This window comes from Pinus tabuliformis, chromosome 5_1 (assembly GCF_031772625.1).
Source record: "Pinus tabuliformis cultivar Carrire ecotype Pingquan chromosome 5_1, CPIR1, whole genome shotgun sequence".
Classification (NCBI taxonomy): Eukaryota; Viridiplantae; Streptophyta; class Pinopsida; order Pinales; family Pinaceae; genus Pinus; species Pinus tabuliformis.
The window spans coordinates 936,407,069-936,479,157 of NC_142305.1; positions in this window are offsets into that span (position 1 = coordinate 936,407,069).

Consider the following 72,089-nt stretch of genomic DNA (forward strand, 5'->3'; position numbering starts at 1 on the left):
ATCTGGACCCTGGAAGTCCTGTAGTCGATGTCCACATCAATGGCACCATAATCCCCCACACTTTGATTGATCTAGGGGCTGCCATTAACGTAATGACCAGGGACACTATGCTCAAACTCAACCTTTAGAGTTCCCTAAGAAAGACCTCAACCGTACTGCAGTTGGCAGACCACTCCACTGTGACTCCTAAGGGGATTGTGGAAGATTTCATGGTCTCCATTAATTCCTGGGAGTACCCTGCTAACTTCTTGGTCCTTCATCCAAAGGAAAAACTCACTGGGTATCCCCTCATCTTGGGAAGGCCTTGGTTAGCCACTGTAGAGGCTTACATCAATTGTCGAGCTGGGAGCATGACCATCAAGAATGGGCATATGTCCAAATAGCTAGTCCTATATCCTCCTACCCAACCTCTACTAGAACATGACTTACCTCTCTGGTTGGAGGAGGAAGATGAGGATGAAGTATACTCTGCACCATTGTGCACAATGGAAGCCACCAGGGGAGGTCCTCAAACCGAGGATGATCTTATTGAGAATTTGATTCAAAATCCACTCCCCACTGTACTGCCATTGGAAGATTTGGTGGAAGAAACCCAAGCCAGTGCTTTAGTTGATCTCTGTGTGGTTGATCTGACCTCTCTCTGAGTTAAGAATGTGGAATTTGGCCCTGAAAGAACCTTGAAGATCAACTCATCCCTATCCCCCTCTCAGGAGAAAGAGCTATGTAGCTTATTGAACAGCCATTTGGATTCTTTTGCTTGGAGATATAAGGAGATGAAAGGAGTCCACCCTTCAGTCTGTACCCATCACATTTACATTAAAGAGGATTGTAAACCAATCAGGCAGCCTCAAAGGAGGATGAATCCAGCCCTTAAGGACATTGTCAAAGAAGAACTGCAAAAGTTGTTGGATGCAAGATTCATCTACCCCATCTCTGACAGTGAGTGGGTTTCTCCTTTGGTGCTTGTGCCCAAGAAAAACGGGAAGTGGAGAATCTATGTAGATTATCGAGAACTTAACAAAGCCACCAAGAAGGACCATTTCCCTTTGCCTTTCATAGATCAAGTGTTGGATGGCCTGGTAGGGAAGAAGTTCTTTTCCTTCCTAGATGGGTTTAGCGGGTACAATCAGATCCAAATCAGCCCGGAAGACCAAGATAAGACCACTTTCACTTGTCCATGGGGTACCTTTTCCTACTGGGTCCTTCCCTTTGGGTTGTGCAACGCTCCTGCCATTGTCCAGAGAGCAGTACTGAGTATATTTACTGAGCTGGTTCATGATTCAGTGGAAATCTATATGGATGACTTTACCCCTTATGGTTATAACTTCCAAGAAGCTCTGACTAACCTTAGGAAAGTTTTAGCCAAGTGTATTGAAATGAATCTGTCCCTCAGTCCTGATAAATGTGAATTCCTAATGACTGAAGGGACCATGCTAGGTCATACAATTTCTCAACAAGGTTTACAGGTGGATCCCAACAAGATTACTATCATCCAAAGTGTCCCGCCTCCTAAAAAAGTAAGAGATGTTTGGAGTTTTCTAGGCTTAGCAGGATATTATAGAAGATTCATTAAAGATTTCAGTAAGCTAGCCTCTCCATTGTTTGGTCTTTTGGGAAAAGATGCTGAATTCATATGGATTGACAACTGTCAAGAGGCTCTAGATGCTCTGAAAGGTAAGCTGATAACTGCCCCAATCTTGAGAGGTCCAAACTAGGCCCTACCTTTCCACATTCACACAGATGCCTCGAACAAAGCCATAGGAGCAACCTTAGGATAAGTTGAAGAGAAGCTACCATATGCCATATATGTTGTCAGTAAAAACCTGTCCAAAGCAGAGTTAAACTATACTGTAACCGAGAAAGAGCTCATGGCTATAGTCCGTTCCCTAAACAAGTTTAGACACTACATCACTGGCTATCAAACATTCGTGCATACTGATCATGCTACAATTATGTATTTGATGAATAAACCTGATGTAAATGCTTGAATCATTAGATGGTTATTTTTATTGCAGCAATTTGATTTGACCATTGTTGATAAGCTAGGTAAGGAAAATGTTGTTGCTGATTTTCTGTCTAGACTAGATTTGCCTACAGGTGAAGAAGGGATGGTGGATGATCAAATGCCAGATGAACACCTGTTTTCTATTTTAGTACTCTCTCCATGGTTTGCTGATATAGCAAATTATTTGGTTTCAGCACAGTTTCCGCCATACCTGTCCTCAAAAGAGAAGAGCAAGATCGTGAGGAAAAGTGCCCCATTCACTTGGATTGGGGGCAATCTTTTTAAACTTGGCCCAGATCAGATTTTGAGGTGATGTGTCAGGGAGGAGGAAGTTTTTGACATCCTCCTAACCTGTCATGATGGGCCCTATGGGGGCCACTTTGCAGCAAAGAGAACCACCTTCAAAATTCTACAGGTAGGATACTATTGGCTTCATCAAGATGTCAGGAGATACATCAGCCAATGTGACAGATGTCAAAGGATGGGGAAACCTACTCAAACGATGAGATGCCCTTGCAGCCTCTTTCGAGCCACTTGAGAAGTGGGGCATGGACTTTGTGGGTCCTATCAACCCTCCTTCAAAACAGAAGTCCTACATCATTGTGTGCACGAATTACCTAACAAAGTGGGTGGAAACAAAGGCAATCAAAGCAGCAACAGAAGAAAAAGTAGCTGAGTTTTTGAGGGAAAATATCTTCTACAAGTTTGGCTACCCAAGAGAATTAGTCACAGATCAAGGAAGTCAGTTTACCTCTAACTTGATTGAAGACCTGCTCACTCATCACAAGATTAAGCACAAAACTTCCACCCCTTATCATCCGCAAGCAAATGGACAAGTGGAAGTTACTAACAGAGCTTTGGAAGAGATTTTGACTAAGGTAGTGAGCAGCAGCAGAAAAGATTGGGCAGATCGCTTGGTTGAGGCCACCTGGGCCTATAACACTACTTGGAAAACTACAACAGGTTTCACACCCTATGAGCTAGTCTACGGGAAGAAGGCTTTATTGTCCATAGAATTTGAATATAATACATTGAGGTTGGAAGCTCAGTTGGACCTAGATCTCAGCCATGCACAACAGGAAAGATTGCTTCAGCTGAATGGATTAGATGAACAGAGAATGCATGCCCTTTTCCACTCAGAGGTAGTCCAACTTCAAAGAAAGATATGGCATGATCGGCACCTCAAAGAAAAGCAATTTCAGCCAGGAGATTGGGCACTGCTGTATGATTCAAGATACAAGGATTTCAAGGACAAGTTGAGGACAAGATGGCTGGGACCATATATAGTGGAGACATGCAATGACAATGGTTCAATCCTTATTCGGACCATTGATGAAGAAGCCATCCCCATGCTCGTCAATGGGCATAGATTGAATATCTATAGGAAGCCCCTTTCCAAGTAGGAGTTCATTGAGACTCTTGGTAAATCAGTATTGGTAGTGGAGCAAGTCCCTGTATCCACTCCACCTACACCATGAGCAAAAAAAAAAAAACAGAAAAAAAAAGGAATAAAAGATCCTTGGGTGAAAACCTCTTGGAGGCACTCAGGGCAGACAGTGAGGGTGAAAACCTCCTGGAAGGGCCCCAGCTGTCTCAGACTTAAAAAAAGAGAAAAAGGAAGAAAGAGAAAATAAAACCTAATTTCTTTTGAATGAATTGCAGTTTGCAAGAAGGTCATTACAGGTTTTAGGAGGATCGCACAAGACAAAGACAGAGGACATGACCAGGCTGAATGCATCCCTCACAGTCCATTCCTCCATCACCGTTACCTTTTCCTAATATTTGGTCTCATTTGGTCTGAAATTTCACCTCCTATAGGAAACTTTGTATCTTCTACAGGAGGATCCTGTAGAATCTACAGCAAAGCCGAAAGCGATCTCAAAATAGGACCCGAGGGTTGGGGATCTGTATATGAGGCCTGTGAACCTCCCTGCCTCTATCCCTCGCCATATGTCACCCTTTTCCATCTCTGTACACTTTCGTTGCACTCGTTTTTATGTCACTGCACAGTCACACAAAGAAATTTTATTTCCTTCATGCTGCAAACAAAAAATTGAATGACAAATCAAAGTAGCAACCTTTTTCACTCACCATACCTGATACCCTCCATCTGTGATTCCTTGTCAGCCGAGACCCTTGTTCGCAGTTGTAGCCCTACTCATTTTAGCTTGAATTTCAGAAGGAGAAGCAGCTACAAGAAATCCTATAGGATTCCTGAAGCAGTTGATCCCTCTGAAAGATATACTCCAGAGACAAGGACAACAAAGTATGGCATATGAAACAGGCAAGGAGGTCTGTTTGAACGTGCGAACATCAGCAAAAGCTGAGGCTGAGCATGCAAAGTGCAAGCAGCAACAACAATGAAGAAAAGGGTTCCAAAATCAGAAATATGCATAACACGACCGCGACTGCACAGGTAAGTGCCTAAACCTATTCCTCAATTACATGAATCATATTTCAAGGTTGCATGACTATGGGAATGATTCAAATTGAATGGAATCGGTGCCCAGTTAACTGGCCACCCTCGTTCAATTACACATCCTCTTGGAATTCAAATGAGCCCCGTCAAATTCAAAATTGTCGATCAAATACGCAACCAACACGTGTGGTATGTCCATTCAAGAAGAAATATTCGGGACTGGTAATGGTGGCGGTGGATAACGGGAGTAAGGGAGGTGATGGTGGTTAGACGGCATGCAGAAACATTATGACCGTGACATAGGATCAAAGGTCCAGTCCGGCCACCTCATCTCCTCACCACGAATCACACCAGCTATTAAAAGACAACTCAGTTAAGACATTCACCACCCTTTGTTCATTTTGCATTCACGACATTCTCGACTCGAGTACACACCTACCACTTCCAAAGTAGCTAATCAGTCGTCCTCCACCAGTTTTCTGCCTTTTTTTTAAATCTCTCGCCTATCAGGCTCTACAGGAGCACAGTTTCATTCTACAAGAGCCGGGAGATTTCTACAGGAAGGGTTCTACAGGAAAGGCAGAAAACAGATCTACAGAAAGAAAACCTGGTATTTTCATCGAAATTCAAGCTCAAAAATGAGGTAGGCTCGGGAAAAATTCTCTGTGCATGATTTGTTTGAGTAAGGTGGTGAATTGAACATGGCATTAGATTGAAAAAAAAAAGAGAGTGGAAGTTTGCCTATGCATTGGAAAAAAGTGAAAGTCTGCCTGCATATTTCCCTAAGTCTACACAGTTTCTTTTTCTCTCAGCATCTGAAATCTCCTCATCCTTTTTCAAATTCTCCTGTAAGGAAGATACATGCAGCAGTAGAGGCCAGCCTGTGTGAGTGGAAAAAAAACAACTTTGCATATCTATCTATTTGCTGAGAAAAGAATCTGTGTCCTTATCCTCTGTTCTGTAGAAAAAAAAAATTATTTTCATAAACAGACAGTCAAATTCAGGGTGAAAACAGTTTAAAACAAGGGAATTATTGCCATTTGATGTTGTACGGAGCACATGGGAAATTCCTTCTTTGTTTCAGAAAAAACCGAATTCAGCGATCCTCTATTTTAGTGATTGACTGTTTTTTTCCCACCTGAGCATTTTCTTTTCTGGTTAAAACACAAAAAGAAGCACTCAACACCATGCCAGAGGATTCATGGGAAAAGAACCCTTAAACTCTAGCAAATTGTATGATCACCCTGAGGTGGTGGACCTTTTCACCAGGGTAAACTGGATATCCTTCTTTTACAGAATTCAAGGTTATGATGAGGAGGTGACTGAAGAGTTTTTGATGTCCCTAAGAACACATTCGAAGACACATGCCACAGTTAGTTTTAGGGGCTTGACCCTAGAACTTACACCTGATCTCGTCAGTAGAATTACCAGTCTCCCATTGGGGCTCCCTTGGAGCAAAGAGGAGAAATCATTGGGAAAAGTTGCTAAGAACACATTTTTCTGCCTGAGGAGCATCCTATAGAAGACAAAAATGGGGTTAGAAGGACAAGCTTGCTGCCTCTCTGGATTGAAGTCGGTTATCAAATAGTGAAGTATATCTCATGTGAAGGGAGGTTTAGCATCATTTATGGTTATCATTTCAGGTTGTTACATGATTTGAGGTATGGGATGGACTTGCCTCCAGCTAGAAAACTGAGCATCCCATATTTCCTCCTTCAGTATTTAATTGAATGTGGTACAAAGCTAAATTCAGGGGTCCCAGATCAATTGGCCCACCATGGGCTCATTAAACTGGTGGTGGAAGATTCTTTACACACCTATACTATCCCCATAGCTTGGAAAATCTTCAAAAATATGTCCAGGGATGATAACATCAGAACTTTGACTGAGAACATCAGCCCCTCCAGCAATGATGACGGGGAGCAAACTGAAGAAATTGAGAAGAACAATGATGGGGGAGCACAAGACATTCAAGCAGAGGGCAAAACAGAGAAAGAACAAAAGGAAAAAGAGGAATTTGACAAGATTGCTGAGCCTAAGACAGAAAAGGAGACAACAACAAAAACAAAGAAGGGAAAAAGGACAAAGATTGGAAAGAAAAAGGCCAAGAAAGCCCAAAAGAAGACTGCCATAGCCAAGGTAGGCACCCAACAAGAGAAAGAAAAGACATACCCTGAGATATCAGTGACACAAGCAGAAATAGTGGGCATAGATATTTCTACAGGAAGTGAAGGAAAAGAACAACACAAAGAAAAATCCTCTGAAATGTTGGCAAGGGAAGCAGTAGCTGTGCTTGTTGCATTAAGCACACCTACAAAACAAAAAGGAAAAAAGAAAAAGCCAAACCTCCATGTACTTTAAATCCAGAAAAAGCACAAGGATCAAAGTGGGCAAACCCCAGCCACCATCAAAGGAACCAATTGTCATTGAGGACTCACCCACTAAAAAGAAGGAAGAGTCTCCTTCCAGGATATCTATCACCTATGAAAGAGGAAGCCCAAAAACCTCCACATGGAAAGAGAAAATTAAGTTGATGGACTCAAAGGCAGTTCTACAGGAAGCTGAAACATCTCTACAGGAAACTCTAGCCAAGTTAAAAGAAACTGAGAAATTGGAGGAGAAGGCAGCCAAACAGTCACAAGGGGAGAGCAAGGCCAAAGAAATACCTGAACCAACCCCTCAGCCTAATTTGGGCTCATATTACAATCTGTTAGAGGGTGGGAAAATCATCCCACAGAAATTTGTTGTACCTTTATTCTTTGAATTAGAAAAAGAGAGGGTCAGAACACACACATGGATGCAAATCGCCAAATCTAAAGGAGTTGAGGACATAGGCCACATGGAGGACAAGCTAAAGGAATTAAGAGGGGAGTTGGCCATGGTGAGGCACATAGAAAGCAGCAAAAGAGCCCAGCTACAAGAGGAGAATGAGCTGCTGAAAAAGCAGTTGCAGCTACAGGAAGTTCATAAGGGAGATAGGCTGTCCATTTTGGGAGGGCAACAGCAGCAAGAAGGCCCTCCAACAAACAAGGAAACAACCGAGAAACAGCAGAAAGAGGGAGAGCTACAAGCTGAGGTTGAGATGCTAACGAAACTGCTGCAAGAAAAGGAGTCTCAGGTAGCAGAAGAAGTACAGGTTTTAAAACAACAGTTGCAAGAAAAAGAAGCCCAAATGGCTTGCATGGCCAGCTGGGCAATAGAAGCCTTGCAATGTAGGAAACCTGCTAAATCCTATGCATTATATCTTAAAGACCAATGGTTGCAATTTCAAATTAACACATTGGCCCAAAGGGGCACCATTCCATTCCAGAATTACAATCAGTTTATGCATTTGTGTGACGGTAGTTGAGCTGAAGATAAGGCCAAGTTGGCATAATTCTATTTACACAACTTGGCGCTTCCTAACATGAATCTATGGGACCCAAACACTGCATTAGGAGATTTGAAACTCATGGCCATGGCTTCTTGGTTAAGCCATGAGGAAAAGAGGGCAGTAGAGATTCAGAATATTATGGCTAGGGAGCTAAGTGAGCCACTCATGATCAGGGTAGAACCAGAAGATCCCTCAACTCTTATATATTCCCATCGGCACCTTGCAGACAACCCTCACATTGCACCTGACTATGTTGAAAGGCAAGCTCATGCCATTGCTCACTTTGAAGATATGGAAAGACTGTTTGGTGATAATTGCATTCATGCTTGCACAAGGAGATGGAACACATTGTCCCATAGTCTGAAAATAAGAGAGTACCACTCCCAAACCAGAATGAGGGAGGCTATGAGAAGAGTACCCCTATACAAAAAATCAATGCAGAACTTGAAAGCGAATTGGATTGGCCTTAAGTTCAGCCCTCCACTACTGTTAGGGATGTCAGAAGCGGTCAAGGAAGAAGAGGAACAAAGACAATGGGAGGAAGTATACAGAAAGGCAGGTTTTCATGATAGAGAAGAGGACATCACCTTAGAGGCCTGGGATGTCAGAGAGATAGTCAAAGAAATCAAAGATGATGAACTGGATTAGTTACTTAGAGGATGAGCAACACATTTAGCAGGGGGTGATGATGAGCCCCGAAAATGGGTAACTATATGGGCTCATTTTGCCTATTATTCTCATTTAATCCACCATTCTCCATAGTTTTATGCATTCTTTTGAATATATTTATGTTAATTGAGTGAATGGGAATAATCACTTTACCACAAAGTCTAATACGCGTTTATTGCAGATTTTTGGACATTTTTGGACCAAGATCAGGCATTTATGAAGAGATTGGCAGCCAAATTCGAAGAAACAAGGCTAAGGATTTATAGGAGGGGTGTCTCCTACACTAAATGACCCCTTCCTTGAGTTCTCCACCATCAGCTTGAAGTTCAATAGCCCACCAAAGATGATTTCAGGGGGCAGCCGAGCAGGTCTAGTGAAGTGGCTGATTAACTATAGTTTTGGGCAGCCAAGCTCCTAAAGTTAAGGAGGACTGTTGGGAGTCCTCGTTTGCATAAGTAGGAAGGCTTCAAGCCTTAGTAGCTTAGCCATTTGATAGTCTATTTTCGCACTTTAGTGCAGCCTTATATCAACACATTTTTGAGCTTCTCCTTGCAGACAGTTTTTGTGATGTAACTATTATTTTTTTATCAATGAAGATGAATCCAGCTTTGCACCAGCTCTGATCTTTCTTAGGAGATTGTAGCTCTTGTATTTGGGCCTAACCCAAGTGCCCAGTACCTCCTTTATGTACTTTTATGTGTTTTTATTGCATTCGTAGAATAATTTCTGTTATTTAGGTTAAAATCTTGCTTTGTTACTTAGGTTGTTTTTGGTGATTAAGATAGTTTTTCATGCTTCAGGTTGATTTGACAGTTTGGTAACAGAAAAGATCCACAAAAAGGCTACCAAGCAGTCCTTGATCTCATTTCTCCCTCATTGGGACCATGAATTGAGACCAAGGCACACTTGCTGCCACAAAAACATTGTTTTTGCCTTTCAATGCAATTGCTAGTGTTAGATTTTGAATTGGAAAAGTTGATATCAGTTGTGTTTTTCATGCTTAGATCTATTCTTGCTTAGTTTCCATGGCTTTCTTGCATGATTTCCTGCATGTTTCTGGTTTCTAGGTCAAAATAGATAAATCTCTGTTTTTTAGTCTTTGCTTGGATCAGTTTTGGAAAGTAATGTGCAGAACACCTATAAGACACTCCATCCTATCCTTCCTCCATCATACAACTTGGTCCAGTCCCTCGCTGAAGGTCTCCTTCACTCATTTTCCATACTTTCCCAACTTGCCCTAATTTCTACATTTTTGTGCAACATTTCTTTCTTCATCCTTGAACAAATCCAACCATATTCATCACTCCTGAGCTTCATTTACCAGGTCCTAGACCTCTTAACATCCCTACCCATCCTTCATCTCCACTTTCCCACCGTTTTTCCACCATCAACCCTCTCAAACCCACTTTCAGTATGTTCCTGTAGAATTTCCTGTAGATCCCCTGCAGCCTCCTGTAGAAGTTCACACGAGTGATTTTTCGAGATCTGAGAGCGGTGGAAATCTCCAGAAGGATGCTAGGGACCCCTTACGTCCTCTCCACACCTTCCCAACCTCCTGCAAACGTCCACTCCATTTCCTTTCGCCAATAAACCTCTGCACAGTAAAAAATAGTTAAAACACATGCATAATAATTCTGCATAAAATTACTCAACAATACAAAAAGATGATTTTTCCATATTTTCCTTTAGAAGTAGCTTAAACACATGCATTTTACCTTTGCAATAATCAATGGCATCCATTTGAGTAGCTTACATCTCTTTTCTTGAACAAGTAGGGTTAATCGGTAAAACTAAGGTTTGCTAGGGTTTGCATTTCCTTTCAGCTTTCGTCTTCTTTCTGCAAGTAGACTAGCCTCTTTTGAGTTAGCTTTCATCCATCACAGTTAAAAGCTTCTTCTAAGAACTCATAGAAATTGGCTTAAGCTCCTAGTGAACTTGTGCCAGCTGATCAAGTGTCAGCTTGCAGTAAGAGCTAGTAGTTGTGCATATAACACCATCGCTTCCAAGTTTGTTACGAACTACCGGGTTGATAATAGTAAAGTAGGGAGTCCCAGGAGTTGCAACATCATTGTTGCAATACTGGAGCTCACCAATCTTAAAGAGGAAATGTGGCAAGCTTCGAACTTAGTTATGCCAAACTTCACAAAAACCTTTATTGTGGAATGTGATGCTTCAAGAAATGGAATTGGTGTTGTTTTAATGCAAGAAGAAAGGCCCATTGCTTTTGAAAGTCATCCAATCAATGGAAAATATTTACACAAATCTATTTATGAGAAGGAAATGTTGGAAATACTACATGCACTAAAACAATGTATACCTTAATGGGAAAACACTTTAAGGTAAAAATAGATCATGATAGTCTTAAATACTTTTTGGAACAAATATTATCTTCAGAAGAGTAGTAAACTGGGTCACAAAGATGTTGGGTTATGACTGTGAAATCAACTATAAAATAGGGAAGCAAAATGTTGTTGCGGATGCACTCTCAAGAAAGGATGTGGATGTGGAAACATTGCTTTTTCCATTTCTATTATCCAACCTGATTGGATAAACGAAGCAAGGGATGAATGGAAGAACGATGAAGAGGTGTGGACACTCATTCAAAAGTTGTAATAAGATCCTACTACATTTGATATGTTTCGCTGGAAAAGTGATTCCTTATGGTACAAAGATCACTTATATCTTTGTCAAAACTCCCAAGTCAAGCAAAATATTCTTTTGGAATTGCACACCTCCCCCATAGGAGGGAATTTGGGATTTTTAAAAACTTACTGTAGAATTTTCCCACTGTAGATCACTAGATAATGCAATATACTAAAGCAAAATACTTGATATACTTCTACAAAAAAACGTGCAGAAGCTTAATCGATTATGAGAAAGATCAAATAGAACACATATAACAGAGAATGAGAAAGCAATCACACATGAACACAGAAGAATACTCTGGGGAAAGCCTCAGCTAAAAGCCCCAATCTCTGTATTATCATACAAGTGGAAATATGTCCGGATTACACAAAGCTTTAGCTCACAAGCTATCCAACTCTTAGTACAATCCCTCAATACAACTCATAGACTGAACAGACACAACATATGCCTTCCCTTAGTCCTCCAAGCCTCCTATTTCTTTGTGCAGTTTCTCCTAGGTCCTCTAGTTGCCACCTGTGTGAATTGACCTCTCACACAACTCACCAAACTCAGAAGTAACTGCGCAATCTCCAAGGAATGAATTCCTTCTGCATGCAAGAGATATCCTCAATGGAATATTCTTGCAACTGATAGTACACTGTCCCATCATCTGATCTCAATTGGGTCTCTAATTGAACTAACATGCATGAGTTATTTATGAGAGAATATTTAGTTATTTGAAGTGCAGTAGTTACATGCATGCATGCATTAACTAACTGAACTCACAATTAGTTCCACAAACTGTTGGAACTAATCTAACTGGACTTAACTTAGTTAACTGAGCTAACTAATTACAACTCAAAGTACAACTCATCCTGATCTCCTTAATCAAGGGATAACTTCCTCAATCAAAGGGGAAACTGTTGCATGTCTTCACATAGACTTCATGTTTGATTTTCTACAACTAATTAACTCAAGATGAATTAATTAATTATTTTACAAACAACTGCTAAAATCAAATTCGAATTTTAATTCTCAATTTTAGTTCAGGGACTAACTAAAATTGGAATGTATCCCGAAATGCTATTTATAACAGTGCTATTTTTAACACTTCTATTTTTAGCATTTATCTTTGCTATTTTCAACACTTACCACAGGGTCAAGAAGAATTTTTTTGGGATGGCCTTAAATATGATATTTAGAAGTTTGTGGCAAAATGTTTACTTTTCCAACAAAATAAAGGTGAAACAATTAAGACCCCAGGTCTGTTAAAACCTTTATCCATTCCAAGTCAGCATTGGGAGGAGGTCTCAATGGATTTTATCACAAGTTTACCCAAGTCTAAAGGACAAAGATCCCAATTTCTACTGCATTTATGTTAAAAATTCAAAATCTACATGGAAACCCAAAGATTGTTGTAAGTGACAGAGATCCCATTTTCACTGGAAATTTTTGGATGGAATTGTTTTCTTGTCTTGGAACTCAATTATCTCATAGCTCATTTTATCATCCTCAATTTGGTATGCAAACTGAGATAGTGAAAAAATGTTTGGAAGGACATATTCGTTGCTTTGTATCTGATAAATAAACACAATGGGTCAAGTGGTTACCTCTAGCTGAATGGTGGTATAACACTTCCTTCCATACTGCAACAAAAATGACCCCATTTAGGGCACTTTATGGATATCATCCACCATCCATCACATCATATTTAAGAGAAAATTCTAAGGTTCAAGCAGTGGAAGATCACATCAAGCATCAAAAATAAGTTCTCCAACTCTTAAAGGATAACCTCACTATGGCACATAATTGAATGAAACAACAGGAAAATCAACATCACAATGAAATAAGTTTTGACGTAGGCGACTGATTATTTTAACAGCTACAACCATACAAACAAATGTCACTCAAGCAAGATAAGAAGGATAATAAATTATCACCCAAGTACTATGGTCCTTACAAGGTGTTGCAAAAGATTGGTACTATAGCATACAAATGTGTTGCCTGCATCTTCCCGAGTACACCTAGTTTTTTATGTTTCATGCTTAAAGAAGGTTATCGATGACAAGATCCCAGTCCAAATAATGTTGCCAGAATTTGACGAACAAGGAAAAATAATATTTGAGCATGAAGCAGTCACAGATACAAGAACCCAACAAATATGAAATCCATTAATTTCATAGTATCTCATTAATGGAAGAACTTACCTATTGAAGATTTTGTATGGGAGGATGAGAATTTTATATAGAAGCATCTGGAACTGCTCAAGCATTGAGGACAATACTTTTTTGAAGGAGCGGGGCATGTTATGTCCCTATAATACTATTGTGTTCCCCTTATTGTTATAGTTAGTGCAACCCCGTAGTGTTATTTTTGTGCCCATGTATCCCCCATGTTCTAATTGTTGTGCTCATAGAAGCCCACAGTTGTTATTATTGTGCCCTTAAATTATTATTGTTATGTAGGCTCTAATTATATTGTGACCCCTTAGACTCTTATATATACCAAGGATGTCTTATCATTCGAATCATCCAAGAATTTTTCATTTGTGTAATGTAAAGGAGGTTTCCCTCTCGAAGAGGCTAATTTTTAAGTCATTGATCTATATTTTCTTCCATTTTGTGACCTAGTTGAATAACATTTTCAGGTGCTTCACTTTTAGACAACTTTACATAATAGTTATCGTTTATACACAGTAGTCTCCCAAGTTGTCTGCCATTGCAGGGATTGTTCTCGGACTGTTGGAAAGACCGGCTTGGCCTAAGAACTAAACTTGTTTCAAGGTGGTTTTTTTCCCTTTTATTTGAAATGAACTCAAATCACAATTATAGTTGATAGATATTCATTAAAGTTTCTCTATTCTTGAAAAAGATTCACCAAAAAACAAAACCATCTAATCATTAGATAGAAAATAATAATACACAACATACTGAAATACTTACATTTCTTTAATCTAGTCCAGCCACAAAACCGCCAAGAAAGAGAGTGCTCCACCCAATCGATGAGTACTGTGTCTGCACAACAAGACCCCCCTCGAGCCAGTTTCTTCCTAGAACAGTTACTTGACAGTGACCCAGTTAGGTCTGTCCAGAGGCATCAAGACATTTCCAGTCCAACCCAGGAACTCAGACTCACAAGTTTGTCTTAAGGATCCCACTGGCCACCCACCAGCTCAAGGATACCCCAACTGGAAGCATCCTGCCAACCTTTAACAACGTCTTGTTTCAGGTTCCAAAGCTTGAAGCTTCAACTCCTCTCTTGGACCTCCTTCAACCAGGTACCAAGTCTCCAAGGTTGCCTCAGGTTTTCTTCCCTCTCACCCTCTTGGCTCCCTTGTCCCAACTGAGATTATTTATCTCTAGGGAGAGGAATAATTGTCTTAACTGTCTAGTAAATGAAACTCTCTTTTAACACTTTTTCTAGTAATTTTATGGTTTCCCATAGTTTGTATTATTTACAAAAAATAAAATAAAAAAAATCAATTATATAAAATAACATTTATGTTTTACCATCCATCTAGGCCTTTACTTGGCCCACAATTTTACCAAGTCATCTACGGTAAAACATAACATTTACAACTTTTACAGAGTGGTGAATGATTTCACTTTAATTATTAATTTAATTTAATTTGTATTTTTATGTAACTTGCCCAGTGAAAATGTTAAACAAGACTAGACAAAACAACATCTATACCATACTGGGTTGGAGAGAACCTCTTAACACAATAATATAAAATTATTTTATTAAAATAATATCAATATTATAAATTTATAATTTGACAACTATTTATCAACTTCTTTAAAAAAAACCAACCAACCTCAATGAAGGCCAACGTGAATCAAGGATACGCATTGATGAGTGTGATAAACCTCGGGATCCGCAGACAACTAAGTCATGTGACTTAAGGTTAATGGTTATTAAGAGGTTATGACAAACCTTGAAAACAAACAAATATCCTTTAAGATTAAGGGATGGTGGAAGGCACGTGGTCAATGCATACGGTTTGTGGTGTAAGTTTATAAAACCAAATTATTAACCAAACCCGGAAGCCTTCACGCGAATTGAGAATGGAGATTAAAGCTGGAATGGTTTATTTTAAAACAAAAAAATATATATTGTGTATATTGGTGGGGTTATAAAACAAAAAATGAGATTTGTGGAGGGGTAAGATTTGACTAGATAACTTCCTCCACACTAAATGAACAATTTACCAACTATGCAAAACAGATTTTTGGGTAATTCTATTAAGTTATTTAAGAATTCAGTTTTTTGCCAACGCTGGGAGGAGAAGCACGGGACGAATTTCGAGACAGGAGCATGCACGAATTTCGAGGTAGTTTAATAATTTTTTAACGCAGGAACCATGAATTTTGCAAGAAGGTAAAATTTTCAACTTTTCAGAAATTGACAAATTTTATATGGATTTTACATTTCTCATCACCACGAACACGATGACGCTATCCGTTTTTCAATTTGAGTTCTGCATCTTCCATTCAATTCCAGAATGCACGTGGAATTATGATTTCCGCAAAAGCAGGGAGCGGAACGATGAGCCATGAAATTTTCCCAAGGAGGTATATTTTCATTTTTCTCAGAATATGGTCGAGTTTATACTTGTTTTTCATGGTTTTCCGCACAGATCATAATGTTGTAGTCAGATTTTACATATGAGCAGTGGATTTTCAGTCCATCCCTAAAACAGAGTCTTTGAGAAATCCCGAAGGAATCTAAAAGATTCCTTGAGCTTTGAATTTTCAAATTCTCAGAATTTGGATTTTGGACAGTCGTTTTAGCACTACTCGACGCCAAAAATCTGATGGTGTATTCAGATTTGTCTTTCTCTCATTTCTTCTTTCAGCCACTTTTCTAAGTGCCAGTATAGATGTCCATCTTCATGTGTGAACAGTCTTCTTCTTGCGATCGATGCTGTGAGATCGATGTTTCAACAAGCTTCAGCACTTTGACAACCTTTACTTCAGATGGCCCTTAGTGGTGAGGTATATGATGTGTTCATGTACTTCTTCTTTCTGCATTATGTTGTACATATCCATGATTGATGTTGATGCAAGATCTTGTTTATTACATGTTGTCATGATTCCTTGCTTGATTTGATGCGGAATCTTTCTATGTGATGTACTTTCTATCATAACTCTTTATGTTATGCTTTGAGATCCCTTGTTTTATGTTGTTGGGATACTCTTGTTGTCGTCATGCATGTGTTTTGCTTTGACATCCCTTTTGCGCCATGTTGGTGGGATGCGCACCATGCTTGTTTTTGTGTCATACTGATAGGAGTATTTTGATTGACAGTTCTAGCTGTGGAACATCTCTTAGAGCCACTCCTGCGTGAGGGCATTCTTCTTTTTGTGATCGAGACATCATCTCTATGTACATCATCTTTATTGACAACACATAATGCAGCGGCCTACACCATCTTGACACCGGGGCCCAGAGACGTAGTCTCTCCTGGACGAACTCCGTTATCAATGGCTTATGTTTTCACGTGCTGATGATTGTTATGTTCCTCTTCCTTACAGTCTGCAGCTGTATTTGTTAATGTTCTTTTAAAATGCAATTTAACACATCACGAAAGTAAAAAGTCTTGGAAAGGTCCTTCTTCACACCCGGACCTGGATCATCACACCACATCATCACCATACCCTGCTCTAGTGTTGATGCTGCTGCAAGTGGTAAGGGTGATTTTCTATTATTGTATTGTTACTCGACGAGAATTCTGCATAAAGGTACATTATGTGACCGAGGCTAGAAGCGAAGGAACAACTTCCTACCTTTTTTGATAAACCTATTTGAGCTTGGATTTCATGTTCACAATTTGTGGAGGGGTTCCCCTCTAGAGAACTTTGCATCACAATTGATTTTCCTTTCTCATTCCTCTTTATAAATGAGAATGAAAATATATCAAACCCTAATTTTAATGATTAAAATCACTTCAATGGAATCATTTCCCCTCGTTCACAGTTGTGATTTTTACCTGACCAAAAGAATATCAAAACCTTAACGAGAGTAAATATTTCATTCTCGCTAGATAATGTATTTTGTAACAGAAAATATGAAGCACTCACATTTTCAAAACATCCACTTAATATGAAGGAAATTTCCCTACAATACCTCAGTTGTTAGGTACATAAAGATTCCATTACGGTTCCCGGTTCCCGCTTGCTAGAAAAATTCTCAAAGGTTGGCCACTAAGGATGGTGTGAAGCTAGGAGGGCTTAATGTGTTATAAATAATGAATGAACAGATCATTGTGGAAACTGCATATGGGTTTGAGAACAAATCATAGCTAGTAGATAATAGCGAGAACATTCTCATCTCGGTGAAGGGATTTTCGATGAAATTGTGCTTTATATTAACAAGCACAAATGTAAGGGCAACACACTCGGTAGAGACACCCATCTGGGATTAGACCTCATAATGTAGGTGAGAGGACCATGATTGAGCTTTGTTCCGTTGGGGAATCCATGGAGCAATAATATTATAATACGATGTCCAAGGGAACCAAGACCTCCATTCAAAAATCATAAGAGGAAATTTTTATTAGTTGAACATCACAACAAACCCAAAAATGTATCTCACTTAATTTGCAGAACAATGTAGGAAATGAATAAATTGTATTTGTAGAATTGAACCTAAGAAAAACCACGATTATAATTATATTTAAGCATCTTGCCCGGGATTCTTGAAAGCCAGTCTAGAGTTTTGTTCTGATCTTGTATTCAAGAAAAAACCAAGCCAACGATACCAATAAGAACCCACTTGAGGCATGCGACACCAATTGTACTACATGCAATAATTTCTCTTGCATCGAGAGGGAAAGAAGCTTCATGTCAAGACATGGCTATAATTTATAAGTAGACTTTGAAGATTTTCATGTGAGCTTAAACATTGAAAAAAACATCTTTATAAATTTTGCAAATTATTTTATCGGATTTCAGTCAATGCAATTGCAAATTTGACCCATAATTGAGTTTCAACTTTCAATAAATAAAGAAATATTAGTGTTTTCTATTTGAATATTTGACTTTTCAAGATCAATGTGCTGCGGTTTTCTTAGAGTTGCGGATGGGAGAAGTAAATATGAACAAATTACTTTTGATAATTATTTAGCATCAAGACCAAAGCCCTAAGTATGGGCTAATGCTTGTGACATGTTGTGATGACTACATCTATGCAACACATATGGTGGTAGGGACTTGCTTCCCCACACCCCTTCTTGTTTTAATTTATATCCAATATTGTCTAGATTAAGAGACATCCAAACCTTCGCGAAGCTGGTTAATGTTGGTTGTGGAGCTTGAATATCTTCTTGATTTAGCAGTCTTGTTTTAGTTGGGTGTATACCCCAGGAACATTGTACACCCCTCCATGCAGGGGGGACTATTACCTCTAGTTGGGGGGTCTAGGGGCTAGTGGGCCCTCTGTTGGCATTTGGGGGTGGCACCCCCAAAGCTAAAAATAGATGAAAATTTTCTTTGTAAAATATTGTAAATTCATAGTCAATCCAGGTCATTCAGATGATCTAACGATATAAGTTATGTTAATTTAAATTTTGTTTCCCTAGAAGGAAACCCTCGGTTTATATGAGGTATTTGTATTGCGACTATGTATTATTATTTTGAGTGAAAGAGAAAATTGTGTGAGAGCAAAGAGGAAATTACAATGAATATGATGTACGTTGTATCTCTTCATTTTGTTGGATAATATAAAAGGAAGGATTGTTTGTTTCTCCGTGGACGTAGCCCAAATTGGGTGAACAATGTATATCTGTGTCTTTCTTATTTTATGTGTTTCTATGTTTTTGTTTTTGCAATATTATATGTGTTCCATTGCTCCATTAATTATTTTCTAAGAATAGGTATTAGAGTCGAAGGTCTATTTGGATGATAAACTCATTGGAGAGAAGGGTTCCTGGTTCGAGTGGGAGCAATGGCGGAAGATGGTAGGTTTAGGGTCGAGAAATTTAGCGACCAAAACTACCAAATGTGGAAGATGCAAATGGAATATTATTTGTATCAAAAATATATGTACCTACCATTGAGAGTAAAATCAAAGTAGCTGACGAATATGACAGATGAAGAATGAGGTCTTCTCAATAGAAAGACATTAGGAACAATACAATTGTGTCTAGCGGCACTAGTGGGATTCAACATTTCAAAGGAAACAACAACAAAAGGTTTAATGGCGACATTGGCCAAACTATATGAAAAACCCTTAGCCTCAAATAATGTATTTCTTATGAAGCGTCTATTTAATATGAAGATGTTAGAAGGTGCATATGTTGTTGACCATTTAAATGAATTTAACATGGTTACCATTCAGTTAAGTTCTGTAGGGGTAAATTTTGATGATAAAGTTAGGACTATGTTATTTCGATACTCATTGCCAGAAAGTTGGAATTGCTTAGTTATGTCTATTAGTAACTTTATCTATGGATCTAGTACTTTAAAGTTTGATGATGTTGTTGGTTCCATCCTTAGCAAGGAAATGTGACGGAAAAGCTCCGGTGAGACATCGAGTAATGATTTGACTGCAGAGACTAAGGGAAGACAAATGGAAAGAGGAAGGACCCTAGGAAATTTCAGTAACTCAATAAAATACAGATCCAAATATAGGTCAGGGATAATGTGCTGTAAATGTGGGAAGAAAGGACACCTGAAGAAAGACTGCAAATCTTGGAAGGGAAAAGAAGGAGATGGACAACAAGATAACAATCATGAAGCGATTGTCACAGATGATGTGTTGCAAGATGTTTTGATTCTTTCATTAGAGAATATTATTGATGCTTGGGTGGTAGATTCAGGGGATTCATTCCATGCCACACCTCATAGGGAACATTTTCATGACTATGTTCAAGGAGATTTTGGATAGGTTCGTTTGGGTGATGATAAACCCTATAAAATCATTAGAATGGGTCAGTTTTTTATAAAGTAACATAGTGGAAACCAATGGCTATTGAAGGACATAAGACATGTTCTAGATATGAAGAGAAATCTAATTTCAATAGGGAAGTTAAGTGGTGAAGGTTGTGTAACTACATTCACAGAAAAAACCTGCAAGTGTCACTAAAGGAACCTTGCTAATAGAAAAAGGAGAAAAGGTTAGTACATTGTATTTATGCAACGATATTTCTAATTGTGTTAATACTTTAACCTCTAGGAGCAGATACAAAATTATGACATCATAGGCTTGGGAAAATGAGTGAGAAATGGATGCATATTCTTCACTTAAGAAATTTGTTGCGAGGTTTGAAGCATGTTGATTTAGATTTATGTGAAAATTGTATTTATGGAAAACAAAAGAGAGTCATATCTCTCAGAGTTGGGAAGGAAAAGAAGATCGAAAAATTAGAACTTGTGCATATAGATGTATGGGGACCTGGTCAGGTATTATCTCTCAATGGCTCTCACTATTATGTTACTTTTATTGATGATGCAAATATGAAAACTTGGATTTATTGTATTCAGAATAAATCTGATGTATTTGATACTTTCAAGAAATGGAGATATTTGGTTGAGAATAGAATAGAAAAGAAGTTGAAGTGTCTCAGATACAACAATGTAGGTGAATAATGCAACAAAGAATTTGATAACTACTATTCAGAGCATGGAATGTGCAGAGAAAAGATAGTTCCAGGAACACCACAAAAAAATGATGTGTCGGAGAGGATGAACAAGACAATCATGGAGTGTGCAAGGTGCGTGAGATCGCATGCAAGATTTCCCTTATAATTTTGGGAAGATGTTGTAGATACTTTTTTTTTATCTAATAAATAGAGGGCCTTCAAGTTCCTTCGATGGTGGTATTTCATAGGAGGCATGGATAGGTAAAAAGGTAAACTACTCAATCTTAAAGACTTTTGGTTGTGAAGCCTTTATCCACATCAATAAAGAAAATAGAACAAAGCTTAAGGAAAAATCAAAGAAATGTACCTTTATTGGATATGGTGTTAATTATTTTGGTTATCACTTATAGGATTATGAAAATCACAAAATAATTAGGAGCAAAAATTTCTTATTTTGTGAAAAGGTTTTGTAAAAGGATCAGATGCTAGAAAAGAAACAGGAAAAAGAAAAAAAGAATACGCAGTGCTTGATGAGATCACAGAAAAAGTAAAGGTGCCTGAAAATCATAATGATCAACAACAACAACAACCACAATACCAACAAGCACCTCAAACACCTGGAAGTGGTGTTAGAAGATCTATTAGGATAACTAAACCCCATGAATGATACTCTCCTTCATTATATTATGTATTATTGATTGATTATGGTGAACCAGAAAGATATGAAGAAGAAATGCAGGTAGAAACTAGGAATAAGTGGGAGCAAGCCATAGAAGAAGAGCTAGACTCCTTGATGCATAACCTGACTTGGGACTTAGTCAAGTTGTCTGCAGGTAAAACAAAATTGCATAATAAATGGGTTTACAGGTTGAATGAAGAAGATGGAGGTAAATAAAGGTATAATGCTAGACTTGTGGTGAAGGAGTTTGCACAAAATAAAGATATAAATTTGATGAAAATTTTTCTCCTGTTGTTAAAATGACTTCAATCAAAACTATTTTAAGTCTAGTGGCAACAAAATATTTTCATCTTGAGCAGTTAGATGTAAATACAACCTTTCTCCATGGGGATTTGGAGGAAGAAATATATATGCAGTAGCCACAAGGGTATGAGGTCAAAGGGAAGGAGAAATTAGTGTGCAAATTGAAGAAGATATTGTATGGCTTAAAACCGTCTCCAAGGTAGTGGTATCTAAAATTTAATAGGTTTATGTACAAACAAGGTTATACTAGATGTCACTCTGACCATTGTGTTTATCTTAAAAAGAAAAATGATGACAACTATATTATATAGCTATTGTATGTAGATGACATGCTAGTTGTAGGGTCTAACATGTAGGAAATAAATGTGCTCAAAGGAAAATTAGCAAATTTATTTACAATGAAGGATTTGGGTGATGAAAAACAAATCCCTGGTATGAGAATAACTAGAGACAGGAAAAATCACAAATTAACATTGTCTCAAAGTGAGTACATAGAAAATGTGCTGGAAATATTTAATATGTAGAATGCAAAACCAATTAGTACACCTTTGGCTAGCCATTTCAAAATAAGTAAGGAGATGTGTCCCAAGACTCAGGAAGAGATGGATTATATGTGTAAAGTTCCATATGCATCAACAGTTGGAAGCTTAATGTATGCAATGGTCTGCATAACGCTTGATATTGCACATGTAGTGGGAGTTGTAAGCATGTATATGAAAAGTTCGGGAAAAGGGAATTGGATGGCAATGAAGTGGATTCTCAGCTATTTGCGAGGTACCACAAATCAAGCATTATGGTTTGGTGGTTCAAATATTGCTCTACAGGGATATGTTGATGCAAATATGGTAGGTTATAGAGATAGCATGAGGAGAACCACAACGTATGTGTTTATTGTAGGCATAACAACTTTCAATTGGATTTCAAATTACAAAACATTGTCACACTTTCAACAACATAAGTAAAGTATGTTGCTGCTACAAAGTCTAGTAAAGAAAGGATTTGGTTACAAAGGCTTATGGATGAATTGAGAAAGAAGCAGGAGATGGGTAGGTTATACAATGACAGCCAGAGTTCTATTCATCTTGCAAAAAACACAACATTTCATTCCAAGACTAAACATATACAACTCAAGTACCATTTCATACGGCCAGTTTTGGAAGATGGATAGTTGAAGCTGGAAGAGATACACACAAGCCATAATCCTACATGTATGTTAAAAAAGGTTGTAACAAGGGAGAAATTGATTTTTTTCTCAGTTTCAATTGGTCTTCAAGTATGATGATGAAGATGAGAAACAATCAGGTCCAAAGTGGAATCATTGTCTAGAAAGTGAAGCAGTGGTGGAGTTTCTATAATAAGTCTCCAATTGGGATATTGTTGGTTGTGGAGCCTAATTATCTTCCTGATTCAGAGGTCTTGTTTTGGTCAGGTGTATACCCCAAGAAGAATATACAACCCTCCACGTGCGGGGGCATTGCACCCCTTGTGAGGGTCCAGCGGCTAGCAGGGGGAAAATTTGCCTTGTAAAATATTGTAATTTCATAGTCAATCTGGACCGTTCATTAGGTGAATTATCTGATGGCAGAAGTTATGTTAATTTAGGGTTTTTCCCCAGAAGGAAACCCACAGTTTATATGAGGGAATTTTATTGCGGTTGTGTATTATTATTCTAAGCAAGAAAGAAAGAGGACACTATGTGAGCAAAAAGAAGAAATTACAACGGATCTGTTGTAGGTTGTATCTCTTCATTTTGCTGATAATATAAAAGGAAGGTTGGTTGTTTCTCTAAGGACATAGCCCAATTTTGGTTAACCACGTATATATGTGTTTCTCTTATTTTATGTGTTTCTATGTTTTGGTTTTCGCAATATTGTATGTGTTTCATTGCTCCATTAATTATTTTTTAACAATTAATTGTTTGACACATGGGGATTGGCAAGCAGGTTGGAAAAATCTATGGTTCCTTGTGATTAGAGTTCATCTGATGGTGAGAAATGGAGGAGGTGGTTATAGGGTAACCACCTTCCCACTCTGGTGCCGCAAGCAGCCATTATTTCCCTTCTCCCTGCTAAAATTAGCTCTGCAGTTTCGAAGAAAACCCAATTTTTCTTACAGCTGAATGAATCTTCTGCCATTATTTTTCCCATGCCACCAGGTAACGTATGAATAGTTTTCTTTCTTTTTTGTTTACTTCTCTTAATAGGAAAATTGCTCAGTACTTGAAGTTCTATCGTATATTAATTTATGAGTTTATTGCATTTATGAGCTTGAAGCTACGACAATTGGTGAACTATGCTATGTGTAAATTCTGAAGGGTTTCTAAGAGGCTATAACTAGAGGTTAATAAAAAGAATCTTACTTTAGATAACCATCTTTTTAACTCTGTTTATTGTTTATTTCCTTTTTAGCACGACTATTGTTTTTACAACATGGAAAAGTATTTGTGTTGTAACCCTTCATGTGGAAAGTTGACCTTTAGTCTTAGTTATAATAATTATTACATAATTAATTTTTTTTCATTACAAGTCACCCCTGTCTGAAATGTTTCAACCCTAAAGCATAGAAAAAGATGATTTCCTTGATATAAAGTCTTCATTTCCCCATGTGGCTTCATTTTCTGGTAAATTATTGCACTTAATAAGATACTTATTAAACTTCTTGAGCTATTGGTTCAAATTTTTGGAGTTGACAGGTGTAAAATTTGTCACATCAATATGTATGGAGCTGAAAATGGATTTTTTCATGAAAAATAGTATTATATTTTTCAATAATCTTGTCAAGTCATAATATCAATTTCATTAAAGGCCACCTATATTGAATAACACAAGAAATGAATAATTTTTCCATTCTATTAGATAACAATATTTTGGGGGTAGGAATTTGATTCCATAAGACTTATATTTCTTTTCATTTCTGAAGAAATTTAGGAGTAGACTTTGTAAGTTTAATCCCATTGTACCAATTATGGACAACCATTGGGATCCTAATAATATGTCATCTCCCCCTATTTCCATGGCATACATGGGGGATTTTATTTGGTAAGCATTAATTGACAATTTAATCTTGTGACTTTTCCTCATGGACAAGGTAATTTTATTCTCTAGAATTGTGATTTGAAGGTTAGGAGAGGGATAAACAAACATGTTTAATTGTTTTCCTACTTTAGTATTGATGAAATTGTGAGAAGTCCCACTATTTATTAGCTTTTTTACCCTTTTACTTTTAATGCAACCGCATACCTTGAGAATTTGTGTTGAGAAATGATGATCATCCAAGTAGATGATAGTGTTGGAGTAGAATTTTGGTAGTTCGACCTCTAGGATTTTTGGGCTCTTTATTTAAATTCTCTAAATCTGTGTTATATGGAGAGGAATTTCCATATCTCCTTGTCTCTATCACTCTGTACTTGTTGTAACTTTAATAGTTTTGAGTGCAGTGGAACCTTTTTTATTGTTTAATTGTGCAGTTGAAAAAATAAATTTGATTAAACAGGCATGCAATTCCACCCTTTTCACATGTGATTAACCCTTGTGCAACTATGCGAGCATATCATGGAGGTCATTTTTTATAAATAGTTGAAAAGGCATATCAAGGGCCCTTGAGTGCTCAATGGTTAATTGTGGGGGGTGGGGAGGTCCAAAGTCGTGCTTGAGTGACATACTGTTGGGACATGCATCACTCAAAGAACCATATGCCCCTTGGTTTTCAAAACAACTAGCCTAGCCCCTTGATATTGTTTGATGATGTGATCTATGGGACCATTGTTGGCCAACAAAGTGTCACATTGGCCAATGAAAGAGATGAAATGGTGGACAGGAAACTAATAAGCGATCCAGGTGGCACAAAACCATTGGTAAACATGTCATAACATGAGAACAATGCCAACAAATGAGATGTCACTAGTTGGTTCGAAACGCGTCGACAAATGAGATTCCATGTGATTTTCGCCGAAATCTTTCTCTAAATTGCCTCCAATCCTTTTATAAAAAATGAATATTAAAGTGATAAAACCCTAGTCTACAGATTCTTCAAGTCTTGTGAATTTTGAAGACTTGTTATTGATAAATTGGGAATCAAATACACATGAAACTCATTGTGAATTTGACTTGTATGAGGTAAGGGAGTGTTATTTTAAATCTTTTCAAAACTAAGAGGACATCTCCTTGGCTTGGGAGTAGTATTTAGCTTAGTTTATAATTCCTGGGCCTACCCTTACCCTATGATCATCTCCTAGTGTGTTGAGAATTATCTACACAACAATTAAGCTATAGTATCCAAGAATGGGGTTATCCTATTCCATATTAACCCTTAATCCATTTAGGAAATGTTAAAGATAGCAATGATCAATCAAAAAATACCTATGAATTAATTTTTCTTGAGCTAGAGGTACAATGAGTTGACTTCTAAGGAAAAGTAAAGTCTTTCTTTCTTTCAAATCCCTAATCACCAATGAATGCCCCTCCATATCCTTCAAATATATTCCCTGAAATATATAGATAGATCATTAATCCAGATTTATGAAGGAGCGAAATGAAATAAATATTTAAACAAAAACAAAAAGATATAGTGAAACTAAACCTCAATTAATAAATAAGAAATTTAGAAAACTATTTACATGCATAATGAAAACAAACTAGCTTGGGCGATGGTAGCTTATTTCTGAGGAGAGATGTGAGGGATACATGCCTTTTGAACTATCTTACAATGAGGATTCAAGGCCTTTTTATAAAAAACAATTAGAAACCAAAAAAATCCAAGAACCTAACCCAAGGGGATGAAGCCCCAAAATCTTATGGGCCTCGATGGGGTTAGTTGGAATGTCAACTTCCAGGGGCCATAATTTTAGCATATGATCTGTGTTCGGCGTGCATGATATCTCGATAGAAATGTCTATCCAAGGACAACAATTTTTTTTACTGAAAATGATATATTTAGACTCGCATTTACTCATTTCCACAAAAAACACCATTTAGGGCCTCAAAATGGCTTCGAAAGTTCAAGACCCAAAAATTGCCTAAAATAGAAAACTGTCAAAACATGAAACTATGCGGAAAAATAGGAAATAGTGTTGGGAGTCTAAGTGAAAGAGACAGGTTGTCACCAATATCCACCTGGATCATTCCTCCCCACCTTGGAAGAAATGGTTCCCACTGCATAGAGGGCCTCCATGAGATGGGGAAACTTCTGTTGAACTTGGTACTTGGTGAGCCACTACCTAGGTGCAGGAGCTGGTCGCCTTTAACAACTTGATATAACTGGATCCTAAATTGGAAAATGTTCTTAATTTGTGTATCCATGATTTGATCAATTGTGGCATATTCAATGCAATATGGGTTGAGCTCTACTGGTATCAGCTACTCAATAATGTATGTTATTTCCAAAAATGTTGGAAATAATGCTTGAAAGTGGTCCACATTGAATATTGGGTGAAGGCAAAGGAATGGGGGGGATACTTAGCGTCAAATCATTGTCACCCATAGCCTTGGTGATGGTGTAAGGCTTACATTGGAGTGGTCGAAGTTTCCGATGGGCTCCTGCAAGGCATTCCTTCTACAAATGCAACCAAACCTTATTGCTCACTTGAAATTTATGTGGCACCCGAAGTTGATCATGACGTTGTTTGTATTTAGTATTGGACTTATCCAAGATATCATGAACTTGCTGGCAGATGTGCTAAATGCATTCAATAAAGTTGACAGATTTATCAGCTTCAGATTGAACAGGTGCATATTTTGCTTGTGTAGTTCCAAGAGGCATTGCAACATCAATGGGACATAATGGTTGAAATCCTAGGCCCACCTGAAATGGGTCGTGGCTAGTTGAGATATGGAGAGCCCTGTTGTAGTTTTGTTGAACATAGGGGATACTCTCATCCCATGTTCATGGATGCTTATATTTGTACATGAGTAGTATGTGCACTATCATCCTATTGACGACGTCTGTATAGCCATCAATCTGGGGTTGGAAGGAACTCAACTTGGTAATCATGGTGTCTAAGAATAACCAGAGGCTCAACCTGAATGATATTAAGAACTTGCTATCCCAATTTGATATGATGGTCCGCGGGATCCAAAAATGCACCCACACCTGTTTGAAAAAGAGCATGGCAGTGGCTTCTGTTGTGATACTCTTCTTGTAGGTAGACAATATGGTCATTTTAGAAAATCTATCAAAGACCATAAACACACAATCATTACCATGCTTGGAAGTAGGAAGGCCATACATATAGTCCATGGAGATGCATTCCAAAGGCCAATTAGGAATAGGAAAATGGGTGTACAGGCCTAACTTCTTAATGGTTGGCATGGCGATGGCACAAGTAGTGCAAGCTCTAAAATATTTTCAAACATCCTTTCATATTTTTAGCTAATAAATATAAGTTTGTAGCACTGCCACTATGTTTTCCATGCCAAAGTTCCCTACTACCTAAGTGTAATGGGCCTCCAAAATCGGTTTGTAATTCTCACTTGATGGAATAAAAAAGGTGTCCCAGGTAGCACAATAGTGCATCATGGAGGTGGAATTCAAGAACTTTCTTGTCATCTGACAATCTCATGAAAGGTGCAGGGGAATTCATCAAACCAAAGGGCATGACCGACACTCAAAATGACCCTGCTTGGGCTTAAAAGTAGTCTTCCACACATCCGTGGGTTCTTTTGGAACTTGGTGATAGCTAGAATTCAAATCAATCTTGCTAAAATATTTTCCCCCCTTGATATGATCAAGAAGGTTGTTAATCCTTGGAATCAGGTACGTGTTCCTGACTATGATTTTGTTCAGGGCTTAATAACCAATGAAAATCCTCTAGGTCCCATATTTATTATGCAAGAGTATAATGGGGTAGACACAGGGTGAGGAAGTTGTTCGAATGTGCCCTTTTTGTAGTAGTTGTTGGAACTACTTCTTGATTTCCTCGTTTTCCATAAGAGAGAAGTAGTAGATTGGCCCATTGAGTGGAGATGTGACGTGGGTCAGATCAATGGAATGCTTGACCTAACAATGAAAAATTACACATGTGGGTGAGGAGAAGATATCTCGGTACTCTTCCACGACCTTATCCATTTTCCTTTACTGCGTAGAGGAGCCCTATGTGGAGGCCATGGATGCGGTTGTGATCTTCCCCTTACTTTGAGAGCGAATTAGGAGGAAGAAAAACTTCTCAGTATGGGAGATGATATTACTACATTGCTTAGTATAGATGAGGTTATTTTGACACCCACTATTGACAATGAAATGTATCAAAGCCCCCTTTACCCATATTTTTGAGTGGAAGATATGCTCACCTTCCTCTAGATCTTCGGGCTCCTTGTGTTGGACATTGGTGGTAGCAATAGTGGAACTAGATTCTACATCAATGATATGTTTCCCCTTGTTAAGGTCTGGTTTAGAGTTGGAACCTGCATCTAACTTCGAAGCTTTCATCTCATCCACCATTTACTACTTTGCATGACACTCATTTGTTTTATAAGTGGGGCTCTTGTGGAACTCACACCATTTTCTTGTGTTCTTCTTCCTTCCCATTGATATTCTTTGCTTGCGAATTTGATGGGTTATCTTGGGTCGTTCCATCTTGGCCCTATCCTTTGTTATACAATTTGGGTGTTCCCTTACCCTACTTTGGATTCACAGAACCAATTTTTCGCTTCTTTTATTTAATTTTTTTCTTGATTCGGGTAGCATATTGGTATGCTACACCATGTGAGGAGATGCCTAAGAACTCCATCTCTAGATGTTTTTTTTCAAACAACCACAATACTTAAGCACTAGATTTCACTTAAAGTACTTGATACCTAACTTTGTGTGCAAAGTATGAAAGAGATTCATGAACTCTGGCATGTCTTGGTCCCTATCCTGATGTAGTGTGGTAATGGGGTAATACTATTACTTAACAACATCCTTAAAAGAGTTCCAAGAGGGCATGGCTGAAAAAAGTGCAACATACTCCGTGGTATTTTTCTCACATTCAGTTTCCCACCATTCCTTGACGTGTGACAAAACTTTAAGCAATGTAAAAGTGATATCTTCTATATCGAAAAAATTGTAGACCAAAAAATATCCTTCCAACAAATTTAACCATTTGTCTCGAGCATCTTCATCTATCTAGACTTTGAATATATGAACATAAAAGCTAACTTGTACCTTAAAGGGGTAGGCACCTTCGAAGTGGATACTAGATAAAGATGCATCACCTATTGGTAACCACCGAAGGATCTGGGAAAAGTTGTCCATAATTTCGTTCCTTTGTCGCTTGAGGGCTTCTTCAAGAAAAAAATTGATAAGATCTCCTACTCCCCCATATTTCTTTTCTCGTCTTTCTTTTCTTCTACCATAGGAGGCTATCGGGTTTGGTGAGGGAAATATTGCAAGGGTTCAAGAAGTTCGATTCCTAACTCCTTATACCCTCACCTCATTGTGGACATGCATAGAAAAATAGAGAAAGATCAGATTTCTCTAATACCATTTATCTAGATTTATGAAGGGATGTAATGAAATACATATTTAAACAAAAACACAGAGATATAGAAAAACTAAAATTCAATTAATAAACAACAAATCCAGAAAATTGATTACATGCAGAATGAAAGCAAACTAGCTCGAGCGATGGTATCTTATCTCAGAGAAGAGATGTGACAACTATATGCCTTTTGAACTATGTTATAATGAGGCTCTAAGACCTTTTTCTCATGAATAAACAATGAGAAAACATAAACATCCAAGAACCTAACCCTAAGAGATGAAGCACCAAAATCTTATGGGCCTCGATGGGGTTAGTTGGAACATCAACTTCCCGGGGTGGCATATGATCTTTGTTTGGCACACATGATAGCTCGTTAGAAATCTCTATCTTAGGAAAAAAATTATTAACTACAAATGCCAATCTTTGTCTTTGTTTGTTCATTTCCCAAAAAAAAATTATTTAGGGCATCAAAATAGCTCTGGAAGTTCATGACCCAAAAACTAACAAAATAGGAGACAATGCAGAAAATACGCAATTGATAGGAAATAGTGCTAGGGGTCCAAGTGGAATAGGTAAGTGGCCACCAATATCCACCTAGATCAATCATTTCTATGGTATGTGGTTTACTAATATATGATGATGACCAGTTTGTATATGATATACTATATTAGGGTTTTTAACTTCTCTTTCACTGGCCAAAATGTCATTTGTCAAATTCCATTTCAGTCAGTATTTGGTTGATGTCATTAATGTTTAATTTAGCCCATTTTGGTATAACTAAGTCTTTTAGGTGTCAAACAGTCCTTATATATATTTTCCTTTATTTTCATGTGGAAAAGTTCTCAAATATATATTTGCATAATCAAGATCAAAATGACAATGTTGTCTCTATTGTTCATTGGACTTTAGTGGTTAGAAAGAACCCACAAAATTTAGGTTTTGTTGATTTTGTTAATCCTTTTTTATTATTTAGATATAGTTTACTATTTGATGAGTTCCCTCCTAGAGTGTTTCAGGAAATAAAAAATATTTTACAGCTCAATGCATATAGACTAATATTTGTTTAAATATTTTATAGATATGAAGATATATGGTTTTGAATTACCTCCCTACAAGACTCCATTTTTTCTATGTATGAGAATATTCACACTATAATTTATTATAAAAAGACTCAACTCTGATAAGATCCATTTTGTGTCCAAGAAATGTCTAGCTATGTTCAAATTAAAGAAATAAGTGGGGGCATTCTTTATCAATAACATAACAACACTACATGAGGTTGAGGAAATGTTGAAATGGATGAACTTCCCCTAGGGAGAGGCCTGGAACTATGACCTCCACAATGTCATATAATAATGGAGAGTGAAACATAGATCTTCTCCTTACAAACATGTCCCCAAACCAAAAATATAACAATTTGCAAATGAAGATTTTTGGGAACAAGATCCAATGTCGGTTACTCATACTAGCCAGGAAGCAAGGTAGACTTCACAACCAACCATTTTTGGAAATTCATCAGGCAAAGGAAAAAGAGTGTAAAATAGGATTTACAAAAACACAATAGTCATTCTCAGTTTCAAAGACATATGATGAAGATAAAAGAAGGAATAAAAAAACAAGAGTTGAAGAAGAAGAGGTCATACCATCAACTCAAATTATTGAAGCAGCTACATCAATCGAGCTTTCATTCACCTAAGAAATCTTTCCAATATACTCTATTGTTCAAGAGAATTCATCTCTAGGTGTTTCACCTTCAATAACGACCAATAAGGACAACACTTATTCTCAGTTTATGGAAATCAAGGACAAGAATCTGAAAATAAAAAACAATATGCTTATTTAGAGTTATGGAAGCAAGGTTTAGGATCTTCTTAAACAAGGTTAATGTATGTTTTATATTATGTAAAGGGATAGATGGACATGGCAGTTTTGGAACCAAAAGCTCATACCATCAAAATTGTAGGAGATTATAGGGGAGCCATTTTGAACATAGATTTGAAAAAGATACATTTAATGGACCAATATTGTTATAAATTCTTCAAAGTTGGAAAATGTACTGACAAAGGTCACGAATCAATTGAAGGAGAAAAAATTACTACAATAAATACACATATGAAAATTGATGACTTGGAGTAGTGTATTTATAGACTAGGGGTAGACCCAAGGATTCTTCTACCATTCATGCCTTAATAAAGTCTAGGGACACATACATTCATATGTTAAGAAGAAAATTAAAAAATTCCAGCTATTGAACATGTATAGACACCTAAATTGGAAGTTGCACAAAAGGAAAAGGAACAATTATCGTCCCTAATAATTGAGTAGAATAACTAGATTGAAAGTGATGTGCAACAAATTGAAATATTGATAGAATAAAAGAATGATCATGTATGCCCTTCATCATCCTCAACACCATCAACACTAGTTGATCCTTCTAATAAGTTGTGTGAAACATTGTTAGCTTTGAGTATAAAGGACCTTGAAGTCAAAAAATTGCAAGAAAATACTCATGATGAAGAATTCAAAGAATAATAATCTTGGAGATGAAGTATATAACACAAATGAAACAATCTATATAGATTATGACTTAAAAGAAAGATTGCAGAAGAATTGGATGGGTTGAAGAATCAACTAGTGAGAACAAAGCCTTTGGTTGAAACAAGAAAAATTCTTTGGGAAAAAATAGTGACAAACATGTAAAAAATGTAAAGATTGTTAGGATAATTGGGGATTAATTATAATTATTCTACAACACTATACATGGCACAAAAAAAATTAGGCAGAGTTAGGAGACGATCCTCATATTTCCTCCAAAATAGTGAAATTCCTGAACTCTAGGAATTGAGAGAATTTAAGGAATTTGGGTGTTGAAATAATAACTTCTATCATAATGGAGGTGAAAAGATTTTCAAACAAAATAAACTTTGTCCAACAAGCTCAGGACAAGTGTAGGCTAGTAAAAAATGAGGTTGGTATATTCAATTCAAGATTTAATGTTATGAAAGAAATGTGTACGCCCTCATGTTTGGATCACAATAGCAAATTGATGTCTCTACATGCATACAACAAAGCTTAAGAACCAGAGAAAATTCAAACAAATTTTCAAATACGAGTGGAACATTAAAGTGGACAACTATAGTGGATAAATTAATGGATGACTTTTACATTTATTGTCAGGTTAAAATGTTGTTCCAATGACTCTAACCTATCAAAAGTATAGAGATTTGGATATCTCTTGAGAGAAGATGATATCATACAACTATCTAGTCAGGTCAAATTAGGAGTGGTTGGCTAAATTTGTCCCATAAGTCTTTTTTATTCCAACAAAATAATTTAGCTAGAAAAGTGGATGTGTGGACAAAAAGAGTTTGATATTTCTAAATTGTTTCTATTTTTATTAGGTAGTTCCTAAAAAATTGCATTTGCAATAAAAACATTGTAACTATTTTAAATAAAAACTCAAGAACTCAAGAAAATGGTTCATATTCTAAGAAATACCTTGTATTGTTGTACCCAAGGACAATATTATTATCGTTTTTAATAAAAAAAATATTGTTTAAGCTATTGACATTATGTACACCTACTTTATAGTTTTTCTCTTGTAAGTTATGCATCCTGGTTCCATATGTGCAATTATTTAAAGTTATATGAGATATCTTAAGAGGTTAAATTAAGGATATTTTTCCCTGTGTTCTAGCAAAGTTATGTTATACACAAATATTTATGATATAAGCTATTTGCTTTATCATAGCTCTTGATGAATGGTTAGATTATTTTCCAAATTTTTCATCTAATCAAAGTTTGTTGTGTTATATAACCATTGGAATATCGTCCCTTTGTGTTTTCTTTAGCGATAGACATCAAAGTATGTGTTGAATGCTATAAAATTTGTTACACTCTTTCCTCTATTTTTCTATAACCACAACCAACCAAATTAGTTGTCAATGTTAGTTGGAAGGTAGCATGTTGATTATACATATGAAAGGTATTGTCCTAGCATCCATTAGATAGGAGCTAAATTGAATCATAACCTTTCTTCCAAAGACTTTTCTATTACTTTGGCATAATTTTCTAGCCAAAACATTATCTCAAGATTACAACATCAAATAGTAAGATGATAAAATATAGATTAGTAGGGGTTATATTGATGAGATGTGACACATTTATTATTACGAGAGGATTAATGTCCTTATTCCTACATATGAGCAACTCCCTCCATGTAACAAATTGGATACTATGTTCACCCATGAACTTACACATTTCCATGACGCAATGTTGAAAATGGCAACAAGAAATGCTAAAAATAGAAATGCTATAAATAGCATCTCAGCTACTAGTGTTGGATATAGCAACAAGGAATGAAAAAATGGAAATGCTAAAAATAGCATTGCTATAAATAAAATTTCGGGATAGATTCCAATTTTAGTTAGTCCCTGAACTAAAATTGAGAAGTAAAATTCGAATTTGATCTTAGCAGTTTTTTGAACAATAATTAATTAATTCATCTTGAGTTAATTAGTTGGATAAATTCAAACATGAAGTCTTTGTGAAGACATGCAACAGTTATCCCTTTGATTGAGGAAGTTATCCCTTAATTAAAGTGATCAGGATGAGTTGTACTTTGAGTTGTAATTAGTTAGCTCAGTTAACTGAGTTAAGTCCAGTTAGATTAGTTCCAACAGTTTGTGGAACTGATTGCGAGTTCAGTTAGTTAATGCATGCATGCATGCAACTAGTGTTCTCTAGATAATTGAATATTCTCTCATAAATAACTCATGCATGTCAGTTCAGAGAAAGACCTAGTTGAGATTAAAGGAAGGGACAGTGCACTATCAGTTGGAGGAATTTTCCTATAAAGGAAACTCATCCATGCAGAAGGAATTATCTCCTTAAGGATTGCACATTTACTTTTGAGTTTGGTGAGTTGTGTGAGAGGTGAATTCACACAGGTGGCAGCATTGGACCCCAGGAGAAACTGTGCAAGGAATAGGAGGCTTGGAGGGCAGAGGAGAAGGCTTGTGAGAAGTTTTGATTTCCTGTGAGCATCCAAGAGGATTGTACCGAGAGTTGGTTAGTTGTGAGAGATAAAGCTTTGTATAATCTTGATGTATTTCCACCTTGTATGATAATACAGATAGTGGGATTTTTAGCTGAGGCTTTCCCCTGAGTATTTTCTGTGTTTCATGTGTGACTGATTTCTCATTCTCTGTTATATGTGTTCTATTTGATCTTGCTCAAAATCAATTAAGCTTCCGCAAGTTTGTTTTTAGAAGTAGATCAAGTATTTTTCTTTAGTATTTTGCATTATCAGGTGATCTACAGTGGGAAATTCTACATGGTATCGGAGCTGAGTTTATTGGAGCAGAGAACAATATAATAGAGGAGATTTTGAAGTTTTGAGTTTTGGGCCATGAGTTTTCAGAGCAGATCTGAAAATTTTTGTGCAAAATTTTCAGAAACAAATAGTAGATTTGGATTCCTTGCGGAAAAATACCCAAATTCAAAAAAAAATCGGCTGAATCGGAATTCGGATGAGGGAGATATCACTGATTTAAAATCAGCTCTTTTTCTAGAAAATTTCGTGATGGTGGGAAAGATGAAATAGATTGGTGTGCTAGCCAAGAACATGTATGCACTTGAGGTACAAGATGCATGCAAAGCCTTGAGGAGCAAGGCAAAAATTAGATACTTGGTGGTTGAGAGGGAGAGTAAATTACCTTTCAACATGCAATGATAGAAGAAGTCTCAGACAATTGTGGAGGAGCCACAATTGGTGAAGCAGCTTCAGGAGGTTGTGGAGCAGCCACAACTAGAGAAGCCAAGAGGAGACCGAGTGGAGGTAGTCACTCATGCAGAGACCTTCAGTAGGGGGGAATTTCGAGCCAAGTGGGTAGAGGGATCACATGCATCCATACCTCCAGGTCGGAGGTGAGGCGATGTGGAGAGACAGTCCCAAGAAGGCTAGAATAGGGGGCAGGATCATTGAGGTACCCAACCTCTTTGATTAGACCTTGCTGTGGGAGCCCCGACGAGGGGTAGTAGGACTGGCTAAGAGGGTAGAGGCAGATACGGATGGAGAGACAGAGAGAGCTATAGTGCAGGAATCCCAAGATAGTGCATAGCTAATAGGTTGCAACAATGCGAGAGGCACACGAATGTTGCACCAGTGCAGGATGGCACAGAGAGGTGTGCAATGGTGCGAGATGCATGGAGTGTTGCAGCAGCTCAAAGGTCACAAAGGGAGAACTTGTCAACGACAGAGGGATCTTCAGCATCAGAGGGTGTTTCTAGCCCAATAGGGAGGTCAGTTGGGAGATTTTTTGTTTCTAGAGTTGTTGGAGCAACAACACTTGGGAGAAGTGTTGCATGAAAAACATTCCAAAGGTTCAGGATCAGGTTCGAGTTGAATGCTTTTCTTGTTGAGAGGGAGTGATGAAAATGGCAGCAAGAAATGCTAAAAATAGCAATGCTATAAATAGCATCTCAGGTACCAGTGTTGGATATAGCAACAAGGAATGAAAAAATGGAAATGCTAAAAATAACATTGCTATAAATAGAATTTTGGGATAGATTCCAATTTTAGTTAGTCCCTGAACTAAAATTGAGAAGTAAAATTCGAATTTGATCTTAGCAGCTGTTTGAAAAATAATTAATTAATTCATCTTGAGTTAATTAGTTGGAGAAATTCAAACATGAATTCTTTGTGAAGACATGCAACAGTTATCCCTTTGATTGAGGAAGTTATCCCTTAATTAAAGTGATCAGGATGAGTTGTACTTTGAGTTGTAATTAGTTAGCTCAGTTAACTAAGTTAAGTCCAGTTAGATTAGTTCCAACAATTTTTGGAACTGATTGTGAGTTCAGTTTGTTAATGCATGAATGCATGCAACTAGTGTTCTCCAGATAACTGAATATTCTCTCATAAATAACTCATGCATGTCAGTTCAGAGAAAGACCCAGTTGAGATTAAAGGAAGGGACAATGTACTATCAGTTGGAGGAATTTTCCTATAAAGGAAACTCATCCATGTAGAAGGAATTATCTCCTTCAATATTGTGCAATTACTTTTGAGTTTGGTGAGTTGTGTGAGAGGTGAATTCACACAGGTGGCAGCATTGGACCCCAGGAGAAACTGCACAAGGAAATAGGAGGCTTGGAGGGCAGAGGAGAAGGCTTGTGAGAAGCTTTGATTTCCTGTGAGCATCCAGGAGGATTGTACTGAGACCTGGCTAGCTGTGAAAGCTAAAGCTTTGTATAATCTTCATGTATTTCCACCTTGTATGATAATACAGATAGTGGGGTTTTTAGTTGAGGCTTTCCCCTGAGTATTTTTTGTGTTTCATTTGTGATTGATTTCTCATTCTCTGTTATATGTGTTTTATTTTATCTTGCTCAAAATCGATTAAGCTTCCACAAGTTAAGTAGATCAAGTATTTTTCTTTAGTATATTGCATTATCAGGTGATCTATAGTGGGAAATTCTACATGGTATCGGGGCTGATTTTATCAGATCAGTGAACAATATAATAGAGGACATTTCGAAGTTTTGAGTTTTGGGTGCGAGTTTTCATAGCAGATCTGAAAATTTTTGTGCAAAATTTTCAGAAACAAATAGTAGATCTGGATTCCTTGCGGAAAAATACCCAAATTCAAAAAACAAAAAAAAAAATCGGCTGAATCGGAGTTCGGATGAGGGAGATATCACTGATTTAGAATCAACTCTTTTTCCAAAAAATTTCGTGACGGCGGGAAAGATGAAAAAGATTTGTGTGCTAGTCAAGAACTTGTATGCACTTGAGGTACAAGATGCATGCAAAGCCTTGAGGAGCAAGGCAAAGGTTAGATACTTGGTGGTTGAGAGGGAGAGTAAATTACTTCTCGACATACAACACCAGAAGAAGTCTCAGACAATTGTGGAGGAGCCACAATTAGTGAAGCAGCTTCAGGAGGTTGTGGAGCAGCCACAACTGGAGAAGCTGAGAGGAGATGGAGTGGAGGCAGCCACTCATGTAGAGACCTCCAGTAGGGGAAATTTTGAGCCAAGTGGGCAAAGGGATCACATGCATCCATACTTCGAAGTCGGAGGTGGGGCGATGTGGAGTGACAGTCCCAAGAAGGCTGGAATAGGGGTAGGATCATTGAGATACCCAACCTCTTTGATTAGACCTTGCTATGGGAGCCCCAACGAGGAGTAGCAAGACTGGTTGAGTGGGTAGAGGCAGATGCAGATGGAGCGGTAGAGAGAGCTACAGTGCAGGAATCCCAAGATAGTGTAGAGCTAGCAGGTTGCAACAATGTGAGAGGCACAGGAGTGTTGCACAAGTGCAAGATGGCACAGAGAGGTGTGAAACGGTGCGAGATGCATGCAATGTTGCAGTAGCTCAAAGGTCATAGAGGGAGCACTTGAGGGAGCTTCAGCATCAGAGGGTGTTTCTATCCCAACAGGGAGGTCAGTTGGGAGATTTTTTGTTTCTAGAGTTGCTGGAGCAACAACACTTGGGAGAAGTGTTGCATGCAGAACATTCCAAAGGTTCAAGATCGGGTTCGAGTTGAATGCCTTTCTTGTTGAGAGGGAGTGTTGAAAATGGCAACAAGAAATGCTATAAATAGAATTGCTATAAATAGCATCTCAGGTACCAGTGTTGGATATAGAAACAAGGAATGAAAAAATGGAAATGCTAAAAATAACATTGCTATAAATAGCATTGCGGGATAGATTCCAATTTTAGTTAGTCCCTGAACTAAAATTGAGAAGTAAAATTCGAATTTGATCTTAGAAGTTGTTTGAAAAATAATTAATTAATTCATCTTAAGTTAATTAGTTGGAGAAATTCAAACATGAAGTATTTGTGAAGACATGCAATAGTTATCCCTTTGATTGAGGAAGTTATCCCTTAATTAAAGTGATCAAGATGAGTTGTACTTTGAGTTGTAATTAGTTAGCTGAGTTAACTGATTTAAGTCCAGTTAGAATAGTTCCAACAGTTTGTGGAACTGATTGTGAGTTCAGTTAGTTAATGCATGCATGCATGCAACTAGTGTTCTCCAGATAACTGAATATTCTCGCATAAATAACTCATGCATGTTAGTTCAGAGAAAGACCTAGTTGAGATTAAAGGAAGGGACTGTGTACTATCAGTTAGAGGAATTTTCCTATAAAGGAAACTCATCCATGCAGAAGGAATTATCTCGTTAAGGATTGCGCATTTACTTTTGAGTTTGGTGAGTTGTGTGAGAGGTGAATTCAAACAGGTGGCAGCATTGGACCCCAGGAGAAACTGTGCAAGGAAATAGGAGGCTTGGAGGGCAGAGGAGAAGGCTTGTGAGAAGCTTTGATTGCCTATGAGCATCTAGGAGTATTGTACTGAGAGCTAGCTAGCTGTGAGAGCTAAAGCTTTATATAATCTTGATGTATTTCCACCTTGTATGATAATACATATAGTGGGGTTTTTAACTGAGGCTTTCCGCTGAGTATTTTCTGTGTTTCATGTGTATTGATTCTTCTTCTTATGGTTATATGTGTTCAACTCTGATTCAACTTGATCTTTAAGCTTCCACAAGTTTGATAGTAGAAGTAGATTATAGTATTTTGCTTTGGTATATTGCATTATCGAGTTAATCTACAGTCACATTTTCTACATAGATCTTAGATGTAGATTTGTACAAAATTTGCAGGAAATTCTACACGGAAAGCCACAAGAAATCACTAATGTATAATTGAGGACCATGCAATAAGGATAAGTAATCCTTATTCCTTAGTGACCATAAGTCTCTCACCATGCGTAAATGGGACATGGATATTGTAGGTTTCACTTGTGTTACATTGATTACCCCTACCAAAAATGTGTGCCCCTAGAGGGGTTAGAGCGATGATAGAATCACCCTCAATTATTGTTATATTAGTATTAATATTGATACTAGTGCCAATAGATATTTATTATTTTTCAAGTATTCTTTATGTGAATAACATTTAGAATGATGTGTTAAATTAATATAAGTGCACTCATGAAAAGTATTATTCATATTGAGATAATTTCACTCAATTCACAAAGATTTTTATGGGTAAATTAGATTGGTTATATTATGCAAGTTAAAAATAGAAACTAAATTCTAGAGACATGCATAAATAGAAATTATTCATCTCCTACTTGAAAGGTTTTATTTAATTCAAAAGTGGATTATCATCACACACCAAAAAGAGTGGAAATGATTAGAGGATACACGAATGAATTAAAATAGGAAAGGTATTTGAGAATTGAGTGAATGATGATTATGGTTATTAGCATCCACTGAGACCAAGAATGGTCAATTGAACTTGAGAAAAATTCTAGGGAATTGCTTGGTTTGCTTAGAAGTGTATTGATGTGATTAAAAGGCTTGAATAGAAGCATTCCTAAATAATTATAGATTTGATCAATATCATGAAAAATATTTTGAAATTGGGATGTAATATGGGTGTACAAGGACAATCTAAGAGAAAGTGATTTTCATCTTCAACACTCTTAGTGCCATAAGCATGAAAAATTATTTCAATCCATAATTTCCTAGAAATTATAAAAACCCCTATTTCATTATTGAGCTCATGATAGTTTTTTCTTATTTTATAAATTGTGATTTTTATTATTTACACTAGATAAAATAGAGAGATACTTTTAATCCTATACATTATGGTTAATCACATCTTATAATATATCAATTGTCTCTTGTACTCTAATTCTTTAGCATACCACAATTGCTCATGAATTTTAAATGTTATTTTATTTTTAATATAGGGGCGGAAAGAACGGTGGTGGGTGGTGATCATTCATCCTAAGAGCAAACAAGAATTCAAATTTAAATGGGGAATGGGAGAGATTACCAATAATGTTACGAAAACCAATGCTCTATACTAGGGAATAAATCAAGCATGTGCAATTGAATAGGAACAAATGAAATGACCCTCTACTCTCCCCAAGGGATACTTAGCATTCCAAGGTTGGATTAAAAAGGATCCTCTCCCTTAATTTATATATGAATCACATCATATGTTATAATTCAACCAAAGAAATAAATACGGAGAATTCCATCCCTATGCACCCCAGATGTCTCAGTGTGGTGTATGTGTGCCTTCCACAACTGATTGCTTATAAAATCTTTAGATCGAAACCTAGTGGATGTATACAAATCATGCTCGGGGGTGGTTTCGTTCCCATCATTTCTCTTCTCACAACCATGATGGGTGAACAAATGAAACTTGTGAAGAAGTATTGATAGATTTCATCATGGTGGAAGTGTTTTAATCAACATGAGAAGTTGGAAGAAACTCCTTAGAGGCAAAATGTCTAATCCATAATTTCAAGTGTAGGGGATTGTATAGTTGAAATGCACACCTATGTGTGGTGATTGATGGTCCAAAGCTCTGTTTGGTTGCCTCACTCAATCTATAAAGCCCCTGTATCTGAATACCATCTCCATTGCTCTGTGGTTGTGACAAATTCAATTAAGGGTCTTCAACCTTCCCTTGGGAGCACATATCTCATCGGTAAATCTCTTGCCCCTTCCCTTATGATCATTTTCCTCTCATTTTGGAAGCCCCTGGCCTGCATTTTGAGTTTGTTTGCCTCCTTTTCATGCTTCTTTTTGGTGTATCTGCTTGGCAGCCTGTTTAGTGAATATTCAGGTCCCTTATTTACTGGGCATGCTCTCTTCAAGTTTTGTCTTATCTGTGTTTTCTTCTTGTGTCCCTTTCTGTTAGTCTTCTTGGATTCAAAGGTATCATGGCCTTATTGAAGTCTTTTTTACTGTTACTCTATATTCTAGTGGATGGAGAAGGGATATTGATGGTTCCCCTTTCAAATTTTAGTATTAATTCCCACAAGATTGATACCCTACTAGAGAAGGTCTGTGACACTAGACTTTGTGTGCTTTCTATGTATTGTGTTCAAATTTTAGTGGTAGCTCAAAAGAATATCTAGGGGAAATTCCAATGAAGACTGTAAAAATATTTTCCAACAGAAGAGCTCCTTCTCTACTACAAGAATACAACCCAATCAAAACTACACTTTCAATTTGAAAATTCAAATGAATGTTTTGCTCCCTCAATTGGATGAGGAGCATACTTAAATGGCCCAAATCTCCAATAGGAAAATCATGAAGATGAAAGCATCCTCAAGGGTTATTAGACTCATAAATACACACAATAGATTAATTGTAATTATTGTTTTTTAATTGACCGCTTTTGGCACTGTTATAAGCGATGTAACAATACTACTAGCAATAACTATTTAAAAATGAAACACCTAGAAAACACAGATTGTATGAAACTAGAATTAGAAACTCTTGGAAAAGCCTCTCTAATCAATTTTGGCATGTACAATTTGAGCCTTACGCTCATAACTTTTTAATACAAAATATACACAATTCATGTTAAAATTTTATTTTTATTTTTAATATTATTAGCATTATGCAAGGTGACCTCTCTCTCAATTCCCCAATGATTTAGCCAAAGCATGGCATCTTTATGTCAACCCCACTTAAGCGGTTGCTGGTTTTATCTAGATTTTGAAACAATATTGGGAAGGTTCTTTCCTTTTATGTTGTTTATCTTCTTCTTATACATTTACTTCCTAGTCATAACCATGCCTTAATGGGGTAAATATTGATTTTTATGAGGGGGAAAGGATAAGGTGTATTGGCTTCAATTTTAAGGTTATAAGTTATAAAATGCTAATGGATTTGTTCTATCTTTCACCATGATTCTCTGGAGATGCTCCAAATCCAAACTTCACAATTGTATAAGATAACAAGAGTAATGGAAGTATCAAAGAGGAGTTTCAATTTATCCCATAGTCATAAGCATATTAATTTACAATTGCTGTCGAGGAGAAAATAAGTTTTCCACCCTCCATTTTTCTCAATGCTATATTTCTATTTAAATTTGTGATGAAGATTTATTTAAACGTATTTGTATGAAGTCACTTCCTCCAATTTATTGTTTTCATACATGAAACTAGCATAAGTGATAATTTTAGATTTGATTATCATAACATTTCTTTTTTCAATGTTAACAACCATACCTCTAGTATAGCCAAAATCCTTGAGAATTCTAAGTTTCTTATTGAGATCATAGGGGTACTCACCATAAGAATAATGTCATCAACATAAATAAGGATAATGACTATTCCTACTAAATTCATGTTTACACAACCTACTTCTTCCAAACAATCCTCTAACATGTTGATGTATATGCCAAAAAAGGTATGGGTAGAGGACAACCTCACATAATTTCTGTATTATAATTAATTTCTTCCAACCAACCCTCAATGTTGTTATTCTTGGATATCACATTTCCATAAAACGTTGTTACAATAAAACTTGAATGAAGCTTTTAGCTTGTCAAATACCTTTCTAATGTCAACAAAGCAATACAAGAAATTGGTTTTACTATTAAAACACTCCTTTGCCTTGATCTTAAGTGTAAAATGTGGTCCAAAATTGAATGATAGCTCCTAACTCCAACTTGGACTTTACCCATTTTCCCCTAGATATCTTGTTATATACTGATATTCTTTTCCAAAACTATACCATGTAATTTGGCTAAGGGAGGGCTCATAATGGTCCTATAACATGCATTTAGTCCAATTAAATTAGAATTATGCACAAAAGAGATAAGTGGCTAGGTGAATAATAAGCATATTAGTGCAATAATAATTAGGAATTTGTGGCATTTTACAAACGTATGGTAATGATCCAGGTGGATATTGGTGGCCACCCGCCAAGTCCACTTGGACCCCCACCATTGTTTCTTTTAGCTTTTCAGGTTCCTTAATTGTAGCATAGTTTACTATTTTTAGCAGTTTTTCAGGTCTTGAACTTCCGAAGCCATTTTGAGGCCCTAAATGACATTTTTTTGGGAAAACTGGGAGCAACATGGGTCCGTGGACCAATGTTTCTCTTCCCAAAGTTTTAGTTCTCGGATAGATCTTTCTAACGAGATATTGTACGTGTCAAACAGAGATCGTATGCCAAAGTTACGACCCCGGGAAGTTGATGTACCGATTGCCCACAGTTTGGCATTTCATCTTCTAGGGTTAGATTTTTGGATGTTTAGGGTTTTCCATTGTTTCTCAACAATAAATAGGCCTTCGAGCCTCATTGTAACACAGTTTAGAGGCATGTAGCTGCCACATCTCTTCTCAGAGATAAGCTACCATTGCCCTAGCTAGTTTATTTCCATTTCTGTTTGTAAGCATATTTCAATATTTTACAGTAATGAAATGAAGTATTATTTCTACTGCATCTCTTTATGTGTGGTTATATCTGTAATTTGTTGCATTCCTGTTTAAATCCAGATTAGTGGTATCAAAGTGGTTTTCTCTTTCTCTGTCTTTCTTTGCATGTCCCCAACGAGGTCATGATATAATGAGTTAGGGCTTGAACTGGTCGAACCTTTGTAGGACCTTCCTCGCAAATTCCAATGGCCTCCCATGGTGGATGCAAAGAAAGACGAGGGGGTAGGAGATCCTATCAAAATCTTGCTTGAAGAGGCCCTCGAGCGACAAAGGAATGCGATGATGGACAACTTTGCCCGGATCCTTCAACGGCTACTCAGGGGCGACACATCTACTTCCAGCAGCTACTCTGGAAGTGCCACACCCTTTAAGGTACAAGTTAACTTTGAAATTCCCATATTTGAGGGTCAGATAGATGCAGACACCATAGATAAATGGTTAAATCTGCTAGAAGGGTATTTTTTTGTTCATGACTTTTCCGGCCGGGAAAAAATTACTTTCACTCTTCTCAAAGCCGCCCCCCACGTCAGGGACTGGTGGGAAACCTACTATGTGGAGAAGGATGAAAGTACGACATCATTTTTTTCAGCCGCATCCACTTGGAATTCATTCTAGACTGCCATCAAGGAGCAATACTACCCTGTCAGAAGCTATGAGGATCAATACATAAAGTGGCCCATGCTGCGGCAGGGAAGGGACCAAGACGTGCCGAAGTTTACCAATATTTTCCATACCCTTCGCACAAAGTTGGGTATCAAGCATTTGGAGTAGCATTTGGTACTTAGATACCGTGGCTGCCTACACAAGTACATCCAGGAAGAAATAGAATTCCTGAACATCTCCTCACTCAGCATGGCATACCGATATGCTGTTAAGGTCAAGAAAAAGTTTAAATAGAAGAAGCGAGACTTTGGATCTGTGAATTCGAAGCAAGGGAAAGGTTCCCCCAAACCGCAGAACAAAGGACAAAGCCAAGGCGGGGTGGCCCAAGATAACCTGCCAAATCTGCAAGCAAAGAACAACGCCGCAAAGCCGAAAAAGGACACGAGAAAGTGGTGTGAGTTCCATAATAGCTCCACTCACAACAAAAGTGAGTGTCGAGCCAAGTAGTCACTAGTGGCTGAGCTAAGGGTTTCAAAATCAGATGCATGTTCTGACTCTGAGTCAGAACCCGCCAAGGGGAATGACAAAGGGAAGCAGATTATCGATGCGAAGCCCAATGCCACTGTTGCCACCACGAAGATCCAGAAGGAGGAACCTGAAGATCCAGAGGAGGAGGAGCATCTCTTCCACTCCCAGATGTGGGTAAAGGGCTCCCTGCTACAGTTCATTGTCGATAGTAGGAGCCAAAAGAACCTGAATTCGGCAGAGGTCGTGAAGTGGCTGGGTTTACCGACCATAGCACATCCACAACCGTACACCATGGGGTGGCTTCACCAAGGACGAGATATTCACGTAAGCCAGCAGTGTCGCCTTCCATACAACATCAAGCCCTTAACAGATGAGGTATTGTGTGACGTTTCTCCCCTTGATGTTTATGATGTATTATTAGGACAACCATACTTGTGGAAGCGACATGCTGTGTATGAATCAAGGCCCCATGCTGTTATGTTTACTTTGGGAAATAAGTTGTACAGGATATCAGAGGTAGTACCGCCTACCACCATCTCTTTGGTTACTGTAAAACAATGCAGTAAGCTCATTTCCAAAACCAGGAAATTTGTTTTCCTGATGATATGCCCTCAAGGGAAGAAGAAGATGGTGGCCATGACCTCCAGACAGGGCCCCTCCGCACGACAACTACAGATGGAAAAGGTTGTGGAGGAGTATGAGGACATCTTCACCTCCCTCGCAGGAGTTCCTCTGTATTGTCAGGTCAAGCACTCCATCGATCTGATCCCAGGTGCGCCACTACCCAATGGACCAATCTATCGACGCTCTGTTCTGTAGAACGATGAAATCAAGAAGCAGATTCAGGAGCTGTTACAGAAAGGTCACATCCATCTGAGTTCATCGCCTTGTGGGAGCCCGATCGTGTTGGTACAGAAGAAGGATGGGACTTGGAGACTCTATATTGACTATTGGGCGCTAAACAATATCACTGTCCATAATAGGTACCCGATCCCACGGATTGATGACCTCCTAGACCAAATGAAGGCGGAAAAATATTTCAGCAAGATCGATTTGAGGTCAGGATATCAACAGGTACCAATCGAACCCTCCGATGAGTGGAAGATTGCCTTCAAAGCCAAGGAGGGCCTATTCGAATGGTTGGTTATGCCTTTCAGATTGACGAATTCTCCTGCAACCTTCATGAGGCTAATGGATGAAATCTTGCAGCCATTCAACAACTCATTTGTAGTGGTATACTTGGATGACATCCTGATCTTCAACCAGTGTTGGGAAGAGCACCTCGAACACATTCAACAGGTTCTCCAAACACTGCGGCAACACAAGTTATGTGCCAATTTGGAGAAATGCACTTTTGGCATGACCGAGGTTCAGTATCTGGGATACATTATTGATGAATGGGGGGTGCATGTGGATCCAGCCAAGATCCAAGTCATTCGGGATTGGCCATCTCCAACCACTCTGATAGAGCTCCGCAGCTTTCTAGGTCTTGCCAACTTCTACCGCAGGTTCGTGTTGGGATTTTCTCATATCACTTGGCCCTTGAGTCAAGTCACCAAGGGAGGAGAAAAAACAAAATTCTTTTTGTGTGAATATCAACAGAAGGAATTCACAGAGTTGAAAGATCGCCTCTGCTCGGCACCAGTGCTCGCATTACCAGACTTGCAGCAACCATTTGAGGTCGAGACAGATGCCTCTAACTATGTTATTGAGGTAGTCCTTACTCAACAAGGGCATTTAGTGGCATATCATAGTGAGACACTTTCAGACACACTCCAAAAGTATCCCACTTATGACAAAGAGATGTATTCCATTGTGCAGGCCTGTCGACAATGGAGGCATTACATTTTGGGGAAGGAAACACTCATCCACACAGATCACCGACCCCTGTAGTTCATACAGACCCAAGGGAAAATTCATAATGATCGCCATCAGAAGTGGTCCACATGCCTACAATAGTTCCATTTGAATATCAAGTATAAGAAGGGCAACACCAATAATGTTTCAGATTGCCTCATTAAACCACTGATCATGGCGTTAACCACCATGCTCAACTCTTATGGGCACGATACTTCTGATTGGCCACTTCTCTACAATAGTGACCCAGAATTTGGCCACACATACCAGACACTCTTGGAGGGTCAGCATGTTCCATATTTTCACCTCCAGGATGCCTTGTTATGCCACCTAGGTCACCTTTCTGTTCCTTTAAGCGAGTGTGCCAAGATGATTTGGGAAGCACACTACAGTCAGGCTGCTGGGCATTTCGGGGTTGAGAAAACGGTGGCAGTACTGCAGAAGTATTTCTATTGGTTGAATATTTGACAGGATGTCGGGAATTACATCAGATCATGCACTGCCTGCGCCATTGCCAAACTGACCATCAAGAAGCAAGGCTTATATACCCCGCTGCCTACCCCTACTCGACATTTGGAATCCATGTCCATGGATTACATGTCAGGCCTTCCTTCTACTAAGCATGGAAACAACTGTGTTTTTGTGGTCGTCGACAGGTTCTCTGTTATGAAACCAGCTCAAGAAAAGATAGAAAAGATAGATCAACGCCTTAGAATTCAGCCTCTTCGAGGGGGCAACCTCCTTTACATTGCATAAATGAACAATTATTGGATGATTCAAATGACAAAACCTCCTTTCTATATATAGGAGTCTAAGGAGTCACAATATAATCCAGCCGACCTAACAATAATAATATAAAGCCACAAAAATAACAATAGAGGGATTCTATGGGGCACAGAAATAACAATATGGGGGTAATAGGGGCACAACAATATAAATAAGGGGTATAACTACAATAGTAAGGGGGTAATCACTAGTATTATAGGGACCCAACATGCCCCTCTCCTTCAAAAAAGTGTTGTCCTCAACGCTTGAGTAGTTCTGGATACTTCTGCATAAAATTCTCATCCTCCCATGTGGAATCCTCAGCCGATAAGTTCTTCCACTTGATAAGATACTCTGAAATTAATCGATTTCATAGTTGTCGAGTTCTTGTTTCTGTGACTGATTCTGGTTCCAATATAATTTTTCCTTCCTCGTCAAGTTCTGGCAATATTGTTTGAATTGGGAGCTTGTCGCCTATAACCTTCTTTAAACATGAAACATGGAAAACTGGGTGCAATCGAGAAGCTGTAGGAAGCTCCAATTTGTATGCCATAGTACCAATATTTTGCAACACCTTGTATGGACCATAATACTTTGGTGATAATTTATTATCCTTCTTAGCTTGCTTTAGGGACATTTGCTTATATGGTTGTAGCCGTAGGAATACCCAATCACCTACATCAAAACTTCTTTCACTGCGATGTTGATCTGCCTGTTGTTTCATTCTATTTTGTGCCAACACGAGGTTATCCTTTAAGAGTTGGAGGACTTGTTGTTGATGTTCGATGTGATGTTCCACTGCCTGAACCTTAGAATTTTCTCTTAAATATGATGTGATGGATGGTGGTTGATACCCATAAAGTGCCATAAATGGGGTCATTTTTGTTGCTGTATGGAAGGAAGTGTTATACCACCATTCAGCCAGAGGCAACCATTTGACCCATTGTGTCTGTTTATCAGATACAAAGCAACGAAGATATCCTTCCAAACATTTGTTTACTATCTCAGTTTGCCCATCAGATTGAGGATGATAAGATGAGCTATGAGCTAACTGAGTACCAAGACAAGAAAATAATTATGTCCAAAAATTTCCAGTGAAAATGGGATCTCTGTCACTTACAATAATCTTTGGGTTTCCATGTAGCTTTTGAACTGTTTCCATAAATGCAGTAGAAACTGTACTGGCTTTAAATGGATGTGATAATGCACAAAAGTGTGCATACTTGGTAAGTCTTTCAACTACCACCATGATGACACTCTTTCCCTCAGACTTGGGTAAACCTGTGATAAAATCCATTGAAACCTCCTCCCAACGTTGGCTTGGAATGGATAAAGGTTGTAATAGACCCGGTGTCTTAATTGTTTCAACTTTATTTTGTTGGCAAACCAAACATTCCGCCACAAACTTTTGAATATCTGATTTAAGGCCATCCCAAAAAAATTCCTTCTTAACCCTGTGGTAAGTTTTTAAAAATCCTGAGTGCCCTCCTAAGGGAGAAGTGTGCAATTCCATAAGAATCTTTTGTTTTAGCTGGGAATTCTTACAGAGGTATAAGCGATCTTTGTACCATAACGAATCATTTTTCCAGCTAAATGTATCAGAAGTACTGGAATCTTGTTGTAGCTTTCGAATAAGTGCCCACACTTCTTCGTCATTCTTCCATTCCTCCCTTGCTTCGTTTATCCAATCTGGTTGGATAATAGAAATGGCACACAACAATGCTTCCACATCCTCATCCTTTCTTGAGAGTGCATCTGCCACCACATTTTGCTTCCCTTTTTTGTAGATGATTTCAAAGTCATAACCCAACATCTTTGTGACCCACTTTTGTTGCTCTTCAGAGGATAATCTTTGTTCTAAAAAGTATTTAAGGCTATCATGATCCGTTTTTACCTTGAAGTGTCTTCCCATTAGGTAGGGTCGCCATTTCTTAAGTGCATGGAGTATTGCCAACATTTCCTTCTCATAAATAGCTTTGCTTAAAAACTTTCCCTTGATTGGACGACTTTCAAAAGCAATGGGTCTTTCATCTTGCATTAGAACAGCACCAATTCCATTTCCTGAAGCATCACATTCCACAATAAAGGTTTTTGTGAAGTCCGGTGTAGCTAAGACCGGTGCTTGGCACATTGCCTCTTTAAGATGTTCAAAGGCCTTTGTTGCTTCCGGAGTCCATGAAAATGAATCTTTCTTCAATAATGTTGTTAGAGGTGCTGCTATTCTCCCATAATTCTTAACAAACTTGCGATAATACCCTGTCAACCCAAGAAATCCTCGCAGATGCTTTATGGATGTGGGGATTTTCCATTCCTTAATGGCTTTAATTTTGCTAGGGTCTACCTTAACTCCTTCATGAGATACAATATGACCCAAATATTCCACCTCCTGGACTCCAAAGAAACATTTGGATCTTTTTGCATATAATTGTTTCTCCTCCAATAGTTGTAGCACCCTGTCAACATGTTCAACATGATCCTTCCAAGACTTGCTGTAGATTAGTATATCATCAAAAAATACTAACACAAATTTTCTAAGGAATGGTTTGAAAATTGAATTCATCAAACCTTGAAATGTTGAAGGTGCATTGGTAAGGCCAAAAGGCATGACCAAAAATTCATAATGACCCTCATGAGTTCTAAATGCCGTTTTTGGAATGTCTTCAATCTTCATTCTGATTTGATGATATCTCGAACGAAGATCCAACTTGGTGAAGTAAATTGATCCATGCAATTCATCCAGTAATTCATCAATGACAGGAATGGGGAACTTATCTTTAATAGTGAGCTTGTTGAGCTCCCTATAATCCGGACACATGCGCCATGATCCATCCTTCTTGTGCACCAATACTACTGGAGCTGAGAAAGAACTTTGACTCGGTTGAATTATACCAGCCTCTAGCATTTCTGCAACCATACGTTCAATTTCACTTTTTTGGACATAGGGATATCTGTACGCCTGATGTTTGGAGGAACACTTCCTGGAATCAGATGAATAGCATGATCATGATCACGCATAGGTGGGAGACCTTTGGGAGTCTCAAATACCTTGGAATGATTGTCCAAGACTTTTTGGAGATCTGGAGAAATAGATGATTCCAATGTGGAAACATCTAGCGAACATAATTGTGCAATTACACCTCTTTGCTCCTTTTTTAGAAGCTTTGTCATGCCATTAGAGCTGATTATCTTTCCTGGTTTCCCTGCAATACCCCTTAATTCAACTTCCTTTCCTTCTGTAGAAAATTTGATGAAAATTTCTTGAAAATTAAAAGCTATTGTACCCAAGGATTGTAGCCATTGGACTCCTAGTACAACATCAGCACCTCCCATTGGAATGGAAAGCATTGGGCTAGTCAATACATATTCTCCCATGGATAGCTTGATATTATGGCACTTTCCAGAGCAATTTATTGTTCCTCCATTTGCAATCATCACTTGACACTCTGGTGCTGGATATAGGAAGCAATTCAATTCTTTTGCTACCCTACAATGAATAAAATTGTGGGTGCTTCCTGAATCAATCAACACTATTACCTTTTTCTTCTTGATTTGTCCTTCTATCTTGATGGTTTGAGGAGTGGTAATTCCCACCAATGCATTACAAGATATGGTCGGATTTATTTGTTCTTCATCTAGGCTTTGTTCCTGGAGTATATCCTCTTCTTTTGACCTTTCTTGCTCCTTTTCTTCTTCCTCTTCACAATCTATGTAGAATAATTTCTTCTCAGCACACTTATGACCTTTTGTGTATTTGCTATCACAACTGTAACAAAGCCCTTTTGCTCTTTTTTCTTCCAATTGTTGTGGTGTCAACCTTGTAGGTTGTGGAAGACTAGGGGCAACAACACTTCCGTCTTTATAGTTGTGAGTGGTATGCTTCCTAGTTGCCATAATTTTGCTTTCCATTTTTCTTGCTAACCTGAATGCCTTCTCTAATGAATCAGGTTCCCAAAGGCGAACATCATGTTGGATATTATCCTTTAAAGACCCTATGAACACATCAATCCTATGCTCCTCTGGAATATCTTTTACCCTTATGTTCAATTTTTGGAACTCCTCAATGTGCTCCATTATTGAACCCTTTTGTTTGAGACTTATCAATTGGCTAAAAAAAGTGTTTCTTTTTGTATCCTCATAATGTGCTATCAATTCTTCCGTAAAAATTGCCCAAGTGATAAATTGTTTACGAGAACAAAGCCATTGATACCATACAAACTGATTTGGTTCCAAATACACAGTTGCCATACGTACCTTTTGTGCGTTTTGCACATTATTGAGATCGAAGAATTGCTCCATCTGTAATACCATGTGGCGGGATCCTTGCCATCAATCATATCGATTTTTGGAATATGGTGATTCTTCGATCCAACACTAGTGTCTATGGAATCATGATTAACATTTCTTTTGTTCTCATCATGAGTTTCCTTTACTACCTTTTCACCATTAGTAAGTATTTCTTGTAGAAAATTTGTTAAATCTGTCTTCAAATCTGCCATGCCTGTCTTCAAATTTGTGTTCAAATCTATCTTCAAATTATCCATCTTAGCTTCCATGCCATTCATCTTAGCTTCCACGCCATTTATCTTAGCTTCTGTTAACTTTTGTGAGCGTGACATTTGTTGCACTTGTTCTTGTAATTTTGATATATCATGTAGCATTTCTTCCTCTTCTTCATGAGTCATGCTAGAGCTTTCAGGTTCCTTACTAGGTGTTTGCATTTTCTTTCCTCGGGGCATCAGTTACTGATAATAATGCTCTACTATGCCCTTTGAATTCCTTCAAAATAAATTTTCAAACCAAGCTTAAGCAAAAATTTAAAAAAATCTACACACCTTTTTTCACTTTGTAGGAGCTCGATATTGCCTCTGATGTATCTCTGTACTTTCCAATCATCTAGTTCTGAATTTGTGACATGTAGTAGCTCTCTATGTCCTCTTTCCAATGCCACCAGTCTGATCCAAATTGAATTCTCCAAGAAAGAGTTATGCATAATCTCCCAAGATGAACTGATTATAGACCTTTCCAGAAGAGCGAACTTGTATGAAGTGCCACGTGTACAATTTTTGATATTTGGTTCTAAAAAAGATATACAAGAAAATACAGTCCGTCCTCTTTCTGTACCTTCTTACGAAATTTCAATCTGATTCCCAGAGAGAAAGTTATGACGATTTTCCCTAGGTCACCTGTTTTGAATGTAATTCAGGAGTCTGCAAAAAGACCAACTTCCTCAGATCATATCTCCACAAATATCGCGCAAAAAGATTTGAAATTAGGACCCAAGGTTCAGCGCGATTTCTTCTCAAATGGGTTTTTCTTGCCACTTCTGAAACATCACAAAAAAAAAGTTATAGCAAAAATTCCACGATGACCTATTTGGAGCAGTGAAACCCTAGAATCCAAAGCTCTGATACCAAATGTTATGAAACTAGCTCAAGAAAAGATAGATCAACGCCTTAGAATTCAGCCTCTTCGAGGGGGCAACCTCCTTTACATTACATAAATGAACAATTATTGGATGATTCAAATGACAAAACCTCCTTTCTATATATAGGAGTCTAAGGAGTCACAATATAATCCAGCCGACCTAACAATAATAATATAAAGCCACAAAAATAACAATAGAGGGATTCTATGGGGCACAGAAATAACAATATGGGGGTAATAGGGGCACAAAAATATAAATAAGGGGTATAAGTACAATAGTAATGGGGTAATCACTAGTATTATAGGGACCCAACATTCTCGAAGATGGCCATTTTGGCAGCCTGCAAGAAGAATATCACAATAGAAGCCACTGCTAAACTCTTCTTTGAATGCGTGTGGGTACACTTTGGGATCCCATAGTCTATCATCTCAGATCGGGATAGCAGGTTCCTCAATGCATTTTAGTCCAGTCTCTGGTCGATGCCGGACACCAAACTCACTAAGTCTACAATGTTCCATCCACAAACTGATGTCCAGAAAGAGGTTGTGAACAGGATGATCGTACACATTCTGCGCATGTACAACTCAAAGCATCCACGCACATGGGATGAGAGCCTCCCCTATGTTCAGTACAACTACAACTAAGCTCTCCATAGCTCGACTAGCGACAAACCTTTTCAGGCGGGCTTGGGATTCCAGCCACTATGTCCCATTGATGTGGCCATGCCATTTGCAGCTACTCACGCAGATTCGGCTCATGTCCAGTCTGAAATAGATAAGGCAAACAACTTCATTGAGCACATCCAACATATTCACCAGTAGATCCATGACATTCTGAAGAAATCAAATGCCAAGTACAAGCAGCGCCATGATCAACATCGGGTGCCACACAATTTTTAGGTGGGCGACAAAGTCTAGTTTCATTTGCAAAAGGGATGCCTTACCGGAGCCTATCGGAAACTCAGAACACTCTGATATGATCCTTACACCATTACCAAGGCTATGGGAGACAATTAATTTGAGCTCAGCATTCCCCCATTCCTTGGCCTGCACCCAGTGTTCAATGTGGACAGCCTTCGGCCATACTTCCCACCATTACTAGACACATTCGACATTGCAGAACAGCTCACACCCACAGAGTTAAATCCAGATTGCATGGAACAAGCTGCAACTGATCGGATCATGGACACACAAATCAAGCACACTTGCTAGTAGAATATCCAACTATATCTAATTGTCAAAGCAGGCCAATTCCTTCACCAACGCAAGTGGCTTACCAGGGACCAAGTTCAGCAGAAGTTTCCTCATCTCATGGAAGAACTCAACGCAATAGGGACCATTGCTTCCTAAGGGGGGAGGAATGATCCAGGTTGATATTGGTGGCCACCCGCCAAGTCCACTTGGACCCCCACCATTGTTTCTTTCAGCTTTTCAGTTTCCTTAATTGTAGCATAGTTTACCATTTTTAACAGTTTTTTGGGTCCTGAACTTCTGAAGCCGTTTTGAGGCCCTAAACGACGTTTTTTGGGAAAACTAGGAGCAACATGGGTCCATGGACATGTTTCTCTTCCCAAAGTTGTAGTTCTTAGATAGATATTTCTAACGAGATATTGTGCGCGTCAAATGGAGATCATATGCCAAAGTTACGACCCCTGGAAGTTGATGTACCAATTTACCCAAACGGGGCCCACAATTTGGTGTTTCATCTTTTAGGGTTAGGTTTTTGGATGTTTAGGGTTTTCCATTGTTTCTCAATAATAAATAGGCCTTCGAGCCTCATTGTAACACAGTTCAGAGGCATGTAGCCGCAACATCTCTTCTCAGAGATAAGCTACCATCGCCCGAGCTAGTTTATTTCCATTTCTGTTTGTAAGCATATTTCAGTATTTTACAGTAATGAAATGAAGTATTATTTTTGTTGCATCTCTATATGTGTGGTTTCATCTGTAATTTGTTGCATTCCTGTTTAAATCCGGATCAGGTAAGAAGAGAAGGAGGATAACCATAAGGGCCACCTTATGCCCCTTGATGTTGGATGGTTGTTATAATGTTGAAACTTTTCACATGAAATGGTGGAGAGTATGGTCTTGATTGTGAAAACTCTTGCTATGATTGGTTTGAGAGTGGGGATTCCATATCTCTTTGGTATTTACATAATCTCATGGTGAAGTGAGTAGGCTCTTTCACCATTACTAGGTTGTACACACCTTCATATAACCTTTCGAACTCAAGGGTTCTAGGGTAGAAGAGTACCCTTAGCTTATGGTTGGGAGGTGAATTGGTAATATTCCATATAATTGGAAAGCTAGAAATTGAAGTTAAATTTTGGAATAATTTTTGGGAGCAAGCTTGAAGCTGAAAATTTAGGAGAAGAATCATATATAGCCAAATAAATAAGAGGTAAAAATCTAAAAAATAAGTTTACTATTCATATAAATGGTTGTTCTAATGATTGAATGAGTTATGGATGGTAAAATTCTAAAAAATAAATTTATTGTTCATATACATGGTTGTTGAAAGATTGAATGGGTTGTTCATTTTATAATTTTTTTTCATTACATGAGAATATCAGATCACTTTAGAGTTAGAAAAATAGCCTTATATCTCACTTGAGTGATGTTTTGACAAGATGATGAAATAAAACATAAGTATAATGATGGAAAGATCTACACAGTAGATCCATATTTAAGATGGATCACCTACTAGGTTTAACCCAATAGAATATCTTGGTATAATCATGAATATAAATGTGTGAAAAAATAATTTAAAAATAAAATTTCAACCTCTAATAGTTTGATTTAAACCAAATCTCATTTTAAAAATTCCAAAAATTCTAACTTCTCATAATACATTGTATGACCTAATTAATATTTTACAATGTTCAACATTTAATTTTAACAATATATTCATTCTTTATCAATGTTATATAAAATTGGTATTATTCATTCTTTAATATAATGCAGTGTATATATATGTGTGTATATTAGGGGTATAAGAGGTTCTGAGGGGAAACAGTTAATCGACCAAGAGGATATTGAACAAGAGGCATACCATCATTTTAAGAGTCTTTTCGAAGCTAAGGAACATAATTATGTTGCCCAGCAAGAAATCATTGATCATTTCCCTCTCATGTTTAAACAAGAGGATAATGAGAAGTTGGGGGAACCGACTAAGAAAGAAGAGGTGATGGTAGTGTTGATGCCTTGAAATTCGCTGCAACAACATGGGGAATAACCACCCGATCAGGGACTTGAATACCATCCCTTTTCTATTTGGTATAGTGGCTCCGACTAGATATAATGGGACCAATTTCCCAATAAAAATGTGATAGAATGGATAGAGTGTTTATAACCAAAAACTAAGTGATAGATGGGGTGGTTTATAAACTGAAATACATGTATATTAATCTATCTATTACCTGGGGTTACTTATGTTTATGCGATCTAGAATAATTGTCCTTAGTGCATGATAATAAAGTTTAATCAAAGACTTGGAGAAATGAAAAGCATTTAAGATCATTATTTTGATTAAATAGTCAATCAAAATAATTGATAAAACTAATATCGCAATCAAACAACGTTTAAAAAATCACTTATATATGTATTAAAGATGACAATTATAGCATGTTCAAAAGTGAATTAATACATAATTGAGTTAGAAAAGATACATATAATAAACAACATAAAGGGGAATGACTATCGATTCATAAACAAAGCAAAAATACAATGATAAAAGTACTCAATGTATGTTACTCTACTCATGAAAGAAATGTAGAAATTTTGAATAATAAACACTTATTCACAGAGATTATCCCGATTATACACTATTGCGGAATACATGCACAATACATAATCTCCTCTACGTTGATCATCAATTTAGCAACATTAAAAACAATGAAACATCAATCGCATGCACACATTAACACAGTATGTAACTCGGGGAAAGCATACAGTTGGAAACCCCACACTATCTGTATATTAATGATTGAGAACAAGTAACAATACATAGTACAATACTCCTCACAAGTACTCAGTACTATCTCCACCTATTACACACAAAACTGGCTCAGATCCGAACAAGTCACAGGTTCAAATCTCCTCCGCTGCTTTTCCTGCCTCCACTGCACAATCCTGCAAGAGAAATCACATGAACACAAGCTACAATTTCCTTGATATTTGCCCACACTGCGCAATCCTCATTGGCATAACTCAATCCATGCATGTGCAAATCTCATGCACAACTGATAGTCACAACTCACCCTTTCACTTACCTCTAACACCTGTCTCTGTTGAACTGTCCATGCATTGAGTTAACTGATGTATTATTTAGTTGCTTTATGAGTTAATAATTAGTGAATTAATTAATATTTAATTCACACAACTCATCACTAGTGTATTCTTTAGTTAGACTAAATACAACTAGTTCAACTAAGTTAAACTGAACACAAATCCATCAACTCCACATCCAACTCCACAGAACTCACATGCATGAGTTCTAACTGAAGTCCTCCATGCAATAGCTCAACTAACACATAAGAAACCATGTGATTCCTTTTCTCAGATGCATGTGCCACATCCGTAGCTCAAACTGAAGTGCTCCAAGAGAATAAGATAATGTTTAGAGTCCAAATATTACTAAGGGCTAATAATATTTGACTGTTTCTATTTTTACCCTGGCAGTCTAAAAATAGACTCTGATCACTCCGCTGTGAACCAAAAATAGAAGTCCATCTATTTTTACCAACATGACCAATCATCCATAAACAGCATCCTGCAACTCATAGACCGTGATCCATATGTCTAAAAATAGACATAGTCTAAAAATAGACTTTGCGCCAAAAATAGCCTATGGGACCACTTAGTGAAGGCGACTCCTTTCCACTAAGCTCCATCACCTTGTTGCATTTTCAACACTCCCTCTCAACAAGATATGGATTATCTGCAACCCCTATCCTGTAACTCTGAAATGTTCTGAATGCAACACATTTGCCCGGTCCACTTGCTCCAACAACAGTTGGAACAAAAACACTCCCAACTAACCACTCTTTTGGGCTAGGAACATACTCTGATGCTGAAGCTCTACCTGCTGCTGACAAGTGCTCCCTCTTTGACATCTGCGCTACTGCAACATCTCCATGCATCTCACACCATTGCGCACTTCTCTGTGCCACCTAGCACTGTGCAAAACACTTGTGCCTCTCGCATTGCTGCAGCCTGCTAGCTATGCGCTGTCCTAGGATTCCATGCACTGTCGCTCTCTCTGCCACTCCATCCGCATCTGTCTTTACCCAATCAGTCAGTTCTGCTACTCCACATCGGGGCTCCCGTAGCAAGGTCTCATCCAAGAGGTTGGGTACCTCAAGGATCCTGCCCCTCCTCCTTGGGACGATCAATCCACATCACCCCACCTCCTACCTGGAGGTATGGCTGCATGCGATCCCTCAACCCACCTGGCTCGAAGTTTCCCCCTACTGGAGGTCTCTACATGAGTAGATGTCTCTACTCGATCTCCTCTCAGCTTCCCTTGTTGTGGCTGCTCCACAACCTCCTGAAGCTGCTGCGCCAATCGTGGCTCCTCCACAATCGTCTGAGACTTCTTCTGGCTTTGCATGTTGAGAGGTAATATACGCTCCCTCTCAACCACCAAGTCTCCATCAGTTGCCTCGCTGCTCGAGGATTTTCATGCATCTTGAACCTCAAGAGCATACAGGTTCTTGACCCGTGAACCAATCTGCTTCACCTGTCTAGTGATGATGTGTCTAAGGAAAACCTTTCCCTTACTGAAGACTACACCATAGCCTCTGTCTTCCAGCATCGCAATCGACACCAAGTTTCTCTTCAGTCCTGGTACATACTTGACATCGGTTAAGGTATGGCGAGCTTCATGCTCCCTTTGAAAAATAACCGTGCCTACACCTGAGACACTATACTTCTCATCATTACCCATCCCTATGAGTATCTGGAGATCTTTCTCCTCCAATGTACTGAACAAAATTTTGTCACCGGTCATGTGGAAAGAAGCTCCACTGTCAAGAAACCAACCACTTCCCACCATGGATGAAACCATGCACGCGAAGAGTGTGAAATCCAACTCAAACTGTGAAGCAAGTGTCTCACCTTCAGATCCTTCCCTGGATCCCTTCTTGGATTTCTTCTTTGGGCAATTAGTAGCATAATGGCCCAACTCATGACAACGAAAGCATCTCACCTTCGACTTGTCAACCTTCTTCCCATTATTAGAAGAACTGGATTTGGAAAGAGAACCCTTCTCCTTCCCCTTCTTTGCTTTGGCAGCCAAAGCACAATTTTCTTCATCAGATGCCTTTGATGAAGATCCGTCCCTAGTATTCCGCCTGATCTCCTCTTGCACAAGATCTGACCAAAGTCTCTCCCATCCTAGCAATTTCTCCCGACCATTGACAGAGTCCTGATAGGAATGCCAACTCTTCGGAAGACCAAGGAGAGCCAAGCTCACCAAGTCCTCATCATCGACAGTCACCCCCACACTTCCCAGCTCATCCCGACATTGGGTGAACTTCGTGAGATACCTGGGCATACTGTCTCCATTCTCACACTTGATGTTTCTGAGTTTATCTTTGAGCTCCAACTTCCTCTGGTCGCTCTTGCTTTGGAATAGATCTGTCAACACTTTCCACATCAAGTATGGAGAAGCCTTTCCATGCAGGCTGGACACAATGTGATCCTTCACACCCTCCAACAAAATCCTTTGACATTTTGCTGTCTTCTTTTTCCAAAGTACATCTTCAGCAGCATCATAGGCTTTGGGACTTCAACATCTATGAAATCCTTCAACCCATTGTCATCTGACACCACCTCTATCTTGTCTTTCCATGAAATATAATTCGATTTTCCCTCAAGAGCATACTCCAATCGCAATCCATTGCAAGACATTTCAACTTTGACACCAAGAAAACACTGTTGCAAATTCGAATTCCACCAACTCAAAACTCAACCGCTTCTGATCTAGAATTCGTGAGAACAAGGTATTTCTCGTACAGAGATTGAATGTATGGGCATTCACTGGATATCTCACCTTCCAAAAGAAGGATGAATCCAGAGGCTAGCTAGCCCGATTACAGACTCTGCCTGAAGAAATAAAATGTAAACACTTTCTGAATAATAGATCTGATGATCAATCCTCGCTTTGATATCTTGTAGAACTTTTTCTACAAATCAACTAGCTCTGATACCATGTAGAAATTTTGAATAATAAACACTTATTCACAGAGATTATCCTGATTATACACTATTGCAGAATACATGCACAATACATAATCTCCTCTACGTTGATCATCAATTTAGCAGCATTAAAAACAATGAAACATCAATCGCATGCACACATTAACACAGTATGTAACCCGGGGAAAGCATACAGCTGAAAACCCCACACTATCTGCATATTAATGATTGAGAACATGTAACAATACATAGTACAATACTCCTCACAAGTACTCAGTACTATCTCCACCTGTTACACACAAAACTAGCTTAGATCCGAACAAGTCACAGGTTCAAATCTCCTTCGCTGCTTTGCCTGCCTCCACTGCACAATCCTGCAAGAGAAATCACGTGAGCACAAGCTACAATTGCCTTGATATTTGCCCACACTGTGCAATCCTCATTGGCATAACTCAATCCATGTATGTGCAAATCTCATGCAAAACTGATAGTCACAACTCACCCTTTCACTTACCTCTGACACCTGTCTTTGTTGAACTGTCCATGCACTGAGTTAACTGATGTATTATTTAGTTGCTTTATGAGTTAATAATTAGTGAATTAATTAATATTTAATTCACACAACTCATCACTAGTGTATTCTTTAGTTAGACTAAATACAACTAGTTCAACTAAGTCAAACTGAACACAACTCCCTCAACTCCACATCCAACTCCACAGAACTCACATGCATGAGTTCTAACTGAAGTCCTCCATGCAATAGCTCAACTAACACATAAGAAACCATGTGATGCCTTTTCTCAGCTGCATGTGCCACATCTGTAGCTCGAACTGAAGTGCTCCAAGAGAATAAGATAATGTTTAGAGTCCAAATATTACTAAGGGCTAATAATATTTGACTGTTTCTATTTTTAGCCTGGCAATCAAAAAATAGACTCTGTTCACTCCGCTGTGAACCAAAAATAGAAGTCCATCTATTTTTCCCAACATGACCAATCATCCATAAACAACATCTTGCAACTCATAGACCATGATCCATATGTCTAAAAATAGACATAGTCTAAAAATAGACTTTGCGCCAAAAATAGCCTATGGGACCACTTAGTGAAGGCGACTCCTTTCCACTAAGCTCCATCATCTTGTTGCATTTTCAACAAGAAATAGTTATGGCGCAGTCTTTCTCATTAAGATGGTTTCAAAATTACAAAAGTGCAAGTTTCCAAAGCCTTCTCTACAAAATTCCAGGACCCTGATCCAGTCATTCTACTAAGATAAGCTTGAAAGTACAGAAGTGCAAGCTTCCAAATTATTTCCTTATAAAATTTGGGGACCCTTTCTTTGTAGACATGAAAGGGTTTATATAACAAAAATAAAGTATAAAAATAGACAATACATAAAGTGTTGAGGAGGTTGAAACAACTCTCCTTAAAATAAGAGACAATAGGACAGAAATAGAAGTTTTTGAAATGACGAGCTCATGAATGCAATTGTGTCTATTCTTTCATTCGCTGCTTGAGCTCATAAATATCCATCATTGGCTTAACTTCAGGGGGCTGACATGTCCTCATGCGTAGCTATCCAGTGTACAATGCATCTAAAATCGCAGGAAGCATATGAGTGGATGAGTCAACAAGGCACCGAAGCATTAGCCACTGACTATGTGGTTTTACAAGTTATTTCCAATACATCTCCAAGTCAAGTTGGTCAAATTTTTCATTGCTTCTTCCTTTGCTTTTGAAGTCTCTTTCCATTTCCTTTCAAGGTCTTTGATATCAGGAAGATTACCAGGTTGGCATTATGTAGGTTATCATAGATAGTTTCAATGATGTTACTGGTAGCAACATTTTCCCTGGAGACTTCTCTTTCTTCATGTTTCAACTAAATGTCCCAATCAGTAAAGAGGATTTCCTTGTGAGATTTCTCTATTCTGGGAAGGTCTGCTACTCTGCCTTCTAGTGTATCCTACCATGTTATAAATCCTGATATTTTATCATCAATGTCATTGAAAGTCACCCTTAGATCGTATGATTGATTAATCAGTGAATCACTTTTAACACATAGTGGATTGATGATAGATAACGTTTGACAAAACATTGCTTGTTTATTTGATAACATATTGTTTAGCTCCAGTGCTTCCTTTATAAAGTCCTCCACTTTAGGATTGTCCTTCAGTTGATCAAGTGAAAATTGGAGTTGCAGGATTTGAGTGTCCTTAGTACTGATCTTTGTTTGATGTTGGAGCTTTAATTTATCAAAGCTCTATTGGAGTTGAGAAAATTGTGTTTTCACTTATTGATCAATACTTTGTCTTTCCTCTACCAACTATTGTTCCAACTATTGGATTCTATCTTCCTTTTCCTTGATCACTTGTCGAACATCTACTTCTTTATCAATCGTAGCAGATGCATATGCACCTGCGAACTGTGACAACTTTGTCAAATTCTCTGAAGGATCAGTTTGCATATCCTTCCATACTATTTCCATTAGTATATCACCTGGAATGATTGCTAATGATGGCTCTATTCTTCTCCTTTTCCTATATATTTTCACCACAGCCCGATGTTTGGGACTGTAAAAGACGTCAAGAGGAGGGATTTATTCCACTTTAAGGACAATTTTGGATGAAGGGGATGCTGGGATGATTTCAATTTCTTTCGTAGTGACAGATTTATCAGAAGCACTGTCAGTAAACGAGCTATGTCTGGTGTTTTGTGGTGTGTTGAATGTTTTCTCCGTCTCAATATTCTCTCCCCCTTTTTGTCCTTGAAGATGTTGATCAAACTGTTTCCAGGATTCATCCAACTCATTATTGAAGGGTGTTTTACTAGTATGCATTTCTGTGGATTTATCTTCCACTTCAATATCCTTAGAAACATGCTTTAAGTCCTGTTCCGAATTATGTTTTGAACTATTCTCTGAATTATTTTCTAAATTATACTTTGAACCCTGCTCTAAACCCTACTCTTATTGGGAAATCAGTTGAGGAATCCTAAATAGATCCAAAGGGATGTTCTGCATTCTTCTTTCCCTGTATTCTTTGAATTGCGCTACCCTTTTTGGGTTTAGTTTCAATGTAGCCAGGTATTGTACTTTTGAAAAAATATCGATAGATTCAAATAGGTCATCACAGTCATCATCTTAATGACTAAATTTCCTGATTTTCACTTGGGCAATAACATTTTGTGCTACTTTGTTTAGATCAAACTATCTACCAGGAATAGTAGCAAGATTTAAACATGTAATATTATCAATTTCAAGCGAAGCATGCTTGAAATCATGTAGAGCATATACACCACATTGGATTGGGAATGAAGGCCAAAGAGATTTCTTAGCTTCCTTTAGGGTCTTTGTCAATCCATCCCCTACAGTTTGATAGGAAATTTCCCTAGCCAGTCGTTTATTAGGGACATATAATGGGAGAACATGAGGAGTTGCCAGACTTCCATGGACTCTAATATAGGTAAATAGCTCTTCACCAAACCACCTGCCTATTGGGATGAAATTAATTTTGGCCTCTTCGGGCAGTCTTGGGGCTCTTTTGTCAAAAACGGCTTGGTGTATTGGTAGCATGACTCCTTGGAAAATTTTATAAAAATGGGCGTGGAAATTAGATTCCCACAAGATTTTATGATATATATGGATAGGAGTGGGGTCTTGAATGGTCCATTTCCATCCCATGGTTGGGAAATTTGAAGTGAAGCAGGCCGCATCCATGAAATATGCGCTCATAAAGAATGGTGGAAGTACTCATAGAAGCATAGCGATTTTGCCGAAATTCTCATATTTGGGAGGCAATATTATTTGAAAGGATAGTACCCCAGTCCATTATATAAGAATTGACTATTGCCTCAATAAGAGGAACCCATTTGACTGAGAATTTAGCTGTATTAGGGTATCTGAATAGCCTGCACATCATAGTTGCGATATAAGAATAAGGAGTGATGATAGAAGATATAGAGTACATACCCAAATTTTAATGTTTTTGTTTGTTTGGGTAGGATCTCCATCATTTAATTGGATCTGATTACACCTCATTCTCGCTTGAAAAATGTTCGAGGAAAGCTTTATCATACACCTTCAGTGGGTCGAGTATATGGCACATTTTCTTCAAATCTTTAGCTTTAAAATACCCGATGATTGTTTTTCTTGAAGTTAAGAATGTCTTATCAGCGAAATTGATATTCTCAATTATCCATTTCACCATATCATGTTATGAAACCAACTCACAAAAAGATAGAAAAGAAAGATAAATGCCTTCAAAATAAGCCTCTTTGAGGGGGAAACCTACTTTACATTACACAAATGAACAATTCTTGGATGATACAAATGACAAGACCTCCTTTCTATATATAGGGGTCTAAGGGGTCATAATATAATCAGAGCCGACATAACAATAATAATGTAAGGGCACAATAATAACAATAGTGGTCTTATATGGGGCACAATAATAACAATATGGGGACTACATGGGCACAACAATATAATAGGGTAAGAGGGTTGTACTAATAACAATAAAAGGTTACATTAGTAGTATAGGGACCTAACATTCCCCTATCCTTCAAAAAGTGTTGTCCTCAATGCTTGAGTAGTTCTTGATGCTTTTGTATAAAATTATTGTCCTCCCATGTGGAATCTTCAGTGGGTAAGTTCTTCCACTTGATGAGATACTCTGAAATTGATCGATTTTGTAGTTGTCGGGTTCTTGTTTCTGTGACTGCTCCAGGTTCCAATATGATTTTTCCTTCCTTGTCAAGTTCTGGCAATATTGTTTGAACTGGGATCTTCTGCAACTTTTGAATGAGTGGCCACACTTCTTTGTCCTTCTTCCATTCATTCCTTGCTTCGTTTATCCAATCTGGTTGGATAATAGAAATAGCACAAAACAATGCTTCCACATCCTCATCCTTTCTTGAGAGTGCATCTGCAACAACATTTTTCTTCCCCTTTTTGTAGATGATTTCAAAGTCATAACCCAACATATTTGTGACCCATTTTTTTTGTTCTTCTAAAGATAATCTTTGTTCTAAAAAGTATTTAAGACTATCATGATCCATTTTTACCTTGAAGTGTCTTACCATTAGGTAAGGTCACCATTTCTTAAGTGCATGCAGTATTGCCAACATTTCCTTCTCATAAATAGCTTGCTTGAGATGTAGCTGTAAAAATACCCAATCGCCTACATCAAAACTTCTTTCATGGTGATGTTGATCTACCTGTTGTTTCATTCGATTCTGCACCAAAGTGACGTTATCCTTTAAAAGTTGGAGAACTTGTTGTTGATGCTCGATGTGATCTTTCACTACTTGAATCTTTTTCTTCTTGATATGTCCTTCTATCTTGAGAGTTTGAGGAGTGGTAATTTCTTCTAGTGCATTACAAGATATGGTCGGATTCATTTCTTGATGCTCGATGTTGTCTTTCACTTCTTGAACATTTTTCTTCTTGATATGTCCTTCTATCTTGATAGTTTGAGGAGTGGTAATTCTGACTAATGTATTACAAGATATGGTCGGATTCATTTCTTCTTTCTCGATGTGATCTTTCACTTCTTGAACCTTTTTATTCTTGATATGTCCTTCTATCTTGAGAATTTGAGGAGTGGTAATTCTTGCCAATGCTTTACAAGATATGGTCAGATTCATTTCTTCTTTCTTTGGGGTTGGTTCCTGGTGTATATCCTCTTCTTTTAATGTTTCTTGATCATTTTCTTCCTCTTATCCATAATTTATGTAAAATAATTTCTTCTAAGCACACTTATGACCTTTTGTGTAAAATTGTAACACAACCCTTTTCTCTTTTTTCTTCCAATTGTTGTGGTGTAAACCTTGCAGGTTGCGGAAGGCTAGGAGAAAAAACAATTCCATAATTATAGTAGTGAGTGATGGGATTCCTTGTTTCCATAATTTCGCTTTCAATTTTTCTTGCCAACCTGAATGTCTTCTCCAATGAATCAGGTTCCGAAAGACGAACCTTATGTTGAATGTTATCCTTTAAAGTCCCTATGAAGACATCAATCCTTTGCTTCTATGGAATATCATTTACCTTCTATTCAATTTTGAAAGTCCTCAATGTGCTCTGCCATTGAACCCTTTTGTTTGAGATTTATCAGTTGGCTAAAGAAGGTGTTTCTCTTTGTATCATCATAATGTGTTATCATTTCCTCCATGAAAATTGACCAGTACGTGACAAGTGGTTTACAAGAACAAAGCCCTTCATACCATAAAAATTGATTCAGCTCTAAATATAAATATGCTATACGTACCTTTTGTAACAGTTTCACCTTAGGTAGATCAAAATATTGCTCCATCTGTAGTATCCAATTTAATGGATCCTTGCCATCAAACTTCCTCATATTGCCTTTCCTTGATTTTAGGAGCTTGATCTTGAGACGACTATAACTCTATAATTTCATATCTCCAAGTTTGGAAATTGCGTCCTGCAATAGTCCTGTGAGTCTTCTTTCTAACCCCGCAAGTCTGATCAAGATTGGATTCTGCAAGGAAGTGTTATGCCCAATCTCCCACGATGACCTAATTATAGATTGGTTCAGTACAATGGATTTGTACGAAGTTCCACGTGTCATTGTTTCAACCTAGGACCTAAAACCGATATACAGAAAAATAAAGTCCATCCTCTTTCTGTAACTTCTTACGAAACTTTAATCTAATGCTCAAAGCGAAAGTTATGACAATTTTCTCAAGGTCACCTATTTGGGATGTAATTCAGGAGCTTGCAGAAACCCTAAATGTCTTGCAGTGTATCTCCGAAAATATACCAACAAAAGATCTGAAATTTGGACCCAAGCTTCACCAAGCTTTTGGCTCAAATGGGTTTTAATTTTAGATTCTGAAACTTTGTAGAAAAACAATTCTAGCGAAAATTCCACAATGACCTCTTTGAGATGGAATTCTGGAGCTTGCTAAAACTCTAACTACCTCAGATCATATATATGAAAATATAGCGAGAAATATCTAAACCCAAGGTTCAGAGAGATGTCATATCTAATGGTTTTTTTTTTAGCTTTTGACATGTCGCAAAAAAAGCGTTATAGCGAAAATTCCACGATGACCTATTCGGAGTAGTGAAACCCTAGAATCCAAAGCTCTAATACCAAATGTTATGAAACGAGCTCACAAAAATATAGAAAAGATAGATAAACACCTTCAAAATAAGCCTCTTCGTGGTGGAAACCTCCTTTACATTACACAAATGAATAATTCTTGGATGATACAAATGACAAGAACTCATTTCTATATATAGGAGTCTAAGAGGTCATAATATAATCAGTGTCGACATAACAATAATAATGTAAGGGCACAATAATAACAATAGTGGGCGTCTATGGGGCACAATAATAACAATATGGGGACTACATGGGCACAACAATATAATAAAGTAAGGGTGTCGTACTAATAACAATAAGGGGTTACACTAGTAGTATAGGGACTTAGCATTCCCCTCTCCTTCAAAAAGTGTTGTCCTCAATGCTTGAGTAGTTCTTGATGCTTCTGTATAAAATTATTGTCCTCCCATGTGGAATCCTCAGCGGATAATTTCTTCCACTTGATGAGATACTATGAAATTGATCGATTTCGTAGCTATCGGGTTCTTGTTTCTGTGGCTGCTCTAAGTTCCAATATGATTTTTCCTTCCTCATCAAGTTCTGGCAATATCGTTTGAACTGGGATCTTCTGCAACTTTTGAATGAATGGCCACACTTCTTCGTCCTTCTTCCATTCATCCCTTGCTTCATTTATCCAATCTGGTTGGATAATGGAAATAACACAAAACAATGCTTCCACATCCTCATCATTTCTTGAGATTGCATCTACAACAACATTTTTCTTCCCTTTTTTGTAGATGGTTTCAAAGGCATAACCCAACATATTTGTGACCCATTTTTCTATTCTTTTAAAGATAATCTTTGTTCTAAAAAGTATTTAAGAATATCATGATCCATTTTTACCTTGAAGTGTATTCCCATTAGGTAAGGTCGCCATTTCTTATGTGCATGTAGCATTTCCAACATTTCATTCTCATAAATAACTTGCTTGAGATGTAACTGTAAAAATACCCAATCACCTACATCAAAACTTCTTTCACTGTGATGTTTATCTGCCTATTGTTTCATTCGATTATGCACCAAAGTGGCGTTATCCTTTAAAAGTTGGAGAACTTGTTGTTGATTCTTGATGTGATCTTTCACTGCTTGAATCTTTTTCTTCTTGATATGTCCTTCTATCTTGAGAGTTTGAGGAGTGCTAATTTCTTCCAATGCATTACAAGATATGGTCGGACTAATTTCTTGATGCTTGACGTGATCTTTTACTTCTTGAACCTTTTTCTTTTTGATATGTCCTTCTATCTTGAGATTTTGAGGAGTGGTAATTCTTGCCAATGCTTTACAAAGATATGGTCAGATTCATTTCTTGTTTCTCTAGGGTTAGTTCCTGGTGTATATTTTATTCTTTTGATGTTTCTTGATCCTTTTCTTCCTCCTCTTCATAATTTATGTAAAATAATTTCTTCTAAGCACAGTTATGACCTTTTGTGTATTTGCTATCACAATTGTAACAAAGCCCCTTTTCTCTTTTTTCTTCCAATTTTTGTGGTGTAAACCTTGTAGGTTGTGGAAGGCTAGGAGAAAAAACACTTCCATAATTATAGTCATGAGTGGTGGGATTCCTTGTTTCCATAATTTCTCTTTCAATTTTTTTTGCCAACCTGAATGCCTTCTCCAATGAATCAGGTTCCCAAAGGTGAACTTCATGTTGAATGTTATCCTTTAAAGTCCCTATGAAGACATCAATCCTTTTCTTCTATGGAATATCATTTACCCTTATATTCAATTTTCGAAATTCCTCAATTTGCTCTGCCATTGAACCATTTTATTTGAGATTTATCAATTAGCTAAAGAAGGTGTTTCTCTTTGTATCCTCATAATGTGTTATCATTTTCTCCATGAAAATTGACCACATGACAAGTGGTTTACGAGAACAAAGCCCTTCATACCATAAAAATTGATTCGGTTCTAAATATAAATATGCAATACGTACATTTTGTAACAGTTGCACCTCATGTAGATCAAAATATTTCTCCATCTGTAGTATCAAATTTAACGGATCCTTGCCATCAAACTTTCTCATATCGCCTTTTATTGATTTTAGGAGCTCAATCTTGACACGACTGTAACTCTGTAATTTCAGATCACCAAGTTTTGAAATTGTGTCCTCTAGTAATCCTCTAAGTCCTCTTTCTAACCCCGTAAGTCTGATCACGATTGGATTCTGCAATGAAGAGTTATGCCAAATCTCCCACGATATCTTGATTATAGATTGGTTCAGTAGATTGGACTTATACAAAGTTCCACATTTCACTGTTTCAACCTTAGGACCTAAAACCAATATACACAAAACTATAGTCCATCCTCTTTCTGTAACTTCTTCCGAAATTTCAATCTGATGCTCAAAGACAAAATTATGACGATTTTCCCAAGGTCACCTATTTGGGATGTAATAAAGGAGCCTATAGAAACCCTAAATGTCTTGGAGTGTATCTCCAAAAATATAACAAAAAAAATATCTGAAATTCAGACCCGAGCTTCACAAAGTTTTCGGCTCAGACGGGTTTTAATTTCAAAGTTTGAAACTTTGTAGAAAAACAATTATAATGAAAATTCCACGATGACCTATTTGAGATGGAATTCTGGAGCTTGCAAAAACCCTAACTTCCTCAGATCATATCTCTGAAAATATAGCACAACAAGATTTGAAATTCAGACCTGAGGTTTTGCGAGATGTCATCTAAAATGGGTTTTCTTTAGCATTTACAATGTCACATAAAAACGTTATAGCGAAAATTCCACAATGACCTGTTTGGAGCAGTGAAACCCTAGAATCCAAAGCTCTAATACCAAATGTTATGAAACCAGCTCACAAAAAGATAGAAAAGATAGATAAATGCCTTCAAAATAAACCTCTTTGAGGGAGAAACCTCCTTTACATTACACAAATGAAAAATTCTTAGATGTTACAAATGAAAGGACCTTCTTTCTATATATAGGAGTCTAAGGGGTCATAATATAATCAGAGCTGACATAAAAATAATAATGTAAGGGCACAATAATAACAATAGTGGGATTCTATGGGACACAATAATAACAATATGGGGACTACATGGGCACAACAAAATAATAAGGTAAGAGGGTTGTACTAATAACAATAAGGGATTACACTACTAGTATAGGGACCTAACATGCTCCTCTCCTTCTAAAAGTGTTGTCCTCAATGCTTGAGTAGTTCTTGATGCTTGTGTATAAAATTATTGTCCTCCCATGTGGAATCTTGTCTAGTCAATTTAAAGTCTTAAATTTCTCTACATAAATTATCAATCCGGGTATCATAAACTGATGAAGTGTGGTGCACCATATGTGCTTAGTTAACCTTTTTCTTACTTCGTTGTTTTATAGATTTTATTTTGTTTTGGGGTTTTGTTCTTGTTGATCTCCTAAAGTATCTAATGCAAATGGAAATCCTATTCTAAGGTCCTAAAAATACTTTTAAAGGTCAAGTATGGATGTAGATTTCAAGACAAGGTCTATGTCCCTAATGGTAACTTCCAAAACTTAGCACTTCAAAAGATCTTAAAACATGTTATTGATGGAATTAGTATTTAAACAAAAGTGTAAGTATGCAGCTACTTTAATCAAGCAAAAGATGAAATATTGATCATGAAATCACTGTCTCTGCTGCTTGTCTAAAAATGGAAATAAAAGTTAAGCTATTGCACTCAAACAAATCAAAAACTGCAAACCAATAAAAAGTAAAATCAAATCACATCATTCATAGTCTGATTCCTCGCCAGGTAGTCTAAGCTATGACTTTCAGAGATAATCATCAATAACATGAGCAATCTGATATCTAATTGCAGAAAAGTAAAACTAAAATCAAATCACATCAATTCATAGTTTGACCCCTCGCCAGTTAGTCTCGCTATGGCTTTCGGAGGTAATCATCAACAACTTGAGCAATCTGATATCTAATTGCAGAAAAGTAAACTTAAAATCAAATCACATCAATTCATAGTCTAACCCCTCGCCAGTTAGTCTCGCTATGGCTTTCGGAGGTAATCATCAACAACTTGAGAAATCTAATATCTAATTGCAGAAAAGTAAACTTAAAATCAAATCACATCAATTCATAGTCTGACCCCTCGCTAGTTAGTCTCGCTATGGCTTTCAGAGGTAATCATCAACTTGAACAATCTGATATCTAATTGCAGAAAAATAAACTTAAAATCAAATCACATCAATTCATAGTCTGACCCCTCGC